The 72,089-nt window shown below is 43.5% G+C and overlaps 1 protein-coding gene across 1 annotated transcript; it reads left to right on the top strand.

Moving 5' to 3' along the window:
• The first annotated feature begins 54,164 nt into the window (after window positions 1–54,164).
• DUSP6 (dual specificity phosphatase 6) lies at window positions 54,165–58,624 on the top strand. The gene is made up of 3 exons (XM_029206552.1): window positions 54,165–55,032; window positions 55,649–56,086; window positions 57,128–58,624. The coding sequence occupies exons 1-3, from the start codon at window positions 54,633–54,635 to the stop codon at window positions 57,433–57,435; spliced, it is 1,146 nt and encodes a 381-aa protein (XP_029062385.1). The 5' UTR covers window positions 54,165–54,632; the 3' UTR covers window positions 57,436–58,624.
• Window positions 58,625–72,089: the final 13,465 nt, after the last annotated feature.

The following is a 72,089-nucleotide window of genomic DNA, read 5'->3' as shown; positions in this document are numbered from 1 at the left end:
AACACAATGGTAGCCTGGGCTTACTAGGAAAATAGGTCAATGGCTTGCCAAGAGGCAGAGGTTAAAGGGGGTGGAGAGGGTGTGTATAACAACTTTTTTGTTTGCAAAGTCCATCAGTTGCATTTTCCTTTGGGTCAAATCTCAAGCATGTTTCTATTAAAAATAAAGACTCTGATTTGAGATTCTTCTCATAATAAGGTAGATTTCACAACAAAAGCAGTAGGAGAAGTAACTCAGTCATCTTAAACTTCTAAATTTACAAAGTACGTGAATAGAAATAATTGACAGAAATAAAATACAAAATGTAATTAGAAATATCAACAGTTCAGAAGTAGAATTTAGTTCATCCACATGACACAAAGTGATACAAAATTAATAAGGCAGATTTAACATCTGTGCAAAAAACTACGTGGAAATATAAGCAAGTTTGCTTTTTCACCCAAGTGTATTTTAGACAAAAATTGACCATGTTCTGCACTACATAATAAAGTCACAACTCTACATTCCATATATCGAGAGTAAATCTTAAAATTAGACATAACAAAATAAAATAATCACACAGAAAATATGAAAAGGAAAACTTAAACTCCACTAAATAATATTTGGACCAGAGAAGAAACCCCAAAATGTCATGAAGAGTATTTTTAAATACAAATAGAAATGCAATATGTCAAATTAGATGGTATACAGCCAAAACAATAAAAGTATGAACCAAGGATATCCCTAAGAATGTAAAGAGCAATCATAATAAGTGAAAGGAAAATACAACAAAGTTATATAAGGAAATGTGAAAAATAGCTGGCTCTTCAAAAATTTTAATCATTAACCAAAAGGATAAATAAAAGCTTGTTTTACTTCTAAAGTAATTAATAAAAACACAGTTAACTCAAAATTTGGCCATTCAGGGCTTCCCTGGTGGCGCAGTGGTTGACAGTCCGCCTGCCGATGCAGGGGACGCGGGTTCGTGCCCCGGTCCGGGAAGATCCCACATGCCGCGGAGCGGCTGGGCCTGTGAGCCATGGCCGCTGAGCCTGCGCATCCGGAGCCTGTGCTCCGCGACGGGAGAGGCCACAACAGTGAGAGGCCCGTGTATAGCAAAAAAAAAAAAAAATTTGTCCATTCAGGTTACCATCGAACATTTTTAAAGTAAATGTCAGCCATAAATCAGAATGTGAATACTTGAGAAATCTAATAGAAAAGTGATTTATGTTGTTGTTTATTTCAAGAATTTTTAGTGACTCTCGAATAGCAGCTAAGTATGTACTTTTTATCCAGCTTTGTGTTGACAGAAGATGGATATGTCAGGCTGGCATTAGTGTAGCTGCTTTGACACAAATCCTTTTCTTTTACCGTCATACGCTAATCCTTCTGCAGACTCCCAGTTTGGAAGAAGTGTGACTAGGAACGGTTTGTAGAGTAGCACATTGGTCTTCTGTGAACAGGAAACTCTTCACTTGCATCTCATTCTTTGAACAGAAGCTTCTAAGATCTATCATTAAGAAAATTAATCCTCTGTCTTGTTCTTCTACCTCTGTTGCTTTCAGTGACTCAAAACCAGGACGTGGCAGGATGAGAATGGCACCTATCCGTTTTTAAATATTTATTTCAGAATGATTTCATGTTAGCAAAACAATACATGTAAAAAGTTTTAAAAAGAAAAAGGAAAAAAAATTGTCATGTATCACATTCAGATGAGACACCTCTCCACCTCACTCAAAACCCACCACTGTTTGTCCAAGATATTCGTGGCACCAGGAGAACAGAGGATGAGAAGCCTCAGTGGGGCAAGGGCTTGTGATGCTCTCTGCTGGATATACAGGGGGACCCTTCCAAGACTGGGGCAAAGAACTTCTTGTTGACTTCAGGATAATTTTGCATCTCATAATTCTAATGAAACACTATTGCTACCTTAGGTTGTTTCCTCTGCTTAATCCGCAAAGGAAATCCCTTTGCTTTTCAGAGATAAAAAGTTAGTAGAACAAAGAGAAAGTCAAGGGAAGCACAGGGGCCTTTCGCTATAGAATTTCACTGAAGCATTTCCAAGCCCCGAGGATAGAACCCAAGGGCTATACTGTTTATTCCTGCACCTGCATTGAATATCAAGGTCTGTGAGAAGATGAATCATTTAAAAACCTGATGTTCTTGTAGCGAGCTGTTGTTTTTTTAGAACTCTAATTAACAACTGTGTTGAAGATAAAAAATCACGTAAAAAGTTCAAAGTTGTTAGATCCTCTTTCTGCACTGCTCTCAAGAGAGTGATAGTCAGAATTGCTGGGTACAAAGGCCTGCAGTGACTGGTGACGTTGATCATTCTCTCTCTGAAAAGGAGAGATTAAAGGTGCAACATTCAGGGTGAGCAGAGAGCAAACTTCTTGAGGTGGCAGTTCTTAACTCAAGGGAACATCTGTCTAAGACTTTCATCAGTTCCTTTTTCATTTTGTCCTTAAACTGAATGATTGAGGCAAAAGACACAGGACTTGATTTTGAAGCATAAAAATCATGATCATGAAAAACACATACGAAAGGAGTCATCCTAGCAGGGTCCTGACTTAGTTGTTTCCAATATAGCACACAAGAGAGCACATCAAAGCTCAGTTCATACCCAAGGGTGTTTCAGAATCAGCAATGGGAAGTAGTTATATTGTCAATGTAAAAAACTAGAGATGATAAAATCCTAGATTATATTTATTCACCATTAATATAAGCATTTGTAGTTTTAGACGGATTGTAATAATCCAGTTGCTGTGTAGCCAAAATGTCTTATAAGCAGCTCTTCTTACCCCCCATCTGTACATCTTTTTAACTAGTGTTAAACTAGTTAGTGTTAGTATCAACACTAGCCAGTTAGTATCAACTAGTGTTGATCAAGTTGGCTGCTGGTTTAGCCAGAGTTGCCGACAGGCAATCAACAGACATGTTTTGTTTGGCCTCTAGAGTATTTTGTTTTTCAAACTAGGTGCCCATGTTTAAGAAGCGAACAATTTCACATGAAAATCCAGATTTCTGGCTTCCATTGAAAAATAGGAAGAGCTGGTAATGTGATATAGTGCATATTACATATTATATTTTATATTATTACATGTCATGCATCACTTTCACATGGTGGTAACCTCCAGTTCACTTGTCTGTTTGTCCTTGTGGTCCTGACCTGCTGTGTTGAATCAGTACCTGAACAGCGTGGTTTATGTGTCTCAAAGATACAGTTCTCATGATCTTGAAGACTCAGAAATGGTAGAACTAAGGAAACGCACTTCTCTATCTTGAGGAAATGGAAATACACTGATGGATTAGTGCCGGGACCCAGGCCACACTCATGGTCTCTTCACACCAGAGCCAGCCCTCTTCCCACTGTCCTATGCTGCCTCCTTTGGTTTCTATTTTATTTCAAAATAACTATATCTCAAAAACCATAGAGATCTAAAATAATGTTAAGTGAAAAAAAACCTCACACTGTACAATATGTTAGAACAGTGTTAAAATAGTACATTGAGAAAAGACTTCGGGTAGTGGCATTGGGGAATTTTTTTTCTCACTTTCTCAATAATTATGCATTAACTTTTATAATAAAATAAAACTCTATTTTTACACATTCTAAACACACTGAAGCAGACGCTTTGCCTGGTCATGACCATCGCACCTCCCTTTGCCAGAAACGCACTTCCTTGCTTCCCTGTAGCTCAGATTGGCCTGGTGCCTCCACCCTGACTAATGAGACAGGACGGGAAGTCTGCTGGTGGCTCCACATTTTCAGAACTTTCAGTCTTGAACACAGTTATGTGAAAATGCCAAGCAGAATTCTGGAGGCAGAATTACAGATTCTAACCTTGGGTGGAAAACAAAAGCAAAAGCATAGACCTTTTCATGCACCCAGTTTTAGGTACCTGCATTCAATGGTATCCTAAGGTTTATGAAATTATTAGCTTTTCTATTACTTGCAGCCAAAAAATGAATATACATAAGCACATTTACATTTTCTTTCAGATACTTATTTTCCAAATACTAGCTAAGTAAGTTGAACTAAGAGCCAATACTTTTGATTATCTTACCCAATGGAGAAGAGTGGTCAGGAGATCAACAGAAGATTCCTCAACATGTTCCCCTCAAGAGCATACAGATGATCATCCATTTTAGTTCATTTTTCACAAATTTGGTTCTAACACTCCTTGGGAGCCATGGGACTGATTAGGTAGGGAAATCTTTACTATGATCATTCAAAAAAATGGAAAAAATGTATATTGATCTGATTTCATAAAAGCCTTCTGCTTATGCTGGAGATACAGAGCACACGCTTAGGATGGGCTGCCATTTGATGTGCTTCGTTTGTGATGCTGGTTATTGGGGCTGAGGAGGTGGGACCAAGAACTTTAGAGAGAGGATGGGGGAGGGAGGGGAGGGCAGAGAAGCTGCAGCAACTGGAAGCCGATGCAGAAGGAGGGTTTAAATGTTTGCAGATGGTTAGCCTGGAGAAGACTTGGAAAACGTGAGAACGCCTAGTTAAATCCTTATGGGTTGAAGGATTAGCCATCCATTTGATTTGTTTCAGGTAATGCAAGAATTTTTAGAAGGATATACGTGAAAATAAAGAAGGCAAGAATCTTGATGACCCTGCCAGGCAGAGGCTAGCTTATGGGAGGTTAGCTTACCACGTGGCAAGGAAATTGTAGCTTAGAATAGATGATGGAACATTCAAGACCAGCTCCAACCCTGAGACTCTATGATCCTGGGGTTACATCTGCTAAACTGGTCAATGTAGAAGTCATTCTGGGACTGGAGGAGATTCACACGTCTAAGATGGCCTTGAGGAGTTTTGAGCCTCAAGAAACTCTTACAATAGTTAGGCTCTGAATCTTCTCTGAGGCAGGTATTTGACAAGCAGTAGGCTTTAAGGGGTTATTTGTATCCCAAAGGGACCCTAAAAACATTTAAACCCAATTCGTCACTAGGGTTGGTTTAAAAGAGTAGCAAGTGCTTGATGGTGAGGAGAAGGCTTAAGTTTCTCAGCTCTTGTCACTGTTTTGAATTGAGGCATTGAAGTTCTCACATTAAAAATGTGTCTGAATGGAATACTACTCAGCCATAAAAAAGAAAGAAATAATGCCATTTGCAGCAACATGGATGGACCCAGAGATTATCATACTAAGTGAAGTAAGTCAGACAGAGAAAGACAAATACCATATGGTGTCACTTATATGTGGAATCTAAAGTAAGATACAAATCAACTTATTTAAAAAACAGAAACAGACTCACAGACATAGAGAACAGACTATGGTTACCAAAGGGGAAAGCGGGTAAGAGGGATAAATTAGGAGTTTGGGATTATCAGATACAAACTACTATATATAAAATAAACTACAGGGGAACTATATTCAATATCTTGTAATAAACCATAATGGAAAAGAACGTGAAAAGCTATATGCATATAGATGCATAACTGAATCACTTTGCTCTAAACCAGGAACTAACACAGCACTGTAAATTAACTATACTTCAATAAAAAAGTGTGTATGGGGTTTCCCTGGTGGCGCAGTGGTTGAGAGTCTGCCTGCCGATGGCAGGGGACACGGGTTCGTGCCCCGGTCCGGGAAGATCCCACACGCCGCAGAGCGGCTGGGCCCGTGAGCCATGGCCGCTGAGCCTGCGCGTCCGGAGCCTGTGCTCCGCAACGGGAGAGGCCACAACAGTGAGAGGCCCGCGAACCGCAAAAAAAAAAAAAAAAAAAGTGTGTGTGTGTGATAACACACCTCATCACATAGTAATTTATCAAATGAATTAGGCAGTAACCTAAAAACAAGGGACAGATAATTTCAGGAATGGCAACTGGAGAGTAGCTGTAGGAGTAACTTGTTACATTAATGTTCAGTAATTTTTTGGGTCTTTTCCTCTGGGGCAGTTGTTTGCGGGAAGGAAAAGAAGCAGGGAAGGAATGGAAGCAAGGAGAGAGAACGTCTAATTGGACACCTGCTCTGGGACAGGGCTGGGCCCTTTCTGAGGCTTCCTACAGTAAGCAGCTGAGGCCTAGAATCCATCTCTCATCTACCTGGGTGATGAATGAGTGATGGCCCATCTTCAAAGCCAGCTGTAGTCCTCTGAAATCACTGTACTTGTGGCATTAACATTAACTGTTTCACGGGAAAGGAGGGAAAATCCGACCTGTGTTGATTTTTGTTCATTCTTTGCATTAGATCCAACTAAAGCTTCAGTGTTAACCTAGCATGGGAGTCTCCTTGGCTGCAGCCTGGCTGACCCACGCAAAGGTACAAATATTTGAATTCACTGATGCTGTTTGGGAATTACTGCAAGTGTAATAATGACACGTTGTTCAGTTCTTAGCACTTTGTGAGGACCTGTCTCGAGATGGATTTTACTTCAAAATTATGAGGCAAAAGGTTGAGATTAAGGTTTAAAGAAAATAACCTTTGGAATTCAGCCTCCAGTGGGGGAACTGGCAAGCAAACTGTGTTCAGTATTCTTTTCAGAAGTGTCCTGAATGTAGCCGGGCTCCTAGAGACCAGGGCTTGCCGGGTGGGGCTAAAGAAAAAGAAAAATCCATTCATGGGAAAGCGTGCAAATAAAAGAAGAGAGGAAAAACCTGGAAAAGGCAACTCAGTTCACTGGCATGCTTATCCTTTCCTCAGTGAGCAGCCACTGGGTCAGCCTTGCCCCTGCCCTCTACTCTCAGGGGGCCCCTTCCTCACCCCAGGACAGGCTAACCGGGTATAGAACTGCCCGAGGAGCTGGTGTTTGTCTGGGGACACTTGGGTGGGGAGAGTTTTACCTGAGCCAACTGCAAGACCCCAGTTCTCTGCTCACTTAAACTCCACATTGTGGAGGACGTTCTGGTACCCCGGGCCCCAACATCCATCCCACCCCCTCACCATCGCGTAGCCAGCATGGATGGATGGATGAACCCTGGCTGGTCCATGCGAACAGGCCAATCCCATTTCCCTGGATCTGGTGATTGGTTCAAGGGTCGTCTGAGAAGGATGCGCACAATACGTTCTTTGCCTGTCTGTGAAGGCAGAAGTATTAGACCCAGTTGCTGCTTACAGCATCTCGAAATCTCTTGAGGGAAGTCACTCTGCACATAAGCTGACACAGGCAAGAAGGCAGATGCGTGAGGATAACAACAAATGGCCTGAACCAGGCCCTGAGTGAGCCGTGCCTGAGGCTGACTACCTTCACGCCTTTCCCATCAGCATCCTTTCCCATCAGCGCCTTTCCCATCAGCATCCACACAGCCTTAGAGACTAAGCACCTGGAGAAACACAAGTGTCACTGGCTGCCATGTGATAGGTGTTAAGTGTGGGGGGGGCGGAGTGTTCCGTGGCCAAAAACGTTTGCAAAATATTGAATTACACAAAATGCAGCCACTTGTAAGCCATTTATAAACAAATGCATTTTATAAATGTCCAGGAAGGAACTATTACATTAAGCAGATTCAACTCAGAACCAAATGGATTATTTGTTTCTGTTTTCATTTGTTTTCTGAGAACACATTAGCATTTCGAGAAACACAGTTTGGGAAGCTTTGCTGAGTCATTGTCAGGTATTTACACTCTAGGAAGCAGCAAAAGAGAGAAGACAGTAGGTACTGGACTTGGAATGTAAGAGAGAGAAGCCAGGACAAGAAGCAGAACTGCTGCTTCCTTCCCAGACCCACCCAAGAGCTCCCGGAACTGAGAGGACTTGCTTAGAGGGTGACGTGCCATGCTGGCTGTGTACCATCGTCACCTCTGGGCTTTCTAGGACCAACCCCCCACCTCCTACCCATATTCTAATTCAGCAGGCCTGCAGGGTCCCAGAAAAATTATATACATGTACATATGTAAGATAGATATAAATAGATAGATCGATGTCTATCTATATCTTATATAAGAACAGATATGGGTACAGATATTTGTTTTATGGCAATATTGAACCTTTGGGCCTCTCACTGTTGAGGCCTCTCCCGTTGCAGAGCACAGGCTTCGGACGCGCAGGCTCAGCGGCCATGGCTCACGGGCCCTGAAAATAGCTAGCTATTTTCCTGAAATAATTGAAAGTTGCAGACATGATGCCCCAGTTTCACTGGAAGTGTCAATGTGAACTTACTAAAAGACAAGGACATTCTCCCACATAATAACCACAATTCAGCCATCAAGGGCAGGAAGTTGACATTTATACAGTACTACCATGTAATCCATTCACACCATTCAAATTTCACTTATTATTCTAATACATACTGCATCCCACCCCCCCAATTTTTTTTCTTCTATTTCTGGTTGCAGTCCAGGATAATGCATCACCTTCACTTTGGATGTCTCTTTCATCTTCTTCAATCTGAAATAATTCTTCAATCTGTCCTTGTCTTTTATGACCTCTATATTTTTGAAGATTTCACACCAGTTGTTTTGTAGAATCTCCCTCAGTTTGGGTTTCTATTGTGTTTCCTTACGATTAGTACTATTTGCATTTTGCCAGGAATATCATGGAACTGAGGCTGTGTTTCTCTTAGTGTGTCATACCAAGGGACATATAGTGTCAATCCATCCCATTATTGGCGATGCTTATTTTGATTTCCGGTCATTTTCAGGCAGGTGTATTTAAAATAATAAACCTGAGGTCAAATGCTACCATTGCAACTATGAGTGTTGCCTTTGTTCCAGTCCTGCACAAGAAGATAAGAAAAGGATACAGAACGAAAGGAAAAGCACAAGAAAGTATATTTACTAAGGACAGCCAGATTTTCTTAGTTTAATAATTTCCTTGATTATGAATGAGAAGAAAAACCTGGTTTTTCTTTTTCTCTTGTCTAACAGAAAAGTGTGTGTTATGGTTGGCACATTCAGGAAGTATCAAGCTTGCTGTTAAACAGATTATAAAACATGTTTATGCAACAGCAAACCAGGAGATTATTCTAGGTCATGTTTCTATTGCTTACTCAGTCATCTATTTGCATGAATCAATTTTAACCTCCAAACTTATCCAGTGTAATCCAAACATTAATAGTGCATAAGTTGCAAATGGTTCAGAGAAATGCCAATTTGGGGCTGGAAATTCCAATTGTGGAGCAGCTGTTTCAAATGTAAGTGGCACATTGCGGAAACAAGGCAGATGGACTTCTAAAGGACATCCAGAGTCCCCTGGGGGTCGGGGCTGCACCAGAATCCCTAGATAGCAGGGGCTTGGAGCAGCAGCCTGGTTAAAAGAGGGATGGCTAAGGGTTGTCTTCAAGGTACAGGCAGCACACTTTTTACAACTTAGATTACGTGCAACAGATTAATGAAAGTATTATTCTCTAAATATGCTTTTATACCCACCTCATATACTACTGAGACAATGTCCCTTATACATATCAAGTAATATGATTATTTTTATTTGTAACAAATGGCTTAAACCAATCTGGCCAACGTATGATCATGAGGCTCTTCCTGAGAAATTTCAGCAGTTTCTTATAACAGGCTAGTGGGCATTACTTGATCCAAACCAGTTAGTGTGTCACAATTCAAGCAAGTCTCGGGCAAAATGGCCGGACATATGTACACATATTAGCAAGCAGGCAGGCGTGACTCATAGCTTTGGACACCTCCCTCTCTGTTGCTGTGGATATCAACCAGCATCTTACAGACGTGGTCTGAAGGAGACTTGCTGACATACAGCAGGATTATACAGGCGACATTTGAGTTAGATCAAGCAAGAGGGTCCTGAATGATGTGGAGGGACCCAAGGCAAAGAGGCCCAGGACCTCTTGAGAGTCACCAAAAAATCGAAAGGTGCCACACAGCACAGATACATTGAGCAAGTTCTTGTGTTGTTGCTTTCTCATTACCAGTTTCTCATTCTGCTTAATATGGAAAAATAAGAAAATGTAGTCGACAAAAAGTGTCGGCAATCCATGATCCAATTTGGCATGGATTACCAATTTCACACATGTAGATACATATAGATAGATATCTACAAATAAACATATAATTTTTACAAACATGGGAACTTTGTTTTTCTTCTCAATGTATAGTCAATAGCTTTCAATATCAATGCCTATGTTTGAAAGTCAGCACTGCTTAATAAACTGGTTGACTATAACAAATCTGCTACTGCGAGGCTCTTAGATTGTTTCTAACTTCTTGCTCTTACAAATAATCCTGCCAGAGAACATCCTGGCAAAGTTTTTTAATTATTTCCTTAAGAAAAATTCTTGGAAGTGATGTTGCCAAGTGAAAGTTCATGCATATTTAAGTTTTCTTTCTTTCCTTATTTCCTTGTCCTTAGGTAATATGTGTTCATCTTCTTAACACTTGCTTCCTATTTCAGTGAGAAAATAGATGTCACCAGAAGATCATTTCCACTATCCCCAGCACCACTTCTACCATCTTCCAGCATCTGTTGCCATGAGCTCTGCCTTCCCTCCTCTTCCCTTTGGGCACTGGATGCCAGCCCCCCTGCCTATCCATGGACACTGTTCCAGCAAGTCTCTTTTCTCTTTCCATCACCATCAATGTTTCCTCTCTTTCCTGTGGATCATTCTCATCAGCATAAAACAACTCTTATTTTTCCCATCTCTGAAATAAACAGAACCCTTCTCTTGGCCCCATTTCCACTTCTAACTGTAGCTCTATTTCTCTTCTCCCCTTTGCAGCAAACTCCTCAAAGATTTGTCTTCATTCACTGGTTCCAATTCCTCCCATTCTTTCTTTAACTCACTTCAATAAGGCCTTCATGTGCACACTCCACCAAAACTATTCTTGTCCAGGTCACCCATGACCTCCAAGTTGCTGTAGCCAATGGAGAACTTTTCGTCTCATCTTACCTAACCAGTCCACAGCAGTTGACACTGATCATGAATCCCTCTTCCTTGAATGAGTTTTTTTTCACGAGCCTGCAGAGCACCATGAGCTCCTAGTTGTCCTTCTCCTTCACTGGATCCTTCTCAGCATCCCTTTCTGGCTCCTCCTCATCTCCATGCACTTAACTCTAGAGGGTTCCAGAGTATGGACACTTCTTTGCTGTTTACAGGCAGTCTTTTGGTGATCTCATTCAGTCTCTGGGAGTTAACAAACTCCCAGATGTAACTCTCCAGCCTAGGCTCCTTCTCTCACCTGTGCTCCACCCCCAACTCCAGATCCAACCGCTCCTTGACGTTGCAAATACAATACGTCCAAGACTGAAACCCTGGCCTTCCCCCTTCCCAACTGCTCCTTCTACAGATGTCCCTATCTCAGTCAACAGCAGCTCTAACTAGGGCCATAAACCTTGGAATCTTCCTTGATCTCTCTTGGTCCCTCACGCTATCCATCCAAACCTTCAGCAAATCTTGTTGGTCACACTTTCAGAACATATCTAGTACCACACCATTTGTCACCACCATTCTGGTCTGAACCACCGGAACATCTTGCCTGGACTGTTGAAATAGCCTCATGACTGATCTTCTTGCTTCCATCTTGCTCCCCTAGAAACTATTCTCAGCACAGCCAGAGGGGTACCGTTGAAGAACGTGCCAGGTCATACAACATTTCTGCTCAAAATCAGACAATGGCTTTCCATCTCACTCAGGGTATAAGCAAAGCTCTTGTAAAGACCTTAGAGTCTCATATAATCGGTCTCATTGCCTTTCTAAACTCAGATCCTGTTACCTTCCCTCCTGTTGCTTGCTCCGTCCTCTGCTTCAGGGCCTTTGCAAATGTTGTTCTGCATGGAAAGCTTTTCTGTGTAGACACCTGAAAGGCTTACTGCCTCACCTCCTCTCTGTTTTTGCCTAAATATCACCTTTCTCTGAGCCTTTCTTGACTCTTATTTAAAAATCACAGTCCTCCCACCCCATTACTCCTGATATGCTTCTCCACTTTGTTTTTCTCCACATCACTACATACTTTATTTATTTCCTTTGTGCCTAGATCCCCCCATTAGAATCAAAGCACCATGAGATTTGTTGTTGTATCGCCTGCACCTGGAAACCCCCCAACAAGTGACAGGTGCTCAACACATGTCTGTTGAGTGAATAGATCTTGCAAAAAAATTAGAAAAGTAAAAGGAGAGAGTTAGAAAAAAATCACCCATATATTTAAAAAGGAAATTTTATTCAGCTGTGAGAAAGAAAGCAATCCTGCCATTTACGATAACGTGGATGAAACTTGAGGACATTAATCTAAGCGAAATAAGCCAAAGAAAAACAAATACTGTACGATCTCACTTAAAAGTAGAAACTAAAAAAGATGATAGAAAAAAAGAGTAGAATGGTAGTTACCAGGGGCTGAGGGTGGTAGATATGGGGAGAGGTTGGTTAAAGTGCAAATTTCCAGTTATAAGTTCTTAGGATCTCATGTACAGCATGGTGATTATAGCTGATAACACTGTACTATATACTTGAAAGTTGCAAAGACAGTAGATCTTAAATGTTCTCACCAAAAAAAAGAAACGGTAATTATATGAGATGGAGGTGTTAGCTAAAGTTATGATGGTAATCATTCTGTAATATATAATTATCGAATCAACACACTGTACACCTTAAACTTACACAATGTTATATGTCAGTCAATTATATCTTAGTAAAGCTGAAAAAAAATCACCCATAATCACGCTCTCCAGAGAACCATTGTCTACACGCAATTAAACTCACAGTCTTTTTCATGGATTCATATGTATTTTTGGTGGGGTCACTCTGTACATAGTTTTAAAACCTGCTTTAAAATTTTTGACATGCGCGTAATTTAGACTTTGAACACATACCCCTACATAGCCTTTCAGAAATACCAAGTTATACACTGCCGGGAGTTTATGATGGTCCATTTCTGCATCTTCTCCCCTGAAACTTGCTCTTATCGGATTTGTCTTGTATATAAGCCAACCAACATAATAAGTGTGCATCTGATCTTGAAATCTTTCTTAGCCGACTTTACTTTCAGCGGCTTCCCAGATTCCTGTCACCTTCATCACTTCTCACTGTGCACACACACCTCCTTCTTCCCTAATAATTTCAGGGATTCAAGAGAATGAAAAGTGCACACTCTCGATGGAGAAAATTTCCAGAATTTCAGAATCTAGCTTGTTAAAACTCAGAAAGCCTGATAGTGTGTATTAGGATGGCCAAATGTGGACTCGTGATATTTTGACGACTCTCATAAACTATTGCTGCCCTGTACAGTCAACCGGGTGCACTGTGTGACTCCAGTGTGTGCCATTGACACCGAGTACAATGAAAAGTCACTCCCTGGGAGTTCTGCAATGTGGCAGCCCCCCAAAAGGTCTGACTAGATTACACTCAATTCAGTTTTAAGGAATCGCTTCTGAGATGCTTTCTTTCTCTGGTTCTGCCCTTCCCCCTCACGATCTATTGAGCATTTGTCTAAGAAAAGCACACTTTCTATTGTGATAGTCAAAATTTTTAAATTATCTTTTTGACCCTTTCTCTGGTGGACAAGGAAAGGGATGCAAGCCATTTGGTCCAGTAAAATAACCAGACATGTCTGCCAAATGAGTTTGCTAACAGGTCTCTCCAGCGGGGAGCTTGGGAGGAAAGCAAACGGCTGAGCTTTGAAACCCATTACATCTCTGGTGGGTCAATCAGCCTCTGGCCTCTTTGGACCCTGATGCCTTGCCTGCTTCACCTATTTACTCTGTCCCTCAACCCCTAACTCAAGCCCCACGTTGCATGTGATGGGTCTTATGTGTGTGAATCTATTCTTTTCTCATTGCTGTAGGAACTTTTCAAACACTTTTTAGACCTAAGAATCCCTTTCTACCAAACCAGCAATCCAACAAACACTTATCCAAAATGTTAGCAAACAAAATAGATCAAGGCAGAGCTGCTCTGGCCGAAAAGGTTCTACTTGTCCCCTGATGGGGCTCTTTTGAACCTCTAGGCCTCTTGGAAGCAGAATCTGAAAATCTGGCACCTCTGCTGGAACTCACGCACAAAGGATCCTCTTTCGTCCCATCCCCATGCAGCCTCCATTAGATTCCCCTGGACATCAGAGTGAGGCCCTTGCTTAAGGTGCAAAATTTTAGAGGGGAGCCCCGAAAAAAGTCAGTAATCAAGATAAAGAGTATTTTAATATGATATTTTAAACAATCAAAATTAATGCAAAGAATCCACAATGAACAAAATATTAACGTTGGATAAAGTTAAAGACCTGATCAGCAAGGGTGCCATGCTGAGCCACACTGAAGCCTGAAACAAAAGGAGAAATGAGTCATACTGAACTCAATCTTGATAATACTCTTTATCTTGATTACTAAGTTTCTGGTGTCCCTTTAAATTCTGAGCCCAAAGTGAGTGCCTCACTCCCCTCACCTGCCTCTCCTGGTACCCTTGACATCCATTACTCCACGTTGTCCTATAATTGGCTCTTTCTCTTGTCTCTCATCCCTTCTTAGACTATACCCTCCCTGAGTATATAAGGACCATGTCATACTAGTCGGTATCTCCAATACATTAAGCTCATAGAAGGCATTTAATAAACATTTTTTGAATAAATGAATTGGACTATAACTAGGGGCTATGGGTTTTTCCATCTGGCTCAACCTCTAACGAGCCCTGTGATTGTGGGCAAATGATAACTTCTCTGGTTTCAGCTTACTCATCTGTAAAATGAAAGACCTGGTCATCTCAACTGTCTTTCTGTATCTGTCTATAGAAATCATCCATCTGTAGAAGCCCAGGTCTCCCCAAACATTCCCTGCCTCTTAGTTGACGGTATCAATAAGGCAGCTGCAAGCGTGCTGGTATTTTGCGATAGGGTACAGCACTGTATTCAGTAAAGCTATGGAGTTACCTGTAGAATGTCCTCCTGGCCAGACAACTGCTTTAAACTTACATGCTGCTGGGACTGTATTTTTAAACCATGTAGAGGGTAATTTCTCCAGTAATGCCATCCTTGTTGGGAAATATAGGCATTGTCCTTTAATTAGACCAACATACTTGAAGAAATACCTTCCTCCTTCAGTTCCATTCCTGTCAGTCTGTTGTCTTTAAATCTGGGGAAAGCCACAGAAGTATTTAAAAGCATTTTATGCTTTCCCATCATCCTTTGTATGTGATTGAGAGAGAAGAAAAGAAAGAGAAGAATGAAGCAGTTCATTGCAGGTATAGAAATATGTATCCACGGAGCACTTACTGTCCATCTACTATGTACAGTCTTCTGTGGGAAGCACCTCAGACAAGGTTCTTGTCCTCAGCGAGTTTTCACACCCTTCCAGGAGAGAAAACATGAACACAGAAGCACCCCGAGTTAGTTAGATGATCAACTACCAAGAAGGTAAGAACACAGGAGTCAGAATAGTAGGAGAAAAGGAGGATGCAAATGTCTAGTGTGTGAGGTGTTAGGTGTTAGCAAATGTTAGGTGTCTAGTGTGTGAGGACTTAGAAATTTTATCTTGTGCAATCTTTATGACTGTCTTTTTTTTCCTTTTTTTAAAACTAATTTTTCTTGGTGTATAATTGATTTACAATGTTGGGTTAGTTTCTGCTGTACAGCAAAGTGAATCCATTATACATATACATATATCCACTTTTTTTTAGATTCTTTTCCCATATAGGTCATTACAGAGTATTGAGTAGAGTTCCCTGTGCTATACAGTAGGTTCTTATTAGCATAACTCTCTTTTTGAGTTAAGTCTTCCTATCTCTAATACACTAATAAGGACACTAGGCTTAGAGCAAAAGCCAATCAGGAAGCATAATTTGCTTTCCGAAAGTGTTCACGTACAAGTCCTTCTAATTGTTTGAAATGCATTACTTGACCTGGATCTGTGAGGTTTAACCAGATGAGGAATATTGCTTACCTCTTCCCCTCAGTGATGCAGGCCTTGGGTTTAGAAGTGGCTTTTATTTAACCATCTCATCCATGGAGTGTTTGCTTATTAGGATATCACCAAGGTTTGGAAACTCTCATTGGGGAATTTAAAACAGGCCCTTAGTTTCATTTTCACACTAAATATGATTTAGGCCTTGTTACTGGGCCATCAGACACAGAGGTTCCCATATGTTATTTGGTAGCTCCAAAAGCTCCGGGTTCAGTGGCCAAAATTCCCCACCTGGCTCCATACTCCAGGATTTTTCTTTCTTCTTTCCAGGGGCAGGCTAGATGCTGGCCCTGGAAGGCCATGAAGGAGGGCTGGTGGGTGGGTGGGTGGGGGGTAATTGCCTCCCCTCTGTCATTCTAAAGCCCAGACCTTGAAACAACAGCTTTGAGACAGCAAAGCCTGTAAAACTTGTTTGTTGCTTTTTTCTTTTCTTTCTTTCTTTCCCTTCCTTCCTTCCTTCCCTTCTTCCTCCCTCCCTCTCTCCCTTCCTCTCTCTTTCTTTCTTTCCTTCTTTCCTTCCTTCCTCCCTTCCTCCCTTTCTTTCTTTGTTTCTTCCTTTCTTTCTTCCTTCCTTCCTTCCTTCCTTCCTTGCTTTCTTTCTTTCTTTCTTTCTTTCTTCCTTTCTTCCTCTCCAGTTTACCATGTTGTTGTTCTACCTCTCCTTCCTTCTCTACCCCTGGCCCCAGGCAATGAGAGAAGGGGTTGAGATTTAACCATCCATGACAGATGGCAATTTGCCAGCCTTGGAAGGTGGTGGTCTGTTTACCTAGGAGCCAAATGTGAGGCCAGAAATGCACACATCCCAGGCCTCAACCTCAGTCTGAAAGATTCAGCCTTTCTTGTTGGGAAGCAGAGGGACTCAACTAAGCTCTCAAAGATTCATAACATACTGGCCTGTGTGCCCACAAAGTATTTCTACTTTTAAATAAGATCAGATGTATCAAGGGATGAAAGTGACTCACCCAGCATTTGCAATTTTTGAGGTAGCAATCCTACCAATAAAAAGGGGCCTTTTGGGCTTTCCTGGCGGCGCAGTGGTTGAGAGTCCGCCTGCCGATGCAGCGGACATGGGTTCGTGCCCCGGTCCGGGAAGATCCCACATGCCACGGAGCAGGTGGGCCCTTGAGCCATGGCCGCTGAGCCTGCACGTCCGGAGCCTGTGCTCCGCAACGGGAGAGGCCACAGCGGTGAGAGGCCCGCGAACCGCAAAAATAAAAAAAGAGGGGGCCTTTTAATAATTTAATTTAAAAGATGACTACTTTCTGTTTTTGTAGGACCATTAGAACTTCTATTCCACACTTGCTCAGTGATACTTTTTAATTATCCAATGAAATCTTAATAGAAATATTGGTGCAGAGCTTTTTGAATATAAAAGGTAACGCATCATCACAAAGGCTAAGAATATGAAATAGCTAAACGATGGTATTAGATGGGGACTGGGGAGTAGTTTGGTAAGTGGTTTGGATGTTTCCTCCATATAGGCAGCACATACTTGCTTTGAGTCAAAGACATGCATGTTTTCCTGGGTCTCGGCTTGCAGGTGAGAGCATCATGGTCTTTCCATAGCCACACAGTCTTGCTAGCGCTGGTGGAGAGTGCCCAGGAGGTGGCCAGGGAGTCAGCAGTGTTTCCCGGGATGGTGGAACGTACTCTTTACTATAACAGACCCAAGGGGGAAAAAGGCAAAATAATTTGAAAATATGGTCCCTAGAAGACCTTATAATTCAATTGTAGGAAAAGAACCTAAATTCAGAGAACTTCTCAACAGCAAATGGAAGATTACCAATATATCCGAGCATGGCATGGCACTCAAGCCCTGTCCTATCTGTTCCTGGCTTCCACCAACTACCGCACATCCCGTCTGTGCCTTCCCCACCTTCCTATACCTGCTCGACTTGTAATCATCCAGAAGATTCAACTCTGGCATCAGCTTTTCCAGGAAACCTCTGACACCCCAGAAGATGAGTGCGTGTGTGCTTCCACATGCCTATCTCAACTATCACTCTGATCACATTTTATTAGACAATTTTTCCAAATGGACTGTGACCTCCATGAGGGCAGTGACTAGGATTCACTCATCAGTATAGCTCCAGGACCAAACCCAGTGCAAGTAAATACACAGCAATAGAGAGCAAATCATTCCATAAATAACTGCTTAGGGTTTGCAATGATGCGGAAGGACTACATGCAACCAGGGAGAGCTTCTCAGAGGAGCGCTGAGTAACGTTTGAAGGAAGTGGAACTAATTGGATTGGTAGGAAGAAGACTGGGCATATCATTTATGGGAAATGTCAGTAGCTGCACTGTGGCTCTCAGAAAGCATTGTACGGGGGATTCATGAGAACGGGACTAATAAAAGAGGAAAGTGCATAGTGGGAGGACTGTGGGAAGTACTTTGTATTCTGGATTTGATGGGCAGACCATATCATTCTTTCCACTACTGTAGTCGAGAGGGTGAGCCAATGCCAGCAGTGCCCTGATCAAATGCTCACCAGAGAATCTCTCTTTGGCTTATTTAAGTCCCACTGGGCTTTCAGTTTAATGCAGCACTTCCTTCATTTCCTATCTGAAATCCTTGTGCATATTTCAGTGGTAGTTGTGGATTATTTCTACATACTACTGTAAACCTATCCCCATAAATATCCAAGCTAATTCAAGTTTCTTCTTTTTTTTTTTTTTTTAAGGCTGCAAGTTCTTTATCTTCAAGCAACTTTAATCTCACATTTAGCATGATTTGAGCATCATTTCTCATGTGTTTTCAATGGAATGAAAAGCCTTACTTGAGTCCTGCAATCACAGCAGCACCATCAGGAAGAGATGAGCAGGGCTGTTAACCAGAACATGCTGTACCTTTTTAAACATTAACCATTGTTCAGGTCTGTAGCCCTGGATGCTGAAGGCAATGACAGGAATCTGGAATCACACGCAAACAAATCCTACCTATGGAAGACTTTAGAGCTCCCTTATCTGCCTTAATCCATAGAAGTATTATACTATATATATATACAAGAAGAGAACCCTTAATACAGAGACAATCTGAAGTTTAGAAAGGCTGGAGAAGTTTCTGATCTGAAAGCCTAATAGGAGACTAAGAAGGAAAGCTTTCCCAACACACAGGCCATTTATATTTCTGATAGCAGCGCTTTCACAGTTAATGTGTTTATATATATATATATAAAAAATATATATATATATATATGTATATTACACATGTTTTAGAGAAGTATAAGTACAACTAAATTAACCTATCTCTTATCTGAAGATAGCTCTATCTGATCCATGTCACGTTGAGAGAGACCAAAGTCATTCCATCTGACAGCATTTGGACTAGGATGACATCGTGCCATTAGAACATCTCTATGAAAGAAGTTTCTGTTCTGTGAGGAACTTTGTTTTAGCAAATAGAAAGAACTTGATAATCTTTGCTATTTGCTGGCATAGCTTAGGTGTATGTGGGTTATCATTGATTTTATGTATTTTTCTATAAATGTGAATCATGGGAAGCAGCATTTCTATCAGAGATGGTAGGGCTGCAATCATCACGATCGTTGTCATTTGGTACTGAGCGCTTACTAGGCCAGGTACAGTGCAAATGACTTTCATACACTAGATCTTAGAACTTGGCACTCACTTTTATTATGGTACTTCTCAAGGTGAACTAAAATACATTATATAAGCATCTGTCTCCACTAAATTCTGCTTCCACTGGAACCTCCTGAGTACAGGGCCTGTACCTTACTCATTTTGGTATCCCAGCATGCTGCACAGATTGGGTGCTCAATAAATGTCTGTTATAGAAGTAGAAATAACTTGAAGTAACAAAATCATACCTTTTTTAGAATCTTAAAGAAATATTACGGCCACGCTACTTTGATACAATATTTTTTCTAATAACAAAATCTGGAAACAAACTATATCCCAACTGTATGGGAATAGTTAAACATAAGCAAGGCCTAGTATAACAGACACACTTGATACACTTAGCATAACGGAAACACATTGACTGTGAAACACATTAACTGTGAAAGCGCTGCTATCAGAAATATAAATGGCCTGTGTGTTGGGAAAGCTTTCCTTCTTAGTCTCCTATTAGGCTTTCAGATCGGAAACTTCTCCAGCCTTTCTAAACTTCAGATTGTCTCTGTATTAAGGGTTCTCTTCTTGTTCACCCTGCCTGGCCACCTGCCTTTTATTTTAATTAATTAATTAGTTAGATTTTTTGCATCCTTTTCCCTACCACCCTAAGCCTTCTCAGGTAATTTGTTATTTATTTGCTCCCACAATTCTATCAAAGATATACTGGCATCTTTCGCAGCAAGGTGTCCTGTTAGCAGACGGTTCCTATCTTGCTTTAAACAATCCTTTCTAGTGGCCACTTTGCATAGCTCCTGGGTTCAATTAACCTTCATTGTCCAGCAAGAGAGCTGCTCAGATGATTTCTGGCGGGATAAAATTAGACCCTTCCACTGAATAACAACAAAATAATAGTAAATAAATGTATGCTCTCAATTTGCTTGGTTCTGCACAAATCAGAAGAGATTAATTGCACACCTCAGGATTAATGATCAGTGAATCAGCAGAATTCCTGATCCTATTAGAAATGCTAATCTCGTGAGAACAGGGAGAACCATTTGTGAAAGGGCTGAGCTGCCCAGACTGTGTCTGTCCCCAGGGTCCTGGCTCTGTGAGAAAGGAAGGAAAAGGGGAGGGGAAAGAATATTTGTTCAGTGCCTACTCTATTCCAGACTTTGGGCAAGGGGCATTCACACACCCAATGTAGTTAATCCCCAAGCCAATCCTTCAAAGCAGGATTACAGTCAGCCTTGTTCCTGATGGAAAACCTAAAAATCAGCGAGATTAAGTAGCTTGACCTGGACCACACAGCCAGGAAGTGGCAAACCTAGAAGTGAGGACTTGAACTCAGGGTTTTATGAGTCCAAAGTCTGCCATGTTGTCATTATAGCAGTTGCCGGGTTTGGTTAGATAGCCTGTAACAATGTTCAGGTTATTAAAGACCAAAAGGCAAGGTACAGGTCACCTCTGCAAGGCTGATTCCTCCTGTTGTCATGGACCCCAGGACTCCCTCCCACACTGTGTCACATATACCTGAAATGAGAAGTCATGTTATCCCAGATGGACTCCGGGAAGTCAAGACCTTAGGCATCAGGTTTATGGCCACAGCCCTAATACTGACTAGCTGACCCTGTGTCATTTGAACAGGGCCTGGCCCCATGAATAGAAAGGGCTTGAGGACCCCTGGAGCCAATCTCTATCCCTAACCAGCTGTATCTTTTCATGGAAATTCCACAATTAAAAAATCATTCCTGAGGACTTGATTTTCGTCTCCAAAATATCCTATCGAAATATACATAGACCTTTAAAAAGGTAACACCTAAAACTCCTTTATTACACAGCATTCTGGCAGGATATAGTTGGGCAAGCCCCATAGGTCAGGTACCTGAGTGATGAAGCAAGTAGATGAGTTCTAGAACAATTTCCCCTTTACTATATCGTCCCTTACGTTGGGTTCACTCCTGTCTTTATGTTTCAGTTTTCCTCTTGGGAAATTACCAGTGATAATGAGACACTGGGGACAGGAATTTAAACCAACCAGAAGAGGAAACATGCGTGGACTTAAATGTTTGGTTTTGCAGAACCACAAGCCAAACTAACTTTAACATATATGTTTTTAGTAAACATTTAATTTTAGAATAGTTTTAGATTTATAAAAAGGTTGTGAAGATAGTACAGAGAGCTCCCATATATCTCACACCCAGTTTCCCCTATTGTTAACAGCTTACATCAACACGGAATATTTGTCACAATTAAGGAACGAAAAATAATATGATATTGTTGACTAAAGATGGTACTTTATTCAGATTTCCCTAGTTTTTACCTAATGTCCTTTTCTGTTCCCATCCAGTTGTCACATCTCTTCTGGCTCCTCTAAACTGTGACACTTTCTCAGACTTTCCTTGTTTGTGATGACCTTGACAGTTTGAGGAGTATGGATCAAGTTATGTGTAGAATGTGTTTCAATTTGGCTTTATCTGATGTTTTTCTCATGGTTAGACAGGGGTGATGGGTTTTGGGGAGGACAACCTCAGTGGTAAAGTGACCTTCTCATCACACCATATCAAGATTATGTTTATCAAATGTTAAATCACTGTTGATTTAACATTTATTTTTATTTATTATTTATTTATTTATTTATTTATTTGCAGTACGTGGGCCTCTCACTGTTGTGGCCTCTCCCGTTGCGGAGCACAGGCTCCGGATGTGCAGGCTCAGCGGCCATGGCTCACGGGCCCAGCCGCTCCGTGGCACGTGGGATCTTCCCGGACCGGGGCACAAATCCGTGTCCCCTGCATTGGCAGGCGGACTCTCAACCACTGCGCCACCAGGGAAGCCCTAACATTTATTTTTAAAGAAAATAAATCATGTGGCAAGTTAGTCTGAACCAGAGCCAGGCCTGTCCATTTTCTAAAAGGACAGAACTGGCACAAAATCAGATTGTCAAAGTCTCTGGAAACAAACTAATGTTTCATTCAGTCCAAGTCCCGGGTTGTAACATTTTATGCAAGTTCCATTTGCAGAAAACATTTGGAGTTCCTGAGGGAAAAAAATGGCTGTCTTAAATATAGAATGTAGTTAAGATGCCATGTATGAAGAAGTTCACAGAACTGCCAGTGAGCGAGCACTGTCATCACAGAGCACCAGCTGTGGAACGCTGCCTGTTGGACCCACAGGCCCCAAGTCCCTGGAAGACAATATTAGCAATGAACCAGATTTTCACATTTCCTGCCTCCCCTGAATTCATAACATTTCCAAACTGCCGGGCTGCTCCTAGGAGTCTGTACCATTACCTTGTAGGGAAAGTGCTGGCAGAACCACCTTTCACATGTGTTGCATAAGAACATCATCTTCATTTCAATGATTTAACTCTGATTAAATTTAGCTGTCAGCCTTTAAAGTTCTCTGAGCAGCTTTCAAACTCAGTAAGGGAAGAGGCATGCTAGCAGGTTCTCTGCAATCCCTTCCCTCCTACCTTCCTGCAAGCTCCTTTCCAAGCAGCTGGGCAAGGCTGGGGTCATGCAGAGAGCAGTCGTTTGTCAGGCTGGGAGGTGCCTGGTTGGAACGGCTTCTCCCACTCTGCGACCTGGCCCTGCCTGGGGAAGGTGGCGGGAGCTCCCAGCACTGCCTGCCACTTTTTCATCTTTCTAGTTTCGATTGCTTCTTTCAGTGTCTTGCTTCTCAGGTCAATCAATACAGCCTGTAGCTTTGTTTTGGTTTTGTTTTGTTGTTGTTTATTTCATTAAAACAATTTTTTAACTTGAAACTTTTTTCCACATTTTTTTTCAATTGAATGATTCTTGAAATTCTATAGTGCTTTATAATTTTCAGAAGTTTCACACACATGATTTCATATAATCCCACCATTTTTATTACTGTTATTTTTTTTGGCTCTTTCAATTTTTCCTTTCTTGCCAGACTGTCTTGTATTTTTCCTCTTCCTGTTTGGGCCCTCCTGTCCCCAGCCCTCGTGCTTTCACTGGACACCCAAGGCTGTTTCCCCTGATGAGTGTCTTTTCCTGTGCTTTCCACTGCCTTCCTGCCATTAGGGTGAGGGCAGGAGGAGGGGACAGGAATGTGGATGCCATTGCATCCAGCCCTCTTCCCTGGTGAGGGCGGAAGCAGGCCCATCCTGGAGGGGTGCGGGGCACACAGGCCTCCTCCCACACCCCTTTTAACTTGTTCTCTTAACAATCTCAAGGGTCTCATTGCTGCAAATTGCATTTTGGGGTTTTCATCTCATGCTTTCTGTGTGCTCACCATGCAGAAAACTAAGCAGAACTACAGAACAACCTAAAAATTGGTCCTAGGAATCCTGGAAGTGGGTTATGGCCATTACAGACAGCACAGCCTTCCACTTATCGGGGTCGTAAAAGGATATATAAGAAGGAGTTTTGTAATCAAGTCCATATGCTCCAGGCTTGATTACCAGGGCAGATCTTCGATGTTACACAATCCCCAACTGCTTTGATCTTTGCTGTCCTGGTCAGTATAGCCAGCTGGATAAATAACATTAGTCCAAGCATAGCTTCCTGGACAAATGGTAAAAATTGATAATGTCCTACATTTTCTAGAGGCACAGGTGCTTCAGATCCGTGGGGCTAATCTTGTGGAAACAACTAATGCTAAGCCTTTTTATAAGACAAAAAAGCTTTTGTGTTTACAGGTTCAGATTCGGGAGGTAAAATGAATTTTCTGGGAGGGAAAAATGTTCCCTTTAGAGCTAATGGATTGTTAACATTCAGTGTGGTTTACTGAGCTCTTAAAAAGAAGAAAAAAACAACCAAAACAACAAAGTAATAAAAACATGTACCATCACCATCAGCTTATTACAATAGTTAACTTTCTGCTTATGAGTTTTTCAATAATGACTCACCTGAAAGCTTGAGATAAATATATTATTATGAAACAGATTATCATTCTCCAGGTTTGCTCTTATCAGAACAGATCCAGATGGAAGTGGAGACTCCTACCGGAATATGGCTAGTTTCCAAAGGTTTAGAAGTGTTTCTTATGACTGAATAGATAGTCTCATAATTGGGTTTGTGAGTATAAGTTTGTCAAGATTCCACTTTATGTGGCATAGATATTCTCAGCTCAAACTCTCAAAAGATATTCCTCTGTAAATTTATAGGCAAATACCAAAAGACTCATTCTAGCTTTTCTCCAGTTGGGAGACGCAGTGTAGAAGCAAGTCTCATTCTGTTGGTGTGTGACTTTAAGCAGATCCTTCGTCGTCCAGGGCCTCTGCTCCCTCGTGCCTAGACTAAGGTCTAGCCCTAATAATCTGTGCCCCTATTTAAAACAGTGATTAGGAAAGAGGGTTCCGCAGTCAGACAGCCGTGGTTTTAAGTGCTGGCTTCATCCCTAAGTAGTTACATATTGTTGGGCAAGACAGTTAACCTTTTGGAGCCTCAATTTCCTCATCTGTAAAATGGCTGTAGTAATAGCATCTACCTGGAAAGGTTGGGGTAAAGATTAAGTGAGATAATTACATGAAACACTTAGCATAGGGCCTGAACTATTACAGGTGTTGGAGAAATGTTAACTTTCATTCATAGAGGCCATATTATTATAATAAATGGTTTATTTGTATGTGGTTTTCATCCTTTTCACTAAATTGATCCACTTTTTTTTCTTTCTTCTTTTAAATTGAAGTATAGTTGATTTACAAATTGTACTAGTTTCAGGTATACAGTAAAGTGATTCATATATATATATATATTCTTTTTTCCGATTCTTTTCCCTCATAGGTTATTACAAAATATTGAATACAGTTGCTATGCAGTAGGTCCTTGTTGGTGGTTATCTATTTTATATGTAGTACTGTGTATATGTTAATCCCAAACTCCTATAAATTGATCAACTTTTATGGGGATGGATCAGGTAAATAGGTCATGGAAGACCGAGACTCTTACTTTATAAATTCAGAGGTGCTGTTATTAATATTACATCAGTATTCCTGCTTCTAGTGTTTTTGATGCAAAACAATAATTAGGTGTGTGGGGTCCTCTTTGGATGGTTTCCAGTGACCATGTCTACAAGGAAGGCAAATGCCCCATTGGAAATGTGGTTCTTTTCCTGAATGATTTCCGAGCCAGGAAGAATAAGGTTTAAAAATAATAATTTTTGACAAATGATAGTAGCAGATTATAGAGGCATGTACTTTCTAGGAGTGTGTGCGTGTCAGGGGAATGTTCTGTGTCCTAATCAAAATATTGTGGCTAATCCCAATCAAACCCACAGCAACAGGGCACTTTGTGGTAGATGACAAAGTTATAGGTGATGAGATAGGTGGAAGGGGAGGAATGAGGACTGTGGTGCTGACCAGGAAAGGGAAGGCCTGGTTGGTCCACTTAAGCTAGCTGGTCAATGATTTCCTGTTTTGATTATCCTTGTCTGAAGTTTTTTGTGAACTAATTGCTACTTTATGCAAACAACCATTTCTAGCTGGGAGGTGAGGACGTTCGAATCCCCTTCTCCTACTGGTTAGACCCAAGGACTACCTATGAGTCAAGCAGATCTGAAATCATCATGTTTGCTTCTGTCTCCCTCCATTGGAATAGAAGCTCCTTGAAGGCAAACACCTTGCCTGCCTAGTTTACCAGTGCCTGGTACAGGATATATAGAGAATATATTCTGTACATATATGGAATAGATCCTCGACAGATGCTTGCTGAATGAAAGCATACTCAGACGTTCTTTCTCATTAGGCTGCTGGAGTGGCATCTGCAGCAAACACAAACAAGGGGAGGAGGAGGAGGGAGGGGGAGAGGGAGGGGAGGAGGGAGGAGAGGAGGGAGGGGGAGGCGGAGGGGGAGGAGGGAGGGGGGAGGGGCCCGACGGAGGAGGAGGGAGGGCGGGGAGGCGACGGGAGAGGAGGGCCCCCGGCGGAGGGGAGGGGGGGAGAGCGACCGGGAGGGGAGGGGAGGGGAGGGAGGGGGAGGAGGGACGGGGAGGAGGAGCGGGGAGGGAGGGGAGGAGGGAGGGGGGGAGGCAGGGGAGGGGAGGAGGGAGGGAGGAGAGCGAGGGAGGGGAGGAGGGGGGAGGGGAGGAGGGAGGAGAGGAGGGGGGCGAGGAGGAGGAGGCGGGAGGACGAGAGAGGGAGGACGAGGAGGGAGGAGAGAGGGAGGAGAGGGGGAGGAGACGGAGGGAGGAGCGGAGGGGAGGGAGGAGGGAGGGAGGAGGGAGGAGAGGAGGCGAGGAGAGGAGCGGAGGAAGGGCGGAGGGAGGGGGGAGGGAGGGGAGGCAGGGAGGGGAGGCGAGGGGGGAGGGAGGGGGAGGAGGAGCGGCGGGAGGAGGAGGAGGGCAGGAGAGGGGGAGGAGAGGAGGGAGGGGAGGAGGAGAGGAGGAGAGGAGGGAGGGAGAGGTGCAGGGGCGGAGGAGGGCAGGAGAGGAGGGAGGGGAGGAGGGAGCGGGAGGAGGGAGGGAGAGGCAGGAGGGGAGGGAGGAGGGAGGGAGCGCGGGAGGGAGGACGAGGAGGGAGGGGGAGGGGGAGGAGAGGAGGGAGGCGGGAGGAGGAGGGAGGGGAGGAGGGAAGGAGAGGAGGGAGGAGAGGAGAGGAGGAGGAGAAGAGGGAGGGGAGAGAAGAGGGAGGGAGGAGGGAGGGAGAGGAGGGAGGGGAGGAGGAGGGGAGGAGGGAGGGGAGGGGGGAGGGAGGGAGGAGAGGAGGGAGGAGAGGGGGGAAGGAGAGAGGAAGGGGAAGGAGAGGAGGGAGGAGAGGAGGGAGGAGAGGAGGGAGGGGAGGCGGGAGGGGAGGAGGGGAGGGGAGGGAGGAGGAGGGAGGAGGGAGGAGAGGAGGGAGGAGAGGAGGGAGGAGAAGAGGGGAAGGAAGAGGAGGAGAGGAGGAAGGAGAGGAGGGAGAAGAGGAGGGAGGGGAGGAGGGGAAGGAAGAGGAAGAGGAGGAGAGGAAGGGGAGGAGGAGAAGTTTCAGCAGGTTGAAGAGGGCTCTGGTCAAGGTTTCAGGAAACTCATCTTCTCTGCAACCCTTTCCCTGGCTCCCTCTTGCTCCCTAAACTCCATGGGGAGAAGGCTGGTCATTGCTGATTTAGGATACTTTTCAAACCAAAGCTGAAAATAACTTTAAAAGAATGTGACATCTTAGGGATACCAAATGCTATACCAGGAGATACTGCTTATAGGAAAGTAAAATACAGCCTGTCTCTTTTTCAGTTGCTGTCGTGCAGAAACAGTGGTTCCGGCTGACTTTAAAATTGCTGCTTAAATGAAGGAATGAGGATCTTCTGGGAAATGTAGGCTCCTAATGGAGGGTTGTGGTTTGAAAAGGTTCCCACGCAGTGATTTTTCAAATGCCTATTGACCTCACGGAAGTGGCTGCTTTTCCATCATAATCTGTTATATAATTGCTGTGCAACTCTGGCTCTGCTTCTTACAAAACTGATTGAAACTTACCCACCTAGACAAGCATCACTGACCTTTTCCTAGAATCTGTGGGGCTTATTAGAATTGCACTGACAGAACTAGAGAATCTGGTGATTTCAACCAAATTAACTCCAGGAAAATTAGTTCAAGGGCTCCTTTTCCTTCCCAGGCTTGCGAGGGAGGACGTAAAGCCAACGTTTGGGATTCGAATGGCTTGAGAAAACTTGAGTTTGGTGCCTTAGTAAATGTTTGACCCCAAGCAACTCTCCCCACCTCCCAGATTTTGACCTTCCGCATTGCATATTGAAGTCTGTGGCATCTGAGAAGCTATTTTAGTCTGGATTCTGTGATGGAAATAACAGAGGCAGAGTCTGGGTATCTTAAGCAAACAAACGAACTTATTGGAAGGATACAGAGGAGCTCACAGAGCAGAAGGAGAAGCTGAGAATCCACTTTATAAAATTACAAGAGAAGCTCTAGGAATTCAGGTTATAGGAATAACATAATTCCCTTTGGCCATTGCTACCAGAGTAAGTGACTTAGAACCAGTCTCAGTTTTTGTGTCACTTCTATCCGCACCGAAATTCCAGGTCAAGAGCATCTGGTAGACCTAATTTTGGTTATGCATGTGACCTCCCTTTGGCCAGGAGAGGGGAAGGCACCATGATGGAAAACCATTTCTCCTACGGGGGAAAAGAGGTTCTCTGAAGAAATATCAAGGCTCTCTCTCCTCAAGGTATTGTGGCACGTGGCTGCCCTATGGCAGGGGAAGAATGTGCAGTTCTAAAGGGAGAGGCGTGGTGTGGGTTATACTACTTTTAACTCACCATCCTCCAGTTCTAGCTCATATCTTCCATCTCCTCCAAACTACCTGTTAGCACACCAGCCATCCCCCCACACCAGGACAGCATATACTCCTTCCCTCAGGAACAGTCTGGGATGTGTGAGCAGCTTAGAATTTTGGAGAAGGAGAAAAATGGGTAAAAGGAATGAGACTGGAGAGAGGAGGAGTGGGTATCATGCCCTCCTTCTGAGCTGTTGATTTCACTTCTCCTCAGGTCAACCCATTTTTTATTTAATTTGAGAGAAACTCAATATATTTCTACGGCAGTACCATCGAATCTGCTATCTGTGATTTTTTTTTAGGTGTGAAGAGAAAACAAAGATGTTTTTAAATTCTTTTTGCTAAAACTGACCTCTCTAAACATTTTTTATTTTGTCAATCAATTAATTATTACACGTGTAATTAATTGAAAGTATTCTTTTATTGATGAGATAGACAATAACAAAAAATTGAGGGTGCCGAAGAAGTGGGGAAGCTATTGGGCAGATCCAGCCATCCTCACCCCTGGCCACCCCAAGGTAGCTTGCTCATTTGACTCTCCAGTCCTTGAGGTATTCTGCTCTAGGGTTTCCATGTAAGTGACCTCTTAGGTGATACAACAAAAAAACCTATAATGCACCCAGGATTTCATCCCAGTGCACCCTGCAGTGGAGCAAAACAACACACACTGGAGAAGAAATCTCTTCCAGTGTTATGCCTGTGCAGGTTTTCGTTTGAGGAATATCTAATTCTGTTGTTGTTTCAGAAAATATAAGGACTTGGGTCTCTCTTAAACCTATTTGTTACATCTTTTTAAACTTTGGTATGTTTTATATAGTTCAGCAAAAAGTTAATCATTGACTTTGATTCATGTTAGAGCAAATCAGTATGTTCATTCTGCTTTTCTCTCTTTTTTCCTTTCAGTTCAAATTACCACCTCTAGCACTACAAGCTTCCCCCCATGCCTCTATCGCTGCAAGTCACCAACCCAGAATGGAGCTGATGTGTACCAGACACCTGTCATGTGACAAGCATTATGACAAGCATCATTTACACTTGTAGTATCTTCAGTGAACATACGTGTAACCCAAGATCCAGAGAGGTTAAAAAAAGTATCCAGGGTCACAAAGGGTCCAGGGTCAAAAAGTATCCAGGGTCATTGGTAAGTTCATATTGGAGCCTACATCTGTCTGATTTCAAAGCACATTTCGTCCACTGTGTTATGTCAAATAAGGTAGTTAGCTATCAGCTCATCAAGAACTACTACACATTCCAGGAAGAAATGCATGTTATGAGTTCCTAAGACCAAAATGATGCTAGAAGAGATGGATGAACGGAAGCAGAAAGAATCTTGTATCTGATATATAGTCTCTTGGTTCTCTTTCTTCCCTTCTGGGAGCGCCCGGAGGGTGAGTGAGTGGACTGAGTACGAGTTCAGTGTTGAGCAGCTTAGGTCAGGGAAAAGGATCACTGAAGGCTGGAGGACCATAAAGTCATTGTGGAATCTTACAGACTAGACAAACAATGCTTTCATTTACATAGACATTGATTCATTTTCATACAATGAATATTTATTGTATGTATCTATGAGTGTCTTTGAGAGGGCAGGAATACAAAGATGAATAAGACATGGCTCTTCCTTCAAGGACTTCAGTGTGTATTGAGGAAGAGAGATAAGTTAACAAGCTGTCAGAGTGGAATATATATATTTTCACTGTCCTTAGATGCCCCTTCTATGAACAACATATCATGGGCACAAGCTGATTTTTGACCGCTCGTTATTCACTCCAATTTGAATTTCTTTTGAAGGATTACATCTCCCCCACTGGAAAACCTGGTGAGACTATTAAATCTAGCTGCCCTCAACCCTCTACTCACCAACAAACAGCTACCTAACCCAAGCTGGAACACTGTTTACTTCTTAGAATCAAAGTCTTGAAACGAGGATAGAAAGATAGAAAAAAAAATCCCCAGAAATGACAGATCATGAATGAAGATCATTCATTCTGGGACAGGGCACTGACAACACTGCTGAATGGTTCCTAGACCTATCCCATCCACTCCCTGCCAATTTCTATCAATTTAGGCATCTTCTGGTCCCCCTAGAGAGCTGACAGAAATCTTCCCAATAAAGTCCAATTGTTAAACAACAAAAGATAAGATCCCCTTGGTGAGATATGGGTTGTCTGGGGCAAGACTGAAAGCAGGGGCACCAGTTAGGAGACTATTATTGTAGCAATCCAGGTGAGAGATGGTGAGAGACTGAACTCAGGGACTGGAGAGCGAAAGAAGGAAAGATGGATTCCAGAATCAAAAGAGATAGAGCTAGTTGGACTTGGTGACTACCGGATGCAGAAAGCCAGGAATATAAAGAGTCAGGTGAAGAGTTTTTCAGTGCAATCACGTAGGGCAGCTCCCCTCACCTCTTTCCTGTGGGTCTGAGGGTATGTTCTGACACGCATGGTTCTGGTAGCATTCTCTTACTTGCAAAGGCTGCCTTCTTCCCCCTCCACCCTCCTAGCCCTGGGATGAACACACCACTTTCTCCCCAAAAGTCATCTCCATTATTTAGGAAATTTGGCAGGGACACCAAATTCCTCCTTTCGCCTTGTCTCCTAAGCCCCCCGGGGTACACGTATGGTAGATTCTTGGAAATAGTCCTGGACAGCACGTCGTACCCCAATGACACCAAGCACACTCTGATGATGACTGGGTGTCACAGGGATATTTACTACATTTGTGTTCGCATTTACATCCTCACCTACGTGACCACAGCCCATGCAGTTCACACCACCTCACCCCTCCTTATCTGTAGGGATCCCCAGGGTGTCCTGTGCTATCAGCTCTGCTGCAGAGGAAAGGTGTCCAAGCAGTTGTGGTCATGTGGAAAGAAGCCAGCAGTGCTGGGTGTGCAGAGGTGGAATTGGTGGGCTGTGCTCTCTCCCCTCAAAAGGAGCACATAGGGCACAAGCAAACAGCAACCTCTGTGAGTCAGCGCCCGCTCTGCCCACCTGTCCTTTGCACGAATCTTTTGAACCAATAGATACAGGAACACCCATAACTACAACCTCTTATCTGCAGGAAAATAAGCCAGTTAGGAAAGTTGTGCAAGACACTGAACAAACATCTACAGGAACCAAGGGCTCTACCCTCCCTGGAAAGCCCTTCAACCCTGGATTTTGGGGGCTCACTTTTGAGATGGAAAAGATGAATTGACAAGGGCTCTAGTTGGGTCTTTCTCTAGTTTCTCTTTTTGGGAGATTGAGCATCTTGGAACGTGAGTATCTTTAAAAAAATTTTTTTAGCGAGCATATTAGTGGCACTTGGAATATCACATTATTTACTGGGTGCTCTTCTGAAAAATAAAAGCAAGATATTGGTGTGTTCTAGTGGCTTTTGGAACCTCAGCATTTTCAAAACCATGCTATTGAATAACTCCCCTCTTTAAGGCTGTCCAAGTAAACAATGTGCTACAGACTCTCAGACTGTGAAGGAAATCTTGACGGATGATAGAAGAGAAAGAAACAAAAATATCTCACTTACAATTGATACTCCCATGCAATTTTCGCTGGGTGATTAGATTATTATATTTGTTACAGTTTGATCACCTGTATTTCATTTCAAATAAATTTTCTTCAGTTTCTTTGCCAACAAAGCACACTTGATAGAAATGCCTCAAAATCAAATTTATACTGCTTCACTCGTTTTATGCATTTCAGATTTAAGGAAACAACAATTAGGATATTTTCAATGAAGAAAAGAACTCCATTAAGCTGCCACAAATGTCAAAAGTTCCTGGCTATGCTAACACTTATGTAATTGTTCTGGAAACCCCACGCACCGGAATAGACCTACAACACAAGGCATGACTCACTGAATATTTCTATGCACATACCCTCTCTAAAATGCACTCCAGTTGTTTGTGGGTTTTCTTTCCCCCAAAGGGGGAAAAAAAGACAAAATATGGTACATCAAATCCAAAAGTTCTTTCTGTAAGTTTTTGGAAAGTACTGCCTCACATGAGAGCATTAGAAGATGCTGTGGTTCTCATTAATAAAGCAGCCAGATGGGCTAGCATTAAAACAGGTTGAAACTTTGAAATCCTTCCTGAAAGAAAAAAAAATCACATAGAGAACGTATGGGTTCTCAGGTTTCCAAATGGTCCTTATTTCTTCTCGTGACTTTATTCCCAAGTTTGTTTTTTTAAAAGTTGTTGCTACTAGCTTATGACTAGTGTCCTAATCTGAGCGATGTTAAGGAAAATGACACACGCCATCAAAGGCCAATCAGGACAGACAGGCCTGGGCCTAAAACATCAAGGCTCATATATTCTGAGAGCTTTTATTGGACACCTTCTCTAAGTCCAAATGCTTGTGGGGAATTTACAAAAGCATATTGCATAACCTGTATCCCCCAAAGCTTATGTTTGGTGCTACCTTCAATATCCAGGCAGTGCATTTTTCATTACCAATAGTCAGAATGGCGTTTAGGAATTCAATCAGTGGTGAGCCAAACCAGGTTTGTTTATGCGAGGATTCTAGGGGCGGTTCTCCCAGGTGGTTGAAACAGGTTCTAGATGGGAATTCCTATTTAGGCAGTGATGGGGCACTTCAGCCACATGGTTGTCAGCAGAGATTTTCAACAAGAGGTCATCAGTCTGTGTTCTACCTGAGAGGGCAAAGGGGAGGAATCTGGCAGGCAATAGCCATCCGTGGACCAAGCAGCCACAGCTGGAAATGGAGCAGGGCCTCAGAACAGAAGCCCGAGCCCAGCTCATTAAATATTGATTAGCTGAGCTACTTACATTCCCTCTAAGAGCAGGCTTGGGCTCAACCCCTGGGGTAGGGCTGAGCTGCAGGTGGGCCTCCGTGGCCTCAGCCCAGGGTTGGGCCTGAATTCAGGGAAAGACGCCAGGCGGATGGCCAAGCACCACCCACACCAAAGTCCTCATGGCTCCCAGCCCTGTTTTTGTTTGTTTGTTTGTTTGTTTTTTTCCACAACTTCATCTCTTTTTGCAAGCTGTTTTGTTTATTTCCTTTTTTTTTTTGGCTGTGTTGGGTCTTCGTTGCTGCCCGCGGGCTCTCTCTAGTTGCGGCGAGCGGGGGCTACTCCCTGCTGCGGTGTGTGGGCTTTTCACTGTGGCGGCCTCTCCCATTACGGAACACGGGCTCTAGGCGTGTGGGCCTCAGCAGTTGTGGCTTGTGGTCTCTAGAGCACAGGCTCAGTAGCTATGGCACACGGGCACAGCTGCTCCGCGGCACGTGGGATCCTCCCGGACCAGGGCTCGAACCCGTGTCACCCGCATTGGCAGGAGGACTCTCAACCACTGCACCACCAGGGAAGCCCTGCAAGCTGTTTTTGTTACCTGAAATTCCCAAGCCCAAACTCCTTGGGCTGCTCATCCTTCAGGATCCAGTTCAAAAAGCATCTCCTCTGGGCTTCCCTGGTGGCGCTGTGGTTGAGAATCTGCCTGCTAAGGCAGGGGATACGGGTTCGAGCCCTGGTCTGGGAGGATCTCACATGCCGCGGAGCAGCTGGGCCCGTGAGCCACAACTACTGAGCCTGCGCATCTGGAGCCTGTGCTCTACAACAAGAGAAGCCGCGACAGTGAGGGGCCCGCGCACCGCGATGAAGAGTGGCCCCCGCTTGCCACAACTAGAGAAAGCCCTCGCACAGAAACGAAGACCAGACACAGCAAAAATAAATAAATTAATAAATTCCTACCCCCAACATCTTCTTGAAAAAAAAAACAAAAAAGCATCTCCTCTGTGAAGCCCTTCCTGACTCCTGACACCTAGTACACCTTGACTCGTCCTGTTTTTCTTTACACGTCTCTCTCCCTGACCAGCCTTCGAACTTCTTGCCAAATGAGCTTTGGCATCTCCTGAGCCTAGCATAGCATCAGCATAACGTAAGATCTGAATACATATTTGATGATAAATAAATGAATGAGTCACTGAATGATTCAGTTCACTAAATGGAATGAGCAGGTGTTTATTAAATGAAAATTGATCAATCAAGAAACAAGTTAATGAATAAAGTAATTGTTAACAACTCCATATATTGACAAGGGACACAAAGTGATAACACTAGCTAACATTTATGTACTGCTGACTGTCCTGGGCTCCTGTACTTAGTCCATCACATAGATTATCTTATTTCATCTTCACAACAACTCAAGATGTAAGTGCTGTTATGACACCCATTTTATGGATGAGAAAAATGGGAGCATCATGCTAGGGTCTTTATGAAGTCAGTCTGATCTGGGAACTGTTTATTTTACTCAGCAAAGGGATCACTCACTTCTCAGGCCTTTCACTTGCCACAGGGGATGTAGCGACTGTTGGGGGTGGAAGGAGAAGATGTCATCAGGCTCTCCTTGTCTCTCTACCTCCCTCTTTCTCCCCTCCCCGTGTCTTGCGTTAACAAGAAGAGTATGTCCCATGCAATTCTATTGCTGGGTCCCTCCTGATGGGCGAGTCTGTACTGGAACAGGCTACATTTGGTCCCTTTGAGTTCTTGACTTCGCTATCATCAAGGTGTAGGTGTGACAGAAGATGATGTGAAATGATAAGACGTTTCCTTAGTCATCTGATATCTGTGTATCTACCTTCTTCTGAGGACCCCAGGAAGTACTTTACCTATATCATTCTCCTCGGCCCTCACTCCAACCCCTTGAGGGAGGTGTCCTTATCCCCCAACACACAGGTGAGGCACCTGAGAGTCCCAGAGGCTTAGCAACTTGCCTAATGTCCCAGAAGTTGGTCGCAGAGCCAGGATTTGAACCAAGGCCCATCTGCCTCCAAGTGATGGAATTTAATAACTATCTACAAAGCCCCTCCTTTTGGACGAGCTCATCAATATGCAGTATGTTGTCACTAAAACCCTTTGGTGTCGGGGATACGGTCGTAGTCACCTTCTCTGGTGATTGGTCAGGGTCTCCTTTAACGTGTGACTGTGGTGGCAGCTTTTTGGTCTGCTTATTAGAAAAAGTCACAAAGGTGCCATTCATCAGTGTAAAGTTAGCGACAGAAGCCGTGGATGACGGTGGGTAAGATGAACAGCATCTTCAGTTGGGAAATCCAGAATCCTTCCCGACTTCCGCTGTTGTCTCCTCTTCTGCTCTTTAGCAACTCACATGCTCATAGTTTACATGCAGCCATTCTTGTTGACCTGTTCATGATGGATGGTGAGAGCCTGTTATGAAACGAGGCACCAGCAGGAGAGAGCCCAGAGCCCACACCCACACTGTTTGCTTTGTGAAATTCCAGACTGTTTAATCTGCTCTACCTCATCCTAAGAACTCCAGGTTCCACTTTTCTTAATGACTTTCCCCTCCTTAAATACCTACACAGTTATTTTTAAGGAAGGAAAAAAAGAATAGATGAATCATTTGCAGGAAACGGAGGGGAGAGATGTGTGGTTGGAACGGCAGATGGGCGAGCGTGTGGGCATGTAGCTGTCTCTGTGTAGCTGTCTCTGTTGTTCCTTCCACCACACTCTGGAAACGAGTCCTTTGGAAGTAAGTGTACATTCATTTTAGGGTAAGGGCTGTGCCCGCTTTCAGGTACTAACATGTAATTCCACATCCGCTCAGATTCCTCTGAGACATAGAAACTCCAGGGAAAGTGGGAAACTCAAGCTAGGCTCAGATTGGACTGTTTATCCTCTCTTTGAAGTTTTGACATTAAACCTTCTAAAGATAAGGTGATAAACTCCTTTCAATTAGTGGCAACAGAGTTTCTCCTGCTGTCTTCTTTCTCCTGCAGGATATGAAGTCAGTACATGAATATTCTTTCTGTGCCACAGTGCAAGCTCTCTAACCTCATAAGGGATTGGCAAATGCCTAGAGGGAAGCTGGAGGAGAGAGCTTGAAGCAGGAAGCAGGAAACACAAATTGTTCTTGGTGGGGCTTTTGATGGTGGGGGGGCGCGTGGAAAGGACATAAAGACAGTACGATGTTGGGGACAAGTGCGCATGTATTGGTCCCCAAAGTGAGCTTCTTACTGTTTGTATGCAGATGACAACAACTATGGTCTTTTCACTTGGATAACTAAAAATAAGTTTCTAGAGTCCCGAAAATCCAAGAGAACATACATTTTTGAAAAGCTGACTTTTTTTCAGAAGGCTTCATGTAGGCCCTCCTGTTACTTCTATGTAAATTTCCAAATGTTATCTGGATGGCATACTAGGATAAGTAATTGTGGTTATTTTATTTTTAGATTATGAAACTCATTCCATCAACAGACTCTCTTCCACTGATTTTTTTTTCCCCCACTTCCATCACCACCATCTGCCCTCCCTCCCCTAGACCCACAGCACAGGACCCTGTTGTGAGCACACGAATGAATGTGCAGAGAGGTAAAAGCTTGTGATTTTTAGTGCAATAGGAGTTTTGGTAAAATATGTGTCTAGAAGTTGACATATGTTTCTTAACACAAATATACCACTTGGAACCAAAGAATTGTGGTTAAGAGCATTTTTTTATTAATGAACACTCCTTCAGGATCCACTTTAATAATAAAAGTCATCTGATGAAGAATGAGTAAACTTAGTCCAGAAATCAATCTGAATAATTATAAAAAATATCTCAGCCATCATAAATCTTGTGAATAATAGAATTTCCACCCTCATTATGATGTGATGACTCGTTTATCTGAAAGTCATTCATACTAACCTTCACAAAAGCACTAATTCTTGGATCCTAAAAGCTTTAAAATGATTCTTCATAATTTATAAACATGACCATACTGGACTCATTTTTGTGCCTCTGGGGATGCCCCAGATTCACCTGACTCCCAGCCTCTGCCTCGTCCTGAATGGACAGCCTCCTGGGGGCGGGGTTCTGGTGGAACCACATCTCACCTGCCATAACAGGAGCCTCAGTGGTTCCTGGCCCAGGTCTGACCAGACAAGACTCATGTACCTTATGGATGGCTGTTGCCCTTCCATGTCTTCCAGTCAGCTTGCTAAGATGTGGAATCTGGCTTTCCTAATGGCTCCCTGAAGTGGCTGAAAAACAACCCAGATGTTGCAGAGGACTTAAACTTTGAATCATGGGACTAGAGGCCAAGAAGATAAACCCTTCTTCCTTCCTCCACCCCCACCCCTACCTGATGGATTGCTTCAAGGTGACTTGCAGGATGAGCAACTGGCCCGTAATTCCTCGTGACTTTATGGCCAGTTCCTTAACACGCCCGGCTGGTATCTGCATTCCTTTCTCTCCTGCCTCACCTCTCTTTCTCTCACTTTTGCAGCCCTGGGATTGCCGAATCCAACGTAGCCTTAGCAAGTAATCTTTGCTGCAGGTTTTATTCTTTAGGAAATTTGGTTAAGACAATGATAAAAAAAAAAAAAAATCACACATTATATCTTCAATCTGGCCTCCTGCCAACGGTCTATTGTCTTCTTAATAAGAAGAATGAATGGAGATCTAAAGTTTGCGTTAAGGTTAACTAGTACTGCTCCAGTGAAGTGTTTCTGGGTTGAGAATATGGTCTCTAAATCTCATCTAACTTTCCTGTAAGTGGGTTTCCTCTCACCACAGTATGATTGGATACCAGCAATTCTTTTCTCAGATTGGTTGCTTCTGCCCAGCCTGGTTGGTGATAAACCAGAACAACAGATAGCAGCTTCTCCTACATACAGCCTGGTATTTACAAACCTACTTCCTGATCTCCATCGTATCACCTTTGATGCTATCCTCTGTCTTCTTTGTGTCTTTACCTTCTATTTCACTCTCAGCAAATTCCTGACATGTAGGTGTGATAAAGCCGGTTCAAAGTAATACTCAAAATCCTTTTGATTCATTATATTCAGTTTAGGGTAAAATATGTATATTTTAATCAATAGCTAAAGAATATCTGCCACCAAGAGCAATGTGATATTTGGAGATTGTAAACAAGACACTTTAAACCATACCCAGACTGAGAAAGAGAAAAGGACTTTTTCACTTCTCAATTTAATGGACTAGATAGGATCTTCTTATTGAGAGGCGGGGGGGTGGGGGGGGGCAGGCGGGGGGCGGGGGGTGAGGATAAAGGCGCTTAGATATTTGGTACTATCGAAAGGCAGAGACTGTGAATGCTGGAAGACAATATTAAGGCTGTTATTTTAATGAATTAAAATTCCTCAGAAGGTTTGCATAGATAATAATGTCTGAGGCTGAGTTTAAGACACTCTTCTGGGATTAAAACGAAACAAACAAAAACCAGAGCTGTTGGACCCTGAGCAAGCCTGAGGACTGGAAACAGTTTTCATTATAAGATGACATTTAGAATGAGTTGAAAAGGAAAAGTCAAGCACCAGTGAGTTATATATCAAAGTGTGCTCAGGGATTAAGTGCCTCCACATTTTTTTTTTTTTTCTATTTGAAACTAATGATTGAGTTATGGTATTTAAATTCAGTGGCTACCATCAACTTAATATTATGGTTGAAAAATAAGGTATACAAATAAAATAGGATTTTAATTTACTTATTTACCAATCAAAACAATGGGACAGAATATGAGTAGATAGTTCATAGGAAAGGAAATTCAAACAGGCTTTAAACATATGCAAAGATGCTTGACCTGACTCTTAATAAGAGAAATGGAAGTTAAAGTCACCACGAGATATCAAGATTCATCTATCAGATTGGCAAAAGGTTTGAGAGCACACTGTGTCAGCTAAGGTATGAAAAAAATACATGAGTGGCAGTAATGCAAACTAGTACAATCTCTGAAAGGGGCGTTTGGGTGATATGAAGCAAAATTATAAACTTGCATACTCTGACCAAGCAATTCCACATTTAAGAATTTATCCCACAAACATATACGAAGCAGATAAATGTATAAAAGCATATTCACTGCAGTTATTGCTTGCAGTAGCAGAAAAGATTATGAAGAACCACCATGCCCATGGATAGGAAGATTGCATAAATAAACTATGCTATCTATGCTCATGTAACAGAATACTATGTAGCCATTAAAGAGAATGAAGAAGCTCTTATGTTTTCTTTCTTTTTTTTTTATTAATTGGGGTACAGTTGCTTTACAATGTTGTGTTACTTTCTGCTGTACAATGAAGTGAATCAGCTATAGGTATACGTATATCCCCTCCCTCATGGACCTCCCTCCCCTCCCCTGCATCCCACCCATCTCCTTCACCACAGAGCACCAGCTGAGCTCCCTGCACTATACTGCAGGTTCCCACTAGCTATCTGTTTTACACATGGTAGTGTATATATGTCAATCCCAATCTCCCAATTCATCCCATTCCCCCTTCCCCCCCAGCTCCGGGTCCACACGTCCATTCTCTACATCTGCATCTCTATTCCTGCCCTGCAGATAGGTTCATCTGTACCATTTTTCTAGGTTCCACATATATGTGTTAATATATTTGTTTTTCTCTTTCCGACTTACTTTACTCTGTATGACAGACACTAGGTCCATCCATGTTTCTGCAAAAGGACCCAATTTCGTTCCTTTTTATGGCTAATATTCCATTGTATATCTCTACCACATCTTCTTTATCCATTCCTCTTTTGGTGGACATTTAGGTTGCTTCCATGACCTGGCTATTGTGAATAGAGCTGTAATGAATACTGGGGTGCATGTGTCTTTTTGAATTATGTTTTTCTCAGGGTATATGCCCAGTAGTGGGATTGCTGGGTCATATGGTAGTTCTATTTTTAGTTTTTTAAGGAACCTCCATACTGTTCTCCATAGTAGCTGTATCAGTTTACAAAGCCCATCTCCAAAATGTGCTCAGTGAAAAACCAAATTGCACTCCTGTATGTTTAGTCTGCTACTGTTGTGTAACATTGGTAATAACGTCAGTAATAGTAAACGTATACGTTTGTATATGCATAGACTCTCTCTTTGGGAGGATGTACCAGACCAGTTAATAATAATTGCCTCTAGGGAAAGGAACTAGGTATCTAGGAGAGACTTACTTTTACTCTCTACCACTTCTTTCCTTTTCCATGCACAAGTATCATCTATCCAAATATAACTCAATAATGTTTTATTTTTTATTTTTATTATTATTATTTTTTGCGGCACACGGGCCTCTCACTGTTGTGGCCTCTCCCGTTGCGGAGCACAGGCTCCGGACGCGCAGGCTCAGCGGCCATGGCTCACGGGCCCAGCCGCCGGGGCACGAACCCGTGTCCCCTGCATCGGCAGGCGGACTCTCAACCACTGCACCACCAGGGAAGCCCAATAATGTTTTATTTTTTAAGAGAAGAAAAAATTGTACAATATATGTAGACATTTGAAAAGGGGCTTTCATCTAATTCATGAGAAAACTGTATTCCGTAGTTTCAAGTCAACTGGAAGCAGCATACGCATTATCTTTTCATTAATTAAAAAAGACTTTTCTAGAGCAATTTTCGGTTTAGGGCAAAATTGAGCAGGGTACAACCTCCCCCATTACCAACATCTCCCACCAGAGTGGAACATTTGTTATAAGTGAGGAACCTATGCTGAGACATCATTATCACCCAAAGTCCACAATTTACATAAGGGCTCACTCTTGGTGTGGGACATACTATGAATTTTAACAAATATATACTGACACGTATCCACCATTATAATATTGTTTCACAACCCTAAATATCCTCTGTACTCCACCAATTCATCCCTCTCTCCCTCAACAGTCACTGATCTTTTTCCTGTCTCTATAGTTTTGTCTTTCCAAGAGTGTCATATAGTTGGAATCATACAGTGTGTAGTCTTTTCAGATTTGCTTCTTTCACTTAGCAATATGCTTTTCAGCTCCTTCCATGTCTTTTCATGGCTTGATAACTCATTTCTTTTTAGTGCTGAATAATACTCCACTGTCTGGATGTACCACAGTTTATTTATCCCATGCACCTTCTGAAGGACATCTTGTTGCTTCCAAGTTTCAGCAGTTATGAATAAAGCTGCTATAAACATCTGCATGCAGGGTTTTTTGTGGACATGCTTTCAACTTCTTTGTGTAAATACCAAGGAGTATGATTGCTGGATCCTATGATAAGAGTATGTCTAGTTTTGTAAGAAGTTGCCAAACTGTCTTCCAAAGTGGCTGGACCATTTTGCATTCCCACAAGCAAAGAATAAGAGCTCCTGTTTCTCCACAACCTCACCCGCCTCTGGTGGTGTCAGTGTTTCAGATTTTGGCCATTCTGATAGGTGTGCAGTGGTATCTCATTATTGTTTTAATTTGCATTTCCCTGATTACTTGCCATCTGTATATCTTTGGTGAAGTGTCCATTAAGGTCTTTGGCCCTTTTAAAAATCAGATTGTTCATTTTCTTACTGTTGAGTTTTAAGAGGTTTTTTTTTTCCATATGTTGGGTAACAGTTTTTATCTGATGTGTCTTTTGCAAACATTTTCTCCCAGTCTATGTCTTGCACATTTTTTTGAAAAGAAGTGAATAAGTCACCTTTAAAGATCTAACCAGAAATTAGAACTATCAAATGGTCACATTACTTTATTAGTAAATGGATAAATCTTTATTAATTCCCTTTGTAACAGATTATTTGTTGTCAGCACAGCCATGTTTCTAGCTGTTTTCCTTGAGCTCTGTGAAGTAAAAGAATCCAACGTGTAATGGGCAAGTAAATGCAAATGCAGACTGGGATGTTGTGATATTTAAACTGCCCTTAAAATAAGAACTAATTTGTGTAAGGATTAAAAAGGGTTATTCTTCTGTAATTTGTAATCTCCCAATTACTTTGTGATGAATTTCGCCAGTAAGTTTTCCAAGAAATGCATGTTAAGAGAGAACAAATGAATCAGAATAATTTACTGTACCAGAGCAAATATTTCCATTTGAGAGAACTAATCACTTATTCCTTATGTAACTCCTTAGAAAGTACTGTATATTATCTTCTCCTTATGTGTTCCTGACATGTACCCTTATTATATCACTCTATAATCATTTAGTTTTCATATATAAAACAAAGAACCGTGGAGTTCCTCATTGTAAGTCTAAATTGTCCCATCCTGGGTTGGCAGGACTCTGTCTGTCACCTAACACCACCATCCTTTTTGATCTTGAACTTTGATACTGTTCTACCTGCACACTGAATGCTACTTCGGCAACATTCTCTCTTAGGTCATGGTCCCACCTGTTAGCTTCTTGAGGCGAGTGTCCCCATGTGATTTATCTTTTTATTCCTCAGAAGATCTTGCCCCAACTCAGCAGATATATTGAGCATGGATTTTTTTAAAGGTAGAAGACAGTCATTTTGACAAAATGGAAAGCATTTTCAGTCTGTACTGCATTCTGTGACAGATACCGGTGATACCCTTCCAAAAAGAGGAGAGAATTCTGCTATGGTTCTGGGTGGTGAAATGGCGATCTAGTTGTCAGAGAGGCCGTGGCAGCAGGTGGAAAAGGCACGGCCAGGTGTCCCTTGCTACCAGGCCAGGGTCTAGGACCCCCAAAACAAGAACACTTGAAAGCATTATGCCCAACTCTTCACTTAAGTGACCGTGTTTAGCTCCTTTACAGACAGGGGACACCCCCCCACCCACATTTCAGCAACAGGAGTAACAGGAGGAACATCCCTTACACTTTTGTTTCTAATGAAAAGAAAAACAATGGGGAGACAAGCTTTTTTTTTTTTTTTTACAAAATTTCACTTTACGGAACAGTGTTTTTAACCACACATGTTACAATGGCATTTACGTCCTAAAGGCCGCGGGTGATTGTATTAGAAATGCCACTTCCGGGCTTCCCTGGTGGCGCAGTGGTAGAGAGTCCGCCTGCCGATGCAGGGGACACAGGTGCGTGCCCCGGTCTGGGAAGATCCCACATGCCGCGGAGCGGCTGGGCCCGTGAGCCATGGCCGCCGAGCCTGCGCGTCCGGAGCCTGTGCTCCGCAATGGGAGAGGCCACAACGGTGAGAGGCCCACGTACCACAAAAAAAAAAAAAAAAAAAAAAAAAGCCACTTCCTGGGTAGTTGAGCAATTGGAGCTTCTGCAGGAACTTAACTGTTTCTGATGCTTTTACTCAACTTATATGCAGGTCTGAAATTTTCATAATAAAAAGTTAGAGGCGAAAGGCAGTTTGTCTCCTGGAGAGAAATGTCACCAATGGCATTTAGAATAACATTTCCCCCTCTTTCCTGGCTTACAAGCATCTCTCAGCACCTCCCTGTGTGAGGTAAGTTAAGGATTTTGTCATCTTCTATTAATAGGGAGGGATTCTGAGTCACAGAAAGGCTAAGTGATTTTTCTAGCCCCAGAAATAAGAGGAATAAAATGAAGCAAGATGATTAGTACATTATTTTAGGAATAGGACTATTATGGTGGAGAGCATCATTTTCTTGAACAACTGCAATTGCTTCCTAACTGGTTTTCCTGCCCCCAGTTTCTCTCTCCCCTCCAGTCTACTCACCCGCTTTGTTACCAGAACCATATTCTGAAATCATGCCACACCCCTGTATAAAAATCTGTGATGACTTCTCACTGCCTAAAGAAAAATTCCAAACCCCTTAGCAGGACGTCCAAAGCCCAGGTCCATCTGGCTTTAAACTACCTTTCCTCTTTCTTTGCCACTCTGTGCCATTTATAACTGCTCAACTGCTCTCTGGTTCTCACGCACGTCCGTCCATGCCTCCAAACCTTCGCTCATGCCATCTGGCTCTCTTACCCAGAAGGCCTTTCTTCTTCTATCCTTCTGGGACCATGGAGAGGGGGGAATCTGCTTACCCACGGGGATCTGACTCGAATATTGTCTTCTCTGGGACACTTACCAACACCCAGGGTCAATGGACCCATTTCCTCCTCTTGTTCCCGTTGTACATTTTTTCTGTTGCAATTACTATATTTAGTTTCTTACATTCTAGGAACCTGGGCATGTGTCTAACCTCCCCAATCAGACTTCTTTTTTGTGACAGCAGGGTCTGACTCTTACTGATTTCCATATGCTCCAGCAATCACTTCAGATCTAGACACACAACAGTGTTCGACGCAAGACTTGATGCTGTTGTCAAGAGAAACCCTCTTTTAGGCAAAACCACAGGCAGATCTGGATACCGTTTCAGCCCCCTGAAAGAAATCAGGGCTCGTGCCAGTTCAAGAGTTGAGTTGACAAGGACAAGCAGATTAGTTATGTCTGAGGTTGCATTTTTCTGTAACGAAGTTCTGATATTTGCGGATAAAGTGTACTATTTGATTCATCTTTCCAGGTAACCTACAAGAAAATTTCTATACTTTGTGGACCAGAGCTGGTGGGTGAGGAACCTGGCCGTCCAGGCTATTAGGAACTTCTCAAAGTGTGGTCCATCTGTAAGAGCCACTATTGGCTGCTGGACTAAAAGGCAATTGCCTGGGTCCCTCTCTAGACCTCAATCAGGGTCCCTGAGTGGGAGTCTGGAGTGTGGGCCACAGGCAAGTACCTCCAGCTGTTTCTAAACATTTATTTTGAGACCCACTGGTCTGGCTGGAAACCTCTCCCTAGGCAAGCGGAATGAGTGCTGTGAATCCTTCTAAGGCAGAGGTTCTCAGCCCAGGTTGCGTATTGGAATTCCCTGGGGAACTTTTGAAACATATCGATGTCTCGGACCCAGGTATCATTTAAATCAGACTTACTGGAGCTGGGATTTGAGCATCCATATTTTTCAAATGCTTTGCTTCTGAGCCAAGGTGGATGTTGGATAAATGTCAGATTCTTTGGATAAAAATCAGAGGCTTCTAGTGGTTAGAGACCCCAGATTTAGGTCACACTCTTCACTGCACCCCACCTCACTCTCACTATAAAAGTAAATCTCATACCAAATTTAACTAGATACACACACACAAAAATGTTTCAGCAAGTACGTACAGTCATCCAAACTGAGTCCTTCTCTCCACCTCAGTATTTTGATGAACAGCACCTTGCATGAGAGGCCCATGCTGAAGGAAAGGCAGCAACATTCCAAAATAAAACCCAGCAGGGGGTGTAGTCTCACAGGGCAGGGGGCAGGGTCCTAGGTGAAGTGGAGGGTCACAGGCTCCAGTGCTGGAGGCTGCATGGTTACCTGTGCAGGTGGTCTGGCTGCCCTCTTATATCTTGGTCATACAAGATCCATGGGTCATGTCACACCTCCCCTAACAAGACACATCGCAAGCACCACCAATTTCAGCAACAGATATAACTTTTTAACATCTTTTATGCAAATTAAAAAAAAAACCTCACAGGTCACTGAGTCTAAGGTATTGGTTCATATTAGAGAATGTCACAGCTAATTCTCCATCTTTAAAGCATTAGAGTACTACAGTAGCTATGCTGAATTACTTAAAGTAAATTATGGTACAGACACTATAACAAAAGGGCAGAGAAATCCCCATTATAAAGGCTTTTTCCCTGGGAAACTGGTTAGGCGAGAGGGATGGATTGGGGGAGGGAAGGGGCATGACCTGGCAAGGGTTTAGACTTTTGGTAAAGAATCTAAAACTTCTGATGGCTCCAGAGAAACCTAAAATTTGTCAGACATTTAATAAAAATAACCTTGGGATCATGCATGTGCAAAAAATTACTATAGAAACTGAGCTGAGCAGGTGGCCCGTTTACTTAAGGCTAGGCAAGCTTCTACCATGTGGCCTTTAGCAGAGCACTCTTGCTAGGCAAGACGTCAGAGGAAGGAAGGAAATTTCCAGAGGAGATTTCTTAGTTGCAGGAGGCCTTAAAAGCTTGAGTATACCAATGTGTGCTCCCATCAGCGACAACAAACCCAGATCACTGAGGATGGTTACATCGCTTGGGCCAGTAGACTTCCAATTCACCTCCTGCAGACTGTGCAACCTATTGCACAGTGCAAGGAAGGGCTGTGAGCCAGCAGTGATGGAGGGGGAAAGTGCCTGCTGCTTCAGCAAGTCAGTCCTAGACTGCTGGGAAGTCCCTCCAAGACAACCAATGTCCCCAAGGTCCCCAATCTATCCAGATCTCTCAGCACACTGAGATCTGGGCTGCTTACATCAGCGACTAAGAGGGGTGGTAAAGCGATTGACTCTGTTCTTTAGCATTTTTCTTTCAGAATCTTGCACTGATTTTTTTTCTATTCCTAAGAACAAAACTGGCACTGTAGTGTTTTTCATTATATAATCCCTTTTCAGCAAGGTCAGTAAACATTTATTAAGATCTGTGTGTGTGTGTGTGTGTGTGTGTGTGTGTGTGTGCGGGGTGTGTGTGTTAATAATAAAAACAGGTAACTGCCAATGAATTAGTATTGTTTCAGGATTGTTCCTACCCCTTTACAAATGTAACTCATTTATCACAATAGTCCTGTGATATACTATCCCCACTTTACAGATAAGGAAACTGAGGTATATGGCGATTATGCGATTTCCTTCAGAGTCACACTCGAGAAAGGTTTAGAATCCAGATTGGTCTGACTCTAGAACTCCCAGGCTTGACCAGCAAGATAAAACTGAACAAATAATGTAGATGCTGCTATTTAATAATAGGTTGCATGAAGTCACTCTTATCAGGTAGGGAGCAGCGGGTACTAAAGAGGTTTTGAAGGGACTGAGATATTTAGATTCCAGTGTAATTACCTGATATTTGAGCCCAGCCCTCCCCACTATAAAATTGTGGTAATAGTATACCTGCTATGCAGAATTATCACCGTAATTAGACTGAACACATGCAAAGCTTGGTGTTGAATAAATTGTAGCTTTCTGTTGTTATTTTCATGGTATATCCAAATATAGCTTTTGTAATTAACCCACCAAATGCCCTAAAGCAGTACTGCTTAGACTGGGGTTTGGAAGCTCCTGGGGTTCCACAAATATATTCCTGAGGAATCTGTGAGTTCTTAAGTTTGATAAACTGAGCGAAAGCATTCCTTGCATTGTGGACACACAGTCATTTCTACTGATTGCTGAGGCAAAATTAGGCTGGCAGGAAATAATTCCTACTTAGAAAAATAATTAGTTCTCTTACACAACAGCTACCTGTGCTGCTCACACCTGCATAAATAAAGGAACACAAGATGAGGAGAAATGGCACCCGAGGAAACATGGCCCATACAAGGAGGCACAGGGCAAATAAACTGTATGTAGGTGCGGCATGGCCAATGCCCAGGATGCTGCACACGTGAGGCCCCATGACACGACCAGGGAAGGTTCCTGAGAGATGAATACATAGAGTCCCTCACCTTCCCTGAAGGAAATGTAAGCCTAATTTCCCACCAAGTATCCTCACTGGGGCTTTGGAAATAGTACAATGGGAAGCAAGGTGCTGTCATTCCTTTTCCAAAACAAAAAGCAAACCAGAAAAATCTAACAGTAAGTGAACTTGGCTATACTGCAGATGCAGAGATGCCAACCTCCTGATGATTTCTTACACATACATTTACATGTGCTTTTACTTTCCTACTTTGTGAAAATAAAAGAGAAGAGGGAAGAATGAAGGAATGTTTTCCCATGGGAAGGAAAAGGACAAAAGCATCTGAAAGAAGAAATCAACACTGCTAGCTGTAAGTGAATTTCCTTACTAGAGACTAACTTCCAAAGAATATTCTTGATAGAGTCTCTATGAGATCCTGAATGTACACTAATAGGTATTCCATCAGGGGAGGGGAAACAGAAACCCAAGCAAGCTGATGAAGACCTAATTTTTAAAAAACTTCGATTGGGGTCAAGTCTGAATTTCACAGTAGTTCATATTTTTCTTCAGGTTGTATAATTCCGGCAAGGTGTGAAAGTGCCATATCTTTTACAGGAAAGCTCTGACCACTCCCTCCATGTGACTGTGGATGTGACTCTGGAACTGCTGCTGTCTAGCTGCCTGTTAGTCCCCGTGTAAGCTTACCTGCCTTTCCTTCCACGGCTGCATTGTTTGGGGACATTGTTACCCGCCTTCAATAAGCTCCCTGCAGCTGACCCTGGGGCAAGCTGCATGAAGCTGCAACACCAGAAGCAGTCTGATGGCAAACAAGGATCTGCAGTCATGTTATTTTAATTTGCGGCTCACATTTGAAGCTCCCTGTGGTTTTTTCCATGCACAGCGCATCACTGTATATTACCTTGGTTTCCTATTGTCAGTCCTTTGGGCTTCTTGGGTTCCACGGTGCCCACCGGTCTGACATAAGTTGCTGTCTTTTCAAGGCACCTGTCAAGAAAGCACAACAGAGTTTTGTGAACCCCATATGCCATTTATTTAAAGTCAGACTATTTCAAACATATTTCTCAAATGCAGGTGAATTGTGTTCTGAGGTTTAGCTGTCCTGAAACTCACCGACTGTCACTTTTTTTTTAAAATTTTTATTGGAATATAGTTGATTTACAATGTTGTGTTAGGTTCAGGTGTACAGCAAAGTGAATCAGTTATACATATACATATATACACTCTTTTTTTTAGATTCTTTTCCCAAATAGGTCATTACAGAGTATTGAGTAGAGTTCCCTGCACTATACAGTAGGTCCTTATTACTTACCTATTTTATATATAGAAGTGTGTGTGTGTGTCAATCCCAATCTCCCAATTTATCCCTCCCGCACTTACCCCCTGGTAACCATAAATTTGTTTTCTACATCTGTGACTCTACTTCTGTTTTGTAAATAAGTTCATTGGCACGCTTTTTTTAAGATTCCACATGTAAGTGATATCATATGATATTTGTCTTTCTCTGTCTGACTTCACTCCACTGACTGTCACTTTGAGGGCCTCCCTGGGACCTCGAAAAAACCTGAATCCTGGATATGCCACAGAGACCATTTTAGGGACTTCCCTGGTGGCACAGTGGTTAAGAATCCACCTGTCATTGCAGGGGACACGGGTTCGATCCCTGGTACATGCCACATGCCGTGGAGCAACTAAGCCTGTGTGCCACAACTACTGAGCCTTCACTCTAGAGCCGGCGAGCCACAACTACTGAGCCCACGCACCACAACTACTGAAGCCTGTGCACCTAGAGCCCGTGCTCCGCAACAAGAGAAACCACCGCAATGAGAAGCCCATGCACCGCAACGAAGAGTAGCCCCCACTCGCTGCAACTAGAGAAAGCCCGCGTGCAGCAAGTAAGACCCAACACAGCCAAAAATAAAAAAACAAATAAAAAAACAAAGACTCCATTTTTAAGTCAGATCTTCCAAAACACACTCTGCCTATTAGGTGAAAATCTGTTTAACTATTTTCACATGATGTGTTAATTAATGTCATTATATTCATAGAGATTACTCCAAGATTAAAGGTCATACTAACGCTTTCAGGTCTCATCAATCGCAAGTGTTCTCAAATGCAGGAAAATTCCTGCAAAGTTGGAATGCTTCTCCAATAACCAAGCAAACATTTATAACTGAAAGATTTTCTTTTAAGGAATTTTCCAGGGGGAAACACCAGGAAGAATTCAAGCACGAGTGCTCATTGCACGCACACACTATCACACAGAGAGACAGTAGGATCTATGAAATTGTTTCTGTGCACTTATGAAAATGGATCAGAGATGACCTGCTGTACTCTCCAGCCTTTAAACATAGCTCTCTACATGTGACTGATACCCTAGGCAGGGAACTGAGGCCTCTGGAAGTAAGGAAGCCTGTGGCTCTTATAGTCACTAGAGCTCTCCTGAGAAAGCTTTTCCTGGGGGCCCCAGCAACAGGGCCAGGATGATGAGATTCAAAGCAGGATCACCAGCAACAGCAAGTCAGTTTTATGCAGAAATGAAGCAACGAGTTTAAAAACCGTTGAATACCTACTTTGTGCCCTTTGTGTGTCATCTTGGCTGTCTCTATCCTCGCAGTCCTTTGAGGCAGGTGTAGCTATTCCCCATTTTACATACTGCTGAATTCCTTTCCTTGCTTTATTTTTCTCCATAGCACTTTTCCTTTCTAATATACTGTATAATTATTTATTTTGTTCATTGTCTCTTGTTACTAGAATATAAGCTCCAGGAGGGCAGGGTTCTTGTCTGTTTTATTCACTGCTGCTTTCCTGGTAGCTAGAGTAAATGAGTGAGTGAATGAGCGAATGAATGAATGAATGGAGGCCCGGAGAGGTTAAGTGACTTTCCCCTATCAAAATACTAGTTAGAGACAGAGCTAAGATTTGAACTCAGGCCCATGTGCTACACTGAGACACATCAGTAATGGTAGATGCGAGGATTACCATCTAAGACATACTCTAAGAAAGAAAACTGTATGGGCATTTATTGAATGGTTGACTAATGAAAAGGTGCATACAGTCAAAGAAAACCGCCAGATGTAAAAGGAGCAGGAAGGAAATGAGCCTAACTTTTGATCCTTGACATCTGTGGGGAAGGAGCAACATAATTTGTGAAGCCCGGAAATGCCTGGTGGTCAAAATTCAAAGTGCAGACCTTGAATCCTTCAAATTTCAGCAGCAACAGCAGAGCGTGGTGGGCGCGGTCTCCACAACACCCTGTAATATAGGTATGTGGTAGTCCTTGAGGCTCTGTGAAAAGTCAGGCTTCAAATCCTGACCCCATCGTTGGCTCCTGTGTGACCTCAGGCAAATTCCTTAATCTCTGTAAATGAGGATAATTTGCATGGGTTTTCTGAAGACTGACGGAAATATGCATGTAAACACAGAAATCAAGACCATGCCCACCAGGTGGTAAATACCCACTACATATGACTTCGATTATATCAGCTTAGTGTACAGAGTGTTAAGAGGGGACCAGTAGGGAGAAGTTAGAAGGGTAGCTGGGTATATTCGGTATTTAACTGTGTTAAAGGATTTTGATCGTGGTCTGTAACAGCACCTGCTTTGCTTGACGGCTAAATTGGCGTGGATTTAACTGCTTACTGCAGTTCTTCAGAGGATTTCTCCTTAGACTAGGGAATTTCAGGCGGGCTGTTAGGCATCAAAGGGCGTCTTTGGGATTGAAAGGACGGGGGCCATTCTGCAGGTTCAGAATTCAGAAAGATAAAAATAATATTAACAGTTAATGACACACCAACAACGTCTTAGGGCATCTCACTTTACCCATTCAGTCATCACATCGATTCTGTCATTTTCCGTATGCCAGCGTGGAAGACTACGGCTTAAAAGAGTTAGACGATGTAATCAAGGTCGCACATTTAGGAAGGGGTGAGGGTACAATTCAAACCCAGGCCGCCCCACTCCAGACGCCCTTTCTTTATACCGCACGTTTTAGGACCGAGCGGTCTGAATGCCATTTTGTACAGTGTCCTGAGAAGGACTGAGGGTTCAGAAGCATGGGTAAAGCTAAATGTTTCAGGTTTGAGAAGTGTTGCAACCATCTTTCCAAACTGATGCCCAGGCTCAGGTAACAGCACTTTAAAAATAGCTAAGTGGAAAACAATTTCCCTTCTTGCATTTTCTGTTGGAGGTCTTGGGCTGAAAGATTATGCACTTCTCAGTTCCGCTGCAAGGCATACTGCTTCTCCCCTCCTCGCCTCCAGGTTCCAGTAACAGAAAGGTCTCGGGGTAGGGACATCTGCAACAGGTGGAGGCGGATCGAAGGCGTCAACTCCAGCGCAGGCCTCCTCCAGCTGGAACTGGATGATATCCAGTGAAATATGGGAGCCCTGTTCCAAGGGATGCCCAAAAAAGGCGCGGGGATAGGAGCGCTGCAACTCCCACCTTCACCGAACACGCTCCTCCAGGGGCGGCCTGACTGTAGCAAAGCTCCAAAATTGGCAACCTGGGCCTCGCAGCCGCCTTTTTTTAGCCTACATTCCCCAAACCAGAGAAGAGGCGGGTGACTAAAAATGCAAATTGGAGCGGCGGGGTCAGCAGGCCGGCCAGTGGGTGTGGGGCGTCTGGCTTGGGGAGACCCCGCGACTTCAGGTGCCCTCGGCGATATCAGCGGTGGACGCAGAGCGCCGCGAGGGCGCTCGGAAAAGCCGCTCCCCGCCGAGCGGCTGCCTCCGCTTCCGCCTCCCCGGCGGCGGCGGCGGCGGCGGCGGCGGCAGGACAATGCGCGCCCTCTTTTCCGCCGTGGGTTAGGGAGGGGCAGCCGGATTAGGGCCCGCGCCTTCCGGCCGCAGGCCCCCATCCTCCACCTCCCCTGCGCGCCGCGCCGGCAGCACACAGGTGGCTTTCCGCTTGGAAGTTGCAGCCCCGGTACTTTTATATAACAACAGAGTTCTGCGCGCCTGGAATGCGTCTACCCGCCGCCGCCGCCGCGGCCCCCGCCCGCCACGCCTCTATCCGGACCCCGCCGCCCGCCCCGCTCCGCCGTACCCCGGCCGAGCGCAGCTCGCTGGCCTAGCGAGCACCTCCCCAATTACCTGCTGGCTCTGCAGCGCGGCAGACACTTTCCCCAGGACTCCCAGCTCTCCTCGGGAGCAGGGGCTCCCGGCAGGCACTTCTCCTCGCCCCACACCCACCCCAGGCCTCTCCGGAGCCCGAAGTCCCGCATCGGCCCTGCACCGGTCCTCGGTGTCGCCGGACGCCCCGCGCCCGCTGAACGAGGAGGCGGAGGCGGCGGGTGCTAACGAGGAGCGCAACGCGTAGGAGCGGGCGGTGCTCCGCGAGGGCCCGGCGACTCGCAGGGGAGGGGATGCCCGGGCAGGGAAGGGGGTGACCCTGTGCGGGAAGTCGGGGGCGGGAGGGAGTCTCCCTTTTGACATGCCTCGGTCTACAGTAACCAATCGCCGAGCCCTCCAGAGCCCCCGCAGCCTGCAGGCCTTGCGGGAGGACTTCCCCAGGCTTTGCGGATGGTGGGGACAGACGGCCGGGCTCCGCGTGCCCTTGGTGCACCTCGCCCAGGCGGCCCTTCCAGGCGGGCTCCTGTGTCGGAAGCTGAGCTAGCTTGCTCAGAAATGATTAACGAGCGCTACCCGCCCCCCACCCCCGGGCGCAGTGGGCGGGGGCGGGGGATTTGGATCCCCGTAACAATGGTTCATAACACCCCACGCCCCCGGAGAGGAATAAAAGCATCGGACTGACCAACGAGTTTGTTCCTGCAGTCTCCACTGTTTAAAAAAATTAATTAATTAAAACGCTCTTTTTAAAGAAAAAGCTTGCTTTCTATTCTCTGGACAACCAAGCATTTGTTTGTTTGCTTGCTTAAAAATGTTTCAACAAAATCCTGGTTTGTTCAAAAGATGTTGGATTAGCATTTAACACCTCATCGGTCACTAAAGCCCGGGCAGTTCACCAGCCCCAACACAGCCTCAGCTAAAAGAACATCAGAGTAAACAGAGCTGGGCTTTTTAAGCTGGCAAACAAATGCCACACACTGCCTAAGGGGGGTGGGGGGTGGGGTTAACGTGAACTCCAGTCCAAATGAGTTTAAAGGGAATAAAAGGGAAAAAGCACAAGTTTCCCTAAAGCTAGCTTGCGCGCCCAGGCGTCGCGAACAAGGGCTTTTGTGCCTGCTAATTGCACCATTTGTGCGCAAAAGTTCCGAAGCGAAGTGTGAACTCTCAACAGAAGGAAACATGAGACAACTGAAGTGCCCTGGTTTGTGTGCCCTGCTCCTCCTCCACCACCGCCTCCTCTTCTTTCTCCTTCCTCCCGCCGAGCCCGCTGTTGCAGCTTGTTTGCACTGGGGCTTATCCGGAGCGGAAATTCCTTTCCGTTTTTGTGAATGACAAACTCATTAACAATTCATCAACACAACCTGTTCCAGCCGGCCCGTCCCCACGGCAACAGCCCCTTCCGCAGCGCGCTCATTGGCTGGCCTGGAGAATGTATCCATTGAGACGCTCGCTGTTTGTATCCATTGAGGAGCTGCCTCGCTCGGGGGGTGTGCGAGGCTTGAGTCTAAGGGAGCGTGAGCAAATCGAGGCTTGAATAGTCCTAGGAGAAAGACGCCCGGGTGGATTTGAGGTGCAGTCTTGGAGGGAGGGATTAGGAGCCGCTGGGTTTTTTTTTTCCTCCCCTCTGAGTAGCACGGAGTCCGAATTAATTGGATTTCATTCACCGGGGAGGAACAAAACTCTCCGGGCAGCTTCATTCAGAGAGATTCATTGACACTAAGAGCGAGCGGCTGCAGCTGGGTGCAGAGGGAACCGCCGGCTTCACTTCTGTCTCGCCTGCCCCAACCGCTAACCGGGTTTGGGAAGGGCGAGGTGGAATTCAACCCCGCTCTGAGAGCGGCGGCTTCGCGCGGCGCGCTCGGCCTATGCCTGCCCCGAGGGGCGTCTGGTAGGTACCCCGCCCTCTTCGGCAGCTCGACCCCCATGATAGATACGCTCAGACCCGTGCCCTTCGCGTCGGAAATGGCGATCAGCAAGACCGTGGCGTGGCTCAACGAGCAGCTGGAGCTGGGCAACGAGCGGCTGCTGCTGATGGACTGCCGGCCCCAGGAGCTGTACGAGTCGTCGCACATCGAGTCAGCCATCAACGTGGCCATCCCGGGGATCATGCTGCGGCGCCTGCAGAAGGGCAACCTGCCGGTACGCGCGCTCTTCACGCGCGGCGAGGACCGGGATCGCTTCACCCGGCGCTGCGGCACCGATACCGTGGTGCTCTACGACGAGAGTAGCAGCGACTGGAACGAGAATACGGGCGGCGAGTCGGTGCTCGGGCTGCTGCTCAAGAAGCTCAAGGACGAGGGCTGCCGGGCGTTCTACCTGGAAGGTACGAGCAGGGGGAGCTCCGCGCGGGGGCAGGACGGGGGACACCGGGCTGCGAGCTGCAGGCGGGACGCGCGTGCTGGAAGCGCCCCTGCAGCGCTCGGCTGGCGCTTCTCAGCCGCGCTGCTGCGCCAGGGGCAGTCTGCCGGCTCCCGGCTGCGAACCTCTCTAGAGTCCCGCACCCGCGAGCCGGGCCCGCGCGGAATCGACCGGCTTCCGGCCGCAGGCACTAGCCGGTTCTTTCTAACTAGGTCTCCTTCCTACCCGGGATATTCCCCACCATTCCCTGCTTTCTATCGTTCGATTTTGAGTTCAGATTTTGCAGGACGGCAGAGGTCGTTGGGGTGCAGATTGACCCCTTCTAGACCTTCAAGATATTCGGAAAAGTTGCCATTTTGTGCGTTTCCGGATTCGGAAGAATAAAGGTTCCCAGGGGAGGCGGGCCCGTTCGTTCCGTTCCCAAGGGTGCACACTTCAGTGTCTTTCTCTTGTATCTGGCTCTGTGTGCAGAGCGGCTGGAAGGGTTCTGTGGTGTGTTTCTGCGTGAGGCTGCGGCTCTCAAAGCTGTGAAAACTACTACGGGATCTCGGGTTACATGATTGCTTTTCTCGTCCTGGCAGGTGGTTTCAGTAAGTTCCAAGCCGAGTTCGCTCTGCACTGCGAGACCAATCTAGACGGCTCGTGTAGCAGCAGCTCGCCACCGTTGCCAGTGCTGGGGCTCGGGGGCCTGCGGATCAGCTCCGACTCCTCCTCGGACATTGAGTCTGACCTTGACCGAGACCCCAGTAGTGCAACGGACTCGGATGGCAGCCCGCTGTCCAACAGCCAGCCTTCTTTCCCCGTGGAGATCTTGCCCTTCCTCTATTTGGGTTGTGCCAAGGACTCCACCAACCTGGACGTGTTGGAGGAGTTTGGCATCAAGTACATCTTGAACGTCACCCCCAATTTGCCGAATCTCTTTGAGAACGCGGGAGAGTTCAAATACAAGCAGATCCCCATCTCGGATCACTGGAGCCAAAACCTGTCCCAGTTTTTTCCTGAGGCCATTTCTTTCATAGGTGAGACTTTAACAGTCCTCGCTCAGACTTTGAAATGCAAAATTCCTAACATTTCCTAGAGTTCAAGCTGTTCATCTTTCTTGCTGCTTGCTAATTTGTGGGGCTGCCGGTCTCTGATGTTCCAAGGGCGTTCTTAATTCTGGTTTATCTTCTTGCTAAGAAAAAGTGCCTTTTGACAAGGCTGCAGACCACAGGTGTATTTGAAATGCTGTTTGCTGCTTGGCTCTGAACTCAGTCATTTGAAAGGGAGACCATTCGTAAGTAGACAACAGAATTTTCCCACAATCTTTGGACTAGAGGAGGGCCAGATAATAGTACTCAAGGTAGACAGGAATTCTAGCATGACTTTGTAATTTTAAAAGACCTGGGAGTTGTTTGAGAATACGAAGTTAGGCGTTGGAAAGCCCTGTGAATGCTAGATGTTGTAATCCAGCTGAATGTTACTGTGATACCGGTTCACAGTGAGACAGTGAGGGTAACCTGAGCCCAGCAGGAAGGACTGTGGGCTGAAAGCCTGGAGAAGCGAATCTCCAGGCATTGTAATGCATTTCCTATTACAAAGGAACTCATTTTCAGGCCATGTCGACATCCTGTTCCTCCTAATGGGCTGTCCCCTGTGACTTCCCTCTCTCTCTTAAAATGCCTGAATATCTCCATTGTTAGCTGCACAACAGTTGGAGAATAATTTAATAGACCCTTGCAGTCTGCTTGTCTGTATAAAAGGCATTCACGACCATATTGCAGGGTTTCTGGTATTCACATGCTGAGGCAAAGAATGCACACATTAAGGAGTTTTTTGTTGGCGGGAACTTAATACAAAAGCTCCCTTTTCAGAAAATATCTGAAATATGTAATTGTGTCCAGTGTACATGTTTTATCACAGTGATACATTTTCTGCTGCCTGCAGGGCTCAACTGCTGCACACAATTATTTTTAATCTTTTTTATTATTATCATTATTATTCAGTTTTTAGACTGGTCGTTCACAAAGGGTGGTTTTCAGTGTACTGACACTTTGCCTTTCTTTTTTGTGTGTTTACAGATGAAGCCCGGGGCAAAAACTGTGGTGTCTTGGTGCATTGCTTGGCTGGCATCAGCCGCTCAGTCACTGTGACTGTGGCTTATCTCATGCAGAAGCTTAACCTGTCAATGAACGATGCTTATGACATTGTGAAGATGAAGAAATCCAACATCTCCCCCAACTTCAACTTCATGGGCCAGCTGCTGGACTTCGAGAGGACGCTGGGACTCAGCAGCCCCTGTGACAACCGGGTCCCAGCACAGCAGCTCTATTTCACCACGCCCTCCAACCAGAATGTCTACCAGGTGGACTCCCTGCAATCCACGTGAAAGGCCCCACACTGGGATGTGTCCGTTCTTCAGCAGTTTCTCTTAGCAGCATCAGCTGGGCTGCTTTCTTTGTATGTGGCCCAGGTGTCAACATGACACCAGCTGTCTGTATTAGACAAGGTTACCACGTGTGGAATTGGTTATTCCAAAGGGAGAGATTTGCTCCATTCTCGTTGGAAGAACAGGACCTGCTGTATAGATACAGGCAGTAGGTTTGCTCCACTCCCATGTGTACAGCCTACCCCTGCAGGGACTGGGATTCGAGAACTTCCAGGTATATAGGGTAGGACCAAATGGTAGGGTAGGAGCATGTGTTCTTTAGGGCCTTGTATGACTGTTTCCTTTTGCATCTGGAACTGACTCTATATTGTCTTCAGTGAAGACTGACTCAATTTTGCATATAGAGGAGCCAAAGAGAGGTTTCAGCTCTGTATTTGTAGTATCAGTTTGCAAAAAAAAAAAATAAGAAAATAAATAATCAATCAAATGAATCTGATACTCCATTTGATTATTGTATATATTTGATCTTAAATCATTTGACAGTGTTTGTTTGAACTGTGTTTGTTTTTCCTTTGATGGGTTTAAAAGAAATCGTCCAAAGGGAGAAAGAGCAGTATGCCACTTCTTAAAACGATTGAAACTTTTGCTCTTTTCTAATCCAAAGGATATATTTGCAGCATGCTCGACTTTACCAATTCTGAATGACGTTTTCATGGACACTTATGATCACAGAGACCTTGTTATGGTGCAGTCTCCAGTGTCTTTCATATATCTTCCTTGTGACCTTTTTTTTTTCTCTTAATGTAGTTTGACTCTGCCTTACTTTTGTAAATATTTTGGCTTGTATTGTCTCAAAGGGGATATCTTGGAAAGACACCAAAATCATGGGCTCACTTTTTTTTTTTAAACTTCAGCTGTGCTAAACAGTATATTACCTCTGTACAAAATTCTTCAGGGAGTGTCACCTCAAATGCAATACTTTGGGTTGGTCTCTTTGCTTTTTAAAAACAATTTGTGCGTAACTGGAAGCGTGTGTGTGAGCGTGGGGACCCATTCAACAGGCGACATGCATATGATTGTGAAGGAGGGAGACAAGTGGCTCCATTATGTTCATGGTGTAAAGTTCTGAGCTGAAATTTATTATAAGAATGTAAAACCTTAAATTATTAATAAATAACTATTTTGGCTATTGAATGTGTATTTTTAAAAAATCTCTCCTTAATTGTACTTACATGTGAAGTGACTCATTTTAGGACTTTTTCAGTTGGGGATTGATATTGGCTTGTAAAGTACATGTAGGAATAATGGGGCAAAGTTCTCATCTTTTAAGCTATTTCCAAGAATTTTTCAGGTGCATCTTTTGCTTCAAATAAAAGTGACAAGGGATTGACTATATCATTCCTATGGATAATTCTTTATACGAAGGGAAGAGAGTGATTACATCATTCCAATGGACAATACTTCCTAATAAGTTCTGGCTTACTTAAGAAAATTGTAATGCTCTTGAAGAAAAATGAAGTCTCAGAGCCCAGCTCGCTGAACTATAAGATTTGGTTATTCATGAATAGTCTTAAAGGGGGGGCACCAGAATAACAAGGTGACAGTTGCAATGTTCACCTCTCTTTCCTTCCCTCTCAGGGTCTTCTGCTCAATAATACTTAGACATGCCAGGGAGAAAGTAGAGATGATTCTTTTTCTGGTCTGTAACTGTCTGGCAATTCTACCTGCAAATTCTAGCGTTGGAATAACAAATGAGTCTGGGATGATGTCTCCCCTTTCCTTTCTCATGTACAGGGCAGGGCATAGCTAAGCTTTCTCCTTGAGTCTAGATGTAGCCACGATTTCACGTTGGCACTTGAAATGAAGCCTTGCCACTCCTAATGTGCTTTGTACTTTGATTTAGAACGTGGGCCAGAAACTTCTGTTGGAACTTTATGTTGGTTATTTTGAACAGTTACTTTAAAGGCTTAATATCCTGTTGTTTTCCTTGGGACATACCTCTCCTCGTCCTGAGTGTCAAAATACACAAATCAAAATGGTGTATGAAATCAAAAGGATTAGAACATACATTTCCAGCCCTTTTTGAATGAGCTTGGTCCCTTGGTCTGCAGTGGGGAGAAAGATGGGCTTTTCACCCACACGGTACCTGTGAAGATGCCAGTTGAATTATTCGGTAGGAGGCAAGTAGCCCTGATTTTATGGCAATCATATCAAGCCGTCCAGTGTGACTTTTAGCACCTAAGCATGTATAAAAGGCAGAAACAGTGCAAAAAAACACCAAGTCAGTCTCTCCCATTTGGGTGCCCCAAGTCAGCCAGAGCTCCGAAAGGAGAAGTGGGTTGCAGTTCAACTTGGCTCGTGTTAATCCAGTTCTGAACGGTTTCCGCTCCTGGCATTCCCTAAACTGCCTCTTCAAAGTAGGGATTTGCAAGCAGCGTTAGCAATTTCCTGTCCAGCTGCAGCTCGAGTAGCTGCGTGCTTCTCCACACACCTCCCCCCCACCACCACTTTTCTCTGATTTCTTTTCTCTTTCTTTCTTTTTTCTTTAATATGGGCGGTGGATAATTTTAGTGCATTTCCTCTTTGTGGATTATCGTCTCCTTTCCTTCTAGAACCTGCATACACTGAGTTCCTACAGCTCTGCTCAAGCCGACAGCTGGCCTCCCCAGCACTTCCTCTCGTTTCACTGTGGGTTTGTTGTTTGTCAGTCCACTTCTGAAATTAATAATGTTTTCTGGCCAAGTGCCACAAGCCATTACCACAAAGGGGAAGTAACACATATGAATAGCAGGAAGCCATGCAGGGTCACAGTGTGAGCTGAACCTGTGGCAGGAGCATAATTGAGCCTGGCCCATTCAGCAAGTGTCTGACAGCGATTTGTGGGGAAAGGGAGCTCCCTGCATTTAAGCAGCTCAAGCTGTGAAAAAAAAAAGTTTCCAATAAATTGGTAGCAAATGGTCTTTGTCATCAGTGTGAATAAAAGAGAGGCAGCAAGAAGAGTTTAGGGCCCCCATAAAGTTAGCAAGGTTTGGGATTTCTCCCCCCTCTCCTGGCATACTGTTTCATAAGGCTGGTAAACAGAGGGGCGCCTGCTTCCCTCCATCGCCACAAAGGGAGTCCTGTTAAATGGGTGTTTTTACGGTTCACACAGGCCAGAAGATTCAAACAGCTCTTCTCTTCCGTTATTTTTCTTCTCTGGAAGGTGGAAGGTTGTAACTGACAGCCTGGGCCCCCATCTCACCCCACACCTCCCTTTCTCCTGGCCATCCCTCAGTTCCTTTGGTTCCTTTGTGCTCACAGGAGCCCTTGAAGGCGATCATTTTGCATCTTGGAGTTGGGCTCACTTCCTGAATGGAGCCCTGCACGGTTACTAGGGCAACCTTTGCCAACAGCTGCAGCTCCCTGGCCTCCCGCCTCACCTGCTGTCTCCATTAGCGGTTTGCTCAGGTCTCTGAGCAAGCGGTACCTTTCCTGGCCTTCTGCAGGGGGCTGGGGGGGGGGGGGCCCTTTCCCGGACGTTATCTGCAGGTTTCGTGGGGCTGCAGGAGACTTAGAAGATGTACTGCTTAATGGTCAGAACTGGTCTTAGGTTTAAAATCAGACAGAGAAAGGCTTATCTGGGGATAGAAATACCAGCACAGCCTTTAAAGGAGTGAAAATGGAGACTTGCTTGAACCAACAATTAGAAGACCTGAACTCTGACTCTCACTAATGAATCAGAAGCCCTGGGCAAGTCACCCAACCTCACCAAGTCTCTTTTTTTCTTGTCTATAAAATGAGAGAGTTTTTAACCTCTCATTCTAGGATTCTTTTATCATTCCAGTGTTCTGGTACACAAACTAGATGGTAAAACGAGGTGCAGATGAGGGGAAACAAATAACATTTACTGAGGGTATTAGATACTGTACTTCGTTTACAATATTATCTCATTTAATCCTCAGAGCAGCTCCGAGATGGGTCCTATTACCATCCTTATTTTTCAGCGAGGAAACTGAGGCAGAGAGAGGCCAATAGAGCCTGAAGTCACCTCGTGGGAATTGGTAGAACTTTGAGGCTTTAGCTCTTCTTGTAAACTGCTTGTCATCAGTATTTGCTCGTCTTTATAAAGTCCTGTGATGCTGGCTAGGAAGTGGTGACCCCGTTTTACAGCCAAGGAAGTGGAGGAAGCAGAGTTAAGTGACCTGCCAAATCAAACCCAAATTCAACAGCCAAATCAAGAGAGAGTCAGAGGACCCCAGCTGATATGTCATCAGAGAGATGTCAGGTCTGCCTAGAAGCTTCCATCCTCCCTCTCCACGGAGAAGTTACTCTATCTTGGACCCATGAGCATATAAATTACAAAGCTGATGTCCCTAACGATCTCTAGAGCGGCTAGCAGCTGGCCAGCTGGCCCTGAACCTTGCCCATACTCCCCTTTCAGGATTACACAAGTGAACTGGCCCCAGAGATAGTCACTTCCTCACTGTGATCCTCTTGGAGGAAAGCTGGCCTGGCGAGGGTGGAAGAGAGGAGAGAGAGAGAGAGAGGGAGAGAGGGAGAAGGAGGGAGAGGAAGAGGGAGGGAGAGGGAGAGAGAGAGAACCATGGAAGGCTGCAGAATAAGAGGGGCATATTAGAAAATAGTGGAGGAGCAGAACACAACAAAGGCAAATCACGTGAAAGCTGGCCGTAAGTAAAGATTCTTGAAAAGTCATCTTGAAAAATCAGTCTTCAGACTTTAAACTGCTTCAAAAGGATTACTTTGGGTGTAAGTTTATATGCAGCTCCTCACACTGTAACAGTCATTTTCCAAAAGATTCTGCAGACTTTCCAATACGCGTACTCCTCTTGTGTTTCTACCACAGTGGGCCCTGAATTAGTCTGGTTTTGGTGACGGAATCTTTAAACTTCTTTAAAGTCCAATATTGATTTCCTAAGAGTATTTAAGGGCACAGAACAAAGTTCAAACAATTCACAAATATTTATCCAGGCCTTGATCTGTGTTACACAGATTCAATGAAACAAGGTTAAAATAAAAGGCAGCCAAAGACTTAACAGGCCCTCAAAGGCTGACGAAGGCAAAGTCATGTTTCAAAGTGTCACCTCTTCATCTTTCTGCTGGTGCCTCGAGTCAAAGCGGAAGACCCAAAGAACTATTGGGCAAGTCCTTGTATGTCCTTACCTGCTGCAACGATCAAAATAACATTTTAGACCCTATATTTTATTTTTTATAGGGGAAAGGATGATTCGTCCACATGTCTGCAATTTGGCCCACCTACTTCCCTCTTTTGTCATGGAAAAATACCTTTAGAGACTGTGTGCAGCCTTTAAATGATGAGAAGTTTTGGACCACCATACCTCCAAAAATGAACTCTCAGACACACAAATGAAACAAGAAGAAATATATACTATTTCCCAAGCTAAAAAAAAATTGCTTCTTCTAAGCTAGAATTCTTCTTTTACTGCATTTGGAGACAAACTAGGCATTTATTACATTAAGCATTTTTCATCAAGTCTAGTTTAATTCCCATTGCAAATGCTAACAGGAGAAGGAAGAAAGTGGGGAAGGTACAGAAGAGGTTCTTTGGGAGCACATAACTCCAAGGACAATCATAGCAGGAATGTCCCTTTATCTTAAGTTCTGGTTATTATTGCTATATAACAAACTACCCCCAAACTTAGAGGCTCAAACAACAACAATCATTTATTTTGTTCCTACGTCTGCATTTGGGCAGATCTCAGCAGGGAAGGCTGGTCTCTGCTCAATGCTCTCTTAGCTCGACTGCAGGCCAGAAGCTCCATTTCCAAGATGGCTCCCTCACGTGGCTGGCAAGCTGGTGCTGGCTGTCAGCTGGGGGCTCAGCCGACGGCTTGAGTCAGGGACTTTGATTCTTCTCCATGTGGCCTAAATTTCCTCACAGTATGATGTTCCATGGGTGAAACCCCAAGTGAGAGAGTCAGGTAACTGTGTTGAGTTTCAGGACGTAGGCTCTTAAGTCACACAAGGGTCTACCACGGTTCAAGGTGAGGAGATGAAGGAGGGGCAAGATTCTGAGAGCACGTGCGATGGAAAATATGGCTGCAACCATTTTTGGAAAACAGAACCTTCCACTTCTTACATGGAAACTGCTTGAATGTGGGACTCTAAGAAGTAATAACGAGCCCCCAAATTAGTCTCATGGTCCTATCTTGAAAACGTTATAGCTGTCAACAATGCTGCAATTATTCTTTTAATCTAACTCATCTTTCGTCTGTCTCTAATGTTCCCAACGTAGTAATACCATTGAAACAATCACAAAGATTGACCCATGAAATAAAATATGAAATAGTTTTACGAAAGAATATTAATGTTTTCATTTGGGCGGAGAAAATGTTATATTTGTGATGGATTCAACCAAGTTATTGAGTATAGTGATAGTTCATTATTTTCATGCAAAATAGTATTCTGTTGTATTTCATGGTATTCCATTGTAGTAGACCACCTTACATAGACGGTTGGGTTTTATCCAGATTTAACTATTATGAACAGTATTGCTAAGAAGACTCTTGTGCATGTACCCTGATACCCCTGTGCACATGTTTCCCTGAGGATACACAAGGGAATGGAATAGGTATAGATTGTGTAGATCCCCAACTTATATAATGACAAATTGATTTCAAAGTGGTTGTACCAATTTAAACACCACCAATGGTATTTGAGTTTTTATAGTTTCGCATTTTTGTCAACACTTGATATTGTCAGACTTTTTTAGTTTTTGCTTATCTGGAAGGTGTGAAATTGTTATTTATTATGATTTTAATTTTCAGTATTCTGAATCCTCATGAGGTTGAGCCTCTGTTTGGTATTGATTGGCAAAGGATATTTTATTTTGCAAAGTTCCTGTTCAAGCCTCTTGCTGAGTTTTTCATGAGTTACCTCTAGTTTTTGTATTGATATAACGAATACTTTGATATCCTAAATACTAGTCCTTTATTGATTATACACATTGAAAATATCAGTGCAGTGCTTTTCAAACTTTATCCCTCTCGTCCTTCTCAGGGAAGGGTACATTTGGGGGCAGGTTGTATATTATATAACTCTAAAAGGTGTCTATCAGAAAGACAATGACAAAACTGGCAGTGCCGACCTGCATAACCTTACGTGGAGTCTTAGGGAATCAAGGGACTTATGGCTAAAAATGTTTGAAAACCACTGAATCTATTTAACAAACATGGAAACAGAGTCAGAGAGACTGAGATGAAAGAATATCTACTTTTGATTATCTGGACTTAAGTGGGGCTGGTCTAGAAGTGTTTTGGGGTATCCTAAATCTTGCACCAAGTTTTGAAGAGTGGTGTGTTTTTCACAGACATGTAAAAGGGATGCTACGGTTGTAGGTGATGAATTATGCCTAGATTTGGAAGTAGTAAAAGACAAATTCTTTGTAAGGCATGGCAAAAGTATTTTTCAAGACGTAAAACAGATAGCAAAAATCAGGATACCCAGGGATATGGGGGGTGAAATTTAAAGATAATTTGCAGAGAGTAGAAAAAGCAGTGGCTTTTGATTTGCCTAGCCTCCCTTCCCAGTTACATCTTGAATTGGAAAAACTCCTGTTCTTTCCTCCTGTGTGTCTGTTTCTTGTGTCTCCTTTACTACTCACACACTTCCCTTCTCACACTCTGATCACCAAATGTGTAGAGGATTTTCCCCACACCAAGCAATTCTCTGTGACACCAGCTGGGTGTCCTATAGTTAAACTCAATTCTAACACTCTCTATTTAAAGATAGTGGCAGATTCCACAGCTTCAGGGCTGAATCCCTCAAGACTGTTCATACCCCACTTCGGATGCTAACAGCAAGTAGAAGGTCCCAGATTACCTACAACTTCAGTCCAACATGGCCACAAATCAGAGCATCCCATGACCTTCTTCTCAGGTTCAATTCAACATGTAGTTATGTTTACCAGTTTCTTAAAGGATATGACAAAGTATACGGATGTATGCCCGGTGAAGAGATACATAGGGCAAGGTCTAGGGTCTCCAATGCAGAAGCTTCTGTCTCTGTGGAGTTGGGGGTGTGTCACTTTTCCAGTAAGTATGTGCTCACCAAACTGGAAGCTCTCGAAACTCCATACTCTTGGAATTTTTATGGAGGCTTCATCGTGTAGGCGTGATCAATCATTAACTCCATTTTCAGTCCTTTTCCCTTCTCAAGATAATGGGAGGCAGGGCTGAAAATTCCAAGCATCTATTCATGGCTTGTTCTTTACTGTGACCGGCCCTCATCCAAAAGCCCACCCAGAGTCCTCTTATTAGAACAAAAGTTAGTCTTATCACCCAGGAAATCACAAGGGTCTCAAGAGCCCTCTGTCAGGAATTGGGGACAGAGACCAACATATATATTTCTTATCATAAATCACAATATCACACATCTGATTACAGAATCTTACTGTAATGTATCAGGGAGAATTAGGTTCAGAGGCCTATATTAGAGAACAAAAACTAAAAATTATCAAAACTCATGAGGATTTATTCTCGTCTGTAAAAGTCAGGAGGTGTAAAATCCTGACCTGGTAGGGCCACTTCACAGGCCCATTTGAGACTCAGGCTTCTTCTAGCTTTGATCCCCACAGTCACAAGAAGGCAGTTCCATGCTGGTCATCACATTCACATTCTAGTCAGTAGGAAGGAGGATGGAAAAAAGGGAAAAGAGTGCCCCTCTTGCAGAGTCTGTTCCCTCAGAGAAGCTTCTAGGAAAACATGTACCAGACTTGTACTCTATGTACTCAATACCCAGAATTAGCCACATGGCCATAGCTAGAGAGACTGGGGAATATAGACTTTTAGCTGGGCATGTGCTTCTCCTAACATATAATTGAGGTTCTGTTACTTGGGAAAAAGGGGAGACTGAATATTAGTTACCCACTTCATTCCTGGCGAAAGCCCTACCCCAACTCTAGGGGCAGGTACACGACCCAGGGCAGGGCAAGAAGAGTACATCATTTTCCCATCTCAGTGATTGGTTCAGGGATAAGACATGATTCAAGTTCAGCCGATCCTATCACACTCTGGATTTTCCCATGGAAAGGATTTTCTCTTAAGGTTGCTAAGCCTAGACCTACCAAGTTAGAATTACTGGATGTGAGGCCTGGGAATCTGTTTTATAATAAAAGGTCCATAGGTGATTCTTTTGATTGGCCACTTTGGGAATTACCAGATATGCCATATGTATTAAGCCAGTAGTTAATTTAATCTAGAATCTCCACTCTCAGGGTCTTCAAAAAAACAGTGTGAATGGAGCTTCCTAGATATCTTTCATAACATGGACATCAGAAGATGGGGCATATAATTTAGCTCTAACTGTACCATAAGCTTTTATGAGCTCCCTACTTTAGACTCTCTTAGAGTTATGATTTTTTTCTAGCTTATTACCTGTCCTATAGAATAGCATTTGAAAATATAAATTGTCCTAGAAATACTTTAATTTCACCAGGACTTCTAGGTCTGCTGTGCGGGGACTGTGTTCACTCTATAACTCTATCAGAGCCCTCTGATCTAAAAAAAAAAAATGAAAAAAAATTTTATAGATTCTGATCCACCAACTCTCATATTTTGTCTTTTCAGGCTGACGTGTTTTAAAGTCTCTCTGATTTCTTTACAAACCCTAATATTGACTAATTTTAAGTGACCTTCTTTGGATACATTCCAGTTTCATTCTGACATTTTTGAGGTTTAATGACTGGAACTCAACCCAGTATTTCTGGAGCAGATGAATTCTGGTGTCTCCGTGTGTATATGTGTGTGCGTGTGTGTGAGCACTCACGAGATGTGCTTTCTATTTTGTTTTTAACATCCTTCCTGATGATGCTTGCTTTTGTGACCGCCACAATACTTTGGACCGCCTTCCTCAGAGAATGGGCTACAATGATGCCATCATCCTTTTCCTGGATCACGTCTGCACTTGGAGGCCTTGGTCTCTGGAGAACAAGGTGGGCTCTCTTTTCCTGTGGGCATTACGTTCAACTGCCTGTGCTGAGCGCCAGTGTTCTCTGCCCACTCACGCAGCTCTGTGAGATCTTCCCAGTGTTTATTCTTGTCAGGTTGGTATTCCATTTGCCAGAAAATCTTGGCATCATTTATAAATTTGAGATTTCACTTTATTGATGTCTACATTGCTTTTGGAAAATGATAAATGGTCCACCTACAGATTCATGAAACACAGTTTTTAATATATCCTCAAACAGAAGAGTGATTATCCCTTTAATGTGCCCCTATAATATCCATCAGCAATCCACGAATAATAGAATCTGATTAAAGATAGTGAGACTACTGTGAAAATATAGCTTTATGATCATTTCAAAAAATTCATGCTCCCCACCCAACCTCAGTTCCAATGAAATTTCTACTCCCAAATCCTTCTCATAAGGACATTTTGGAATTGCCACTGATTTTTATTCAAAGTTTCATATTTTTAAGGCTCTCCTAAGTCCTTGACAAAAGCAATCAAGAGTTTAAAAGTTTAAAAAGAAAGATGCTGGCTGAGTGGACCATAGAATATCTCAGTTTGGATATGGTTCTGAGCTGTGGAATGAAGATTACAAATTCCATCAATGGGTTCAGTCTTCCTGATCTGTCACTTATTATCCATATGATCTTGAACAAGTTACTTAGTATCTCTGAGCCTTGGGGTTTCCTCATCTGAACAATGGGAATAATAGTAACACTTAGCTGATGGAGTTGTGAGGATTGAATGAGAAATTGATGTAAAACACTTAGTACAAATAAATTATGATTGTAAGGCTCTGGGAAGTAGAATTATGGTATATAATTATTCATTCATTCATTTATTCATTTAATAAAAGACAAACTGTTGTGTTCAAGGAATGTTCTGGAGGCTATAAAAAGATAAATTAGATAGAAATCTTGACATTTTAGCCTTAAAGAACATAAATCATTGCGGGGTATAGAGTGACAAATAGCATCAAGTTAAGAACATGGATTCTGGACTTAAACTCCCACAGGTTCAAAGCTTAGCTTCATTACTAGTTACATGTATAACCTTAGACCAGTTCCTGAACCTCATTAAATTTTTCCTCTTTTCATCTGTGAAAAATGGAGATAATAAGGGTATTTACCTCGTGGTGTTGTTGTCAGGATCAAATGAGAAAATGTACGTGAAGTGTTCAGCACTTTGGCTGGCACATAGAAACTAATGTCACCTATTTCCATAAAAGAGATCCAGAAGCAGTACTCTGGCAACTGAGAGGAATAGGGGAATGTGTTTTTCTGTGTGGGGAAGGGAAGGCTCATGGAAGACGTCCTACAATAGGCTGCTGAATCACAAAGCCAATTTATAAATTTACTGGAGAGTACATATTGAGCTATTACCATGAGGCTGGTCCAGCTATCCTTTGAGGTAGGTTTTATAGGGATATGAAATTCCCATCTTCCAGATGAGAAAATAGGTATTCAGAGAGTTTAAATTAAGTCATTTGTTGTTCTTTGTTCACAGATCTGCTTGACTCCAAAGCCTGGGTTTTTAACATCTGCTTTGTCCTCCTCCACAGTGATGTGGACATTGCCCATCTCATTGGTCTCTCCCTTCCAGCATGAGGATGAGGGCACTGGGAGAGCTGAATCCCTCATTGCAAGACTGCTGACCAGCAAGTGAATCAGAGTCCAGGGAGTTTGTGGCATATTTCATCCAGGTCATATTAGGGTCAAGACAAACATTCCTGCTCTGTGGTAAGACAAATGAAATGAAATGAAACGAAACCAAACCAAACCAAACCAAACCCGCACCTTTTTAGTCACTGGAATGTTGAAGTCCATTGGATGGTGCTGAGTAATCCTGACAAATTTCTGTCCTCTGGCTCTCTTTTCCTTGTCTTTTTTCAGGAACTCCAACACCCTCCATACATCAGTCAAGCTATAAGCTATAGCTAATTCAAACACAAATTAGTTATATTACTTACAGATTAGATTCCTTGTTCTACCCTAATCCCTTGATGAGAGACAGGAAAAGGTCTAGTTTCATCTGAAGCATATTGATGGATCATTTTCTGATAGTAAAAACAGAATCTATATTTTTTGAGCCCTTCCTTTGTGCCAGGTTGTGTCCTATATGCAGACTATCTCCTCTAATCTTTGGTACTCTCTTCGTGAGGCAGAGATTACTCTCTCATGGTAGTTAACTACAAGGGCTCTAGAGCTGGAAGCCTTGGTTCAAATCTTGACTCTATCACTTACTAGCTGTCTGACTTTAAGCAATTTGGTTAATCTATGCCTCAGTTTTCTAACCTGGAAAATGAAAATACTATAGGGACATAGTGGGAAACAAATTAATTAATACACTTAGTGTTAGGATGGTGTCTTGCTCATTTTAAGTAACAAATACATGTTAGTTCTGTTGGGGAGGAAAAACTTTTCCTCTAACCTCTAAGGTTCTATAATTGGAGGCTGTGGATTAAACTGACAAAAGACAGCTTGGCAAGAGAAAAGACAAACTTTTATTCACGTATGTTTGCAGGAGTTCACAGAAAAATATGACTAAGGAAGTGGTTAGAATTTAGGGCTTATATACCATCTTAATAGTGGAAATGGAGGGGGAGAAGGGCACTTATGGGAAAACAAATGACTCTTAGGAAAGATAAATGGTCCCTTAGGAGAATAAATGGGAGATACGGTAGTTTTGTGACAATGTCTGTTAGAGTGACTTCTTATCCTACTGCTGACTTCTCCCCAGTGATAGAAGTCAATCTTCCCTGGTTGTGAAACTCCCGGGAAGGGTGTTTATGACAGCTGAATTCTTTTGGAAGGCTCTGCTTTTAGGCAGATAAAGGGAGTCTAGGAAACAAACTCTTCACAGTGGTATATTCTGGACCCCTTCAACTCTTATCATGTCCATTTTGCAGATGGACAAGTGGAGGCTTAGAGGGACTGATTTACCTAGATCACCAAAGCAGTAAAGGGTGGAGCTGGGATTTGAAACTGACGTGACCTAAGAGCCTTTGATTTTTCCACCGTGAGAGATCAGAGATGGAGAAACTTCTTGTGTCAAAATTCTTAGGGAATATAAATTCTTTGGAATGAATTTAACTTACCTGGGCCTCAACTTCATCATTTTTGCAAAATGAGGTGTTGAACAATATGACCTTGCAGGGCCTTTCTACCTCAAAATTATTATTGATTTTAGGTGTTTTAGCATAACCCATCATTGAAGAAGAAATTATGGTCATGTTTCTAAGAATGCAGCGGAGGAGACACTTCGATGTGTGTATGCAAGTATGTGTGTTCATGTACACTCCTCCATGTGTGTACACCTGAGTACATGGTCAGTTGTGGAACCAAGCAAGACCCTGTGGGGTTCCTGGGCACAGAAGCCTTTCTGTCCCCGCTTTCTTGACTCCAGCCTCCATGACCTTCCCTGAGTTCCAAAGGGCAAATTCGAACAGTTGCTAAAACGGGAAGGGAGGGGATGCAAAGACAAGGGAGGGGAAGCCAGGAAATAATAGTGCAGGCTTGGGGCAGGGTCCTGGTTCCACTCCAAGGGATACACATAACAAATTCTTTAAGCTCTTTAAGATGTTAGCATTCTTCATACCAGAGAAAGACTACCTGAGGCTACATTAAAGGAACCAGAGAGCTCATCAAGAAGATTACTTGAGACCAGATTAGAGGAGTGCAGGCCCTGCACATGCCCTAATCTTATCAGCAACCCCACCCTTGACCCGTTGCTATAAAACTCCTCATCAAATCCTCCCGAGTTGGGACACATAGTTTTTGAAGGCAGGAGCCCACTGTGTCCCCCTTTGCCTGGCAAAGCAATAAAGCTATTCTTTTCTACTTCACCCAAAACTCTGTCTCCTAGATTTGATTCAGCACTGGTACACAGAGGCTGAGCTTTTCAGTTGCTCTCAAAAGAATGATTGTCTTTGGAAGGAAAAGGGAAGATCTTAAGATGGAGATAGTTTAGTTGTTTATTTCTATCACACAAGCTGCTGACCTCGGATTCTGCACGTCCTCAGGGAGTGCCTCTCTAAGGCCTTTTCCAAAAGGTGATTGGCAAGCGAAGTCCTTCTAAAAGAGATAAGTAGCTTCTTAAAGTAAACTCAGAATAAATGGAGTACAAATTCTGTTTACTAAGTATTTCCTGGTTTATGGATGCTAACGTGCAGCCTTGCATGGCATGGTCTTTGAGGAATGAAAGAAAGGAGAGGGAGAGGTTGAATTCTGTTCCTGTATCATTTGGGAAAGGTATTTGGAAGCTGCCCCAGATGGAAGATTACATCATTTCAGAGTAGTAACTCAAATCTATAGAAATAGATGCTACCATGTAGGAGATGTGTTTACGTTAGAGACCACTGAGACGTGTGAGAAGCTTTTGTTTGCAGTTAAAAAAATTTTTTTTTTGGCCGCACCTCGATGCATGCAGGATCCTAGTTCCCGGACCAGGGAACGAACCTACGCCCCCTCCAGGGGAAGCACAGAGTCTTAAACACTGGACCGTCATGGAAGTCCCTTGTATGAGAGGCTCTTGAAAGCTTATGATAAAATTTGGTAAATTCTTTGTAATTTATTAAATCTGTAGAATTCCTTGCACTACCACAAATTTTTCTGAGCAGTTTACTTCCATTTTGCTAAATACACTTTGCATTTTGCGTGGTTGTATTTCAGAATCACAAGGTTTTGCTG

The sequence above is a fragment of the Monodon monoceros genome, unplaced genomic scaffold, assembly GCF_005190385.1.
Source record: "Monodon monoceros isolate NGI ecotype Baffin Bay Population unplaced genomic scaffold, NGI_Narwhal_1 Super_Scaffold_6, whole genome shotgun sequence".
NCBI lineage: Eukaryota > Metazoa > Chordata > Mammalia > Artiodactyla > Monodontidae > Monodon > Monodon monoceros.
Note: the sequence above shows the minus strand (reverse complement) of the source record. Positions and strands in the feature narration are given on the sequence as shown.

Coding starts and splice junctions, on each gene's coding strand:
- DUSP6 (XM_029206552.1), top strand. CDS start 54,633: ATGATAGATACGCTCAGACCCGTGCCCTTCGCGTCGGAAATGGCGATC. Junction 55,033..55,648: donor CCGGGCGTTCTACCTGGAAG/GTACGAGCAGGG, acceptor TCGTCCTGGCAG/GTGGTTTCAGTAAGTTCCAA. Junction 56,087..57,127: donor TGAGGCCATTTCTTTCATAG/GTGAGACTTTAA, acceptor GTGTGTTTACAG/ATGAAGCCCGGGGCAAAAAC.